We start from the raw sequence: 58,637 nt of genomic DNA, 5'->3' as shown, positions 1-58,637 counted from the left end.
CATTTAGTATTCTTAAATCTGAACTTAAAACTTTAAAAGGTATAAAAATAAATGTTGTAAAAGTAACTTTTGCGAAAATGGATAAAACTGATACAATATATAAATCAGCTTATTTTCAATCAAAGGCTTTAGAAATTATTAACACAAACGAAATAAAAAAAACTTTACATCAAGCTTTTGATGAAATAATAAATAGAATTGGTAATTGGATTTCAGAAGGAAGTGGCTGGAGAATAGAGTCAGTTGATGCTCATTATATTAATAGATATAAATATAATCCATTAGCTGCTTCTAGTTATTTAGAATTACCAAAACCATTACAAAATTCAATGAAAGGATTGATAAATATAAAGAATGACGATAATGAATGTTTTAGATGGTGCCATTTGGCTTACAAATTTCCTGTAACAAAACATTCTGAAAGAGTTTCAAATTATAAAAAAGAACATATAGAAAAACTTAATTATAAAGGAATAAAGTTTCCTGTCACAATAAATCAAATACCTAAAATTGAAACCCAAAATGATATTTCATTTAATATATTTGGTTATGAAGAACTTGCAGGTATTTATCCACTGTACGTATCAAAATATCAATATGAAGAACACTGTGACATGTTGCTAATTAAAAATAACGAAATAACACATTATGTTTGGATTAAAGACTTTAATAGATTAATGTTTAACAAAACCAAAGATTAACATAAACAACGTTTTTACAAATCAAGTTTTCAAAATTTTTCACAAGAAAGAATATTAAATGAACATATACCAAATTTTTTGGCTCTTAATGGCATTCAAGCTGTAAAAATGCCAAAAGAGGGAAGTAAGATTTATTCTAAAAATTATCATCAAGGTTTAACAGTACCTTTTGTAAGTTATGCTGATTTTGAATCAATAACTGAAAAAATATCAACTGCTTTACCATCATCTGAATCTTCGTTTACTGAACCATATCAAAAACATATAGATTGTGGTTACGGTTATAAAGTTGTTTGTTGTTATGACGATAAATATACTAAACCAACACAAGTTTACAGAGGCCCTAATGCAGTTTATAAGTTTATTGAAAAAATGCTTGAGGAAGAGGAATATTGTAAGGAAATATTTAAAGAATATTTTAACAAAGAATTAAGAATGTCTAAAAAAGATGAAAGTGAATTTAAAAAACAAAAGTTTTGTTATATCTGTGAAAAAGAATATAAGAAAACTGACATTCCAGTACGAGACGAAAAACAAAGATTTCCGAATGGACCGAAGGTCCGTGACCATTGTCATATAACAGGAAAATTTAGAGGAAGTGCTCACTCAGAATGTAATATTAATTTTAAACTAACACACAAAATTCCTGTTATTTTTCATACTTTAAGAGGATATGATTCCCACTTTATTATGCAATAAATAGGAAAGTTTAAAAAAGAAATTAATGTAATTCCTAACAATATGGAATGATATATGGTATTTATGGTAAGTGATTTGATTTTTATAGATAGTTTTCAATTTATGTCTCAATCATTGAATAACTTAGTAAAAAATATTCCAGAATTTAAATATTTATTTGATAGTGATGGACGTGAGTCCCTGGGAGTTGGAAGCTCACATAAAGTTGAATTATTAAAAACAAAAGGTATGTATCCATATGATTACATGGATTCATAAAAAAATTCAAAGAGACAAAATTACCTCCTAAAAAAGATATCTGACAAAGAATATGAGCATGCTAAAAATGTTTGGAATAAATTTAAAATAAAAACAATGGGAGAATATCATGATCTATATTTACAAACTGACGTATTACTTCTAGCTGATACATTCGAAAATTTTAGAAAACTATGTTTGGAATACTATAAACTTGACCCTTGTCATTATTTTAGTAGTCCTGGGTTAGCTTGGGATGCAATGTTAAAAATGACTGGAATAAATTTGGATTTAATAACTGATATTGATATGTATCTTTTTATTGAAAAGGGACTGAGAGGAGGAATAAGTTATATTTCAAACCGTTACAGCAAAGCAAACAATAAATATATGAAATATTATGATCCTAAATTAGAAACTAAATACATTATGTACCTCGACGCCAATAACCTTTACGGTTGGGCTATGTGTCAACCTTTACCCTCTAGAAATTTTAAATGGATCACTTTAAAACACTATAAGAAATTAATTGCGAATGGTAAAACTAACTTTTTAATTGAATGTGATCTTGAATATCCAAAAGAGTTACACGATCTTCACAAAAATTATCCTTTAGCTCCTGAAAAAATTAAAATACCAGACGTATGGCTTTCGAATTATAGTATAAATATTAAAAAAGAATTTGAAATAGGAAAAAGTAATGTAAAAAAATTAGTTCCAACTTGAATGAAAAAACAAAATTATGTTGTTCATTATAAAAATCTTGAACTGTATGCACAATTAGGATTAAAAATAACAAAAATACATGGAATATTAACTTTTGATTCATCTCCTTGGTTAAAAGGATATATTGCTTTTAATACTCAAAAAAGATCTAATGCAAAATATTCATTTAAAAAAGACTTTTTTAAGTTGATGAACAACTCTGTATTCGGTAAGACGATGGAGAATTTACGCAAAAGAATCAATATTAAATTAACAGATGATGAAAATCTTTTATTAAAATATATAGCAAAACCTTCATTTGTTAGTTCAACAATGTTACATAAGAATTTATTTGGTATTCATAGAATAAAAGAAAGTTTGTTATTAAACTGACCTTGTTATGTTTGAATGTGCATTCTTGATTTATCAAAATATTTAATGTATGATTTTCATTATAATTACATTAAGGAAAAATATAAGGATTCAGCAAAGTTTTATTTACTGACACTGATTCATTATGTTATGAAATAAATACTGAAGATGCATATGAGGATTTTTATAAGGACACAGATTCATTTGATAATAGTGATTACAACCCAAAATCAGAGTTTTATTTTGCTTACAACAAAAAAGTAATTGGAAAATTCAAAGATAAAGCTGCCGGCATTCCCATTGTTGAATTTGTCGGATTAAGAAGTAAAATGTATTCATATTTATTAGAAAATGAAGTTAATGTTTAAACATGTAAAGGAATTAAAAAACATGTTGTTAAGAATACAATAGTTCATAAAAATTACATAGAGATACTTTGTTTAATTCAACCCAAAGTAATCACACCTTTAAAGTTATTCGTTCTGATAAGCATAATCTTTCCAGTTATGTTATTAATAAAACGTCTTTATCATGATATGACGATAAAAGATATATTCTTGATAATCGTACTGATTAGCATACGGTTACACAGAACCATAAGTTGTTAGCTAGAACCATAAATTGTTAATTGAATATTCATAACGTTTAAAGAATTAATATAAATTACATCATTCATTTTAAATTCATTAGCATAATTAATAGAAATAGATTCATTTTTTTCTGTTATTTTTTGCATTGTGACTTTGAAGAATTTTATTTTCTTTGTTTTTTAATTCCAATTTAGCTTCTCCTTTATCTGATTTAATTGCATCTATAAGAACAATTAAAATGCAATTTTGATTGTTACATTATTACCATTTTGAACTAAACCAGGACTAGCATTTACAACTTTCCATTGAAATAATCCACTATCGGTATCGTCTGTTGCAGATGTTAAAAACAATGGAGGTTTTCTTATTATTTGTTTTTTCTATTTTACTTACTTTTTCATTTATATTATTGAATATTCCCATTTATAGTATATAATATAAAAAACACAGTATTCAATTAAAGTTTAAAAACTTTAGTTTCAATTAACTAAATAGAATATGACATAACTTTTTGGTTCTAGAGTCAATCTATTAATTTTAAAATCTAAATGAAAATAAAACGTCGCTTTTTTTAAATTAATTTCAATTTTTGTCTTGAAAACCATTGTTGAATTTTTAACCTCAGGTGATAAATGCTCACTTCCATTTGTGTGACCATCCCACCATTCAAAAATAAAACGATCATATCTATCAGTGTGTCGGAGTGATCAGAGCCAATTATAATATTTGTTTCAATTATATAATCCCCATCTTCACGAATTGCATGTAAAAAATTAGTTTTATTAATGAAACTTTTATAATCTGTAATCTTATTAACTCGTATTCCAAATAATGCAAACAAATCTTCCGTTTTCACTTTTTGTTGTAACTGTTTATCTTCAATATCATATATTATACTATAAATCGTTACATGTAGTTGTCTGCTATTGTAATGTTCCAAAAGAACCAATTCACGTCTTACTTTTTCTATTTCTTTTTCTATTGCTTTATAATTTTCATTAAGTTTAAGAATTACTTCAGCTAAATCATCAACTCGTTTTGTTTTAGCTACATCAGAAGCAGATAAATTGTCAACAACATTCTTTGTTCTAGCTAATTGTGTTTCTTGTTTAAAAAAACAACATGTTTTACTTCTGTAATTTTTTCAGCATTAGTGGTTATTGCTTTAGTATTAGTAGAAATTGCTTGAGTATTAGCAGTAATTGATTCTCCTTGTTTAACTGATTTTTCAACTACAAAGTTCAGTTCATTTTTATTTTCTTCGACTTTAGCAATAAAAACGTTAATATCTTTTTGTAACAGATTTGTAAGTTTACTTAAGTCTGCATACTGTAAATTGTGACGTACATCGATAGTACTTATCCAGCCTCGAATTTGTTTTTTAAAGTCATCTAATGCAGACGGAAGATTGCTGAAAGTATACATCTGCCTGTTTACCTGTGCAAACACTCGAGCCGTACACCTGGAAATAGTCACGGATATGAAGACAGAATCTTTTATACTAGCTGTTCGCAGATTTATCAGCAGGCAATCCACACCAAAAGTATTCATGTCCGACAACGCATTGACATTTATAGCTACGGCAAAGATTATGAAAGAAGAAGTTTTGAACCCACATGGCATTACCTGGAAGTTCATCCCTCAACACGCTCCGTGGTATGGCGGTTGGTGGGAAAGACTCATTGGACTCACCAAGACCAGTCTGAAAAAGCCCTTGGAAAGGCGTTAATCAACTTAGAAACCCTCCAGACGCTCATTACCGAAGTCGAGTGTATAATTAACGATCGGCCGCTGACCCATTCATCAACGATCCAGCAGACGGACGTACCCTTAACGCCCTCACACTTACTATACGGACGAAGAATCACAACACCTATCTATCCAGACGACCGAGAAGAACCCGGAAGCAGACGATATGTCACGTGATAAAGCAGACAAGCTATACCGTTTTAAGTCTGCTACAATTGAACATTTTTGGTCCCGGTGGAAGCACGAGTACCTTACATCGTTAAGAGAGTTCCACAAACATTTAGGAGGCGAAGGCGATCTGATTCGAATTGGCGACGTAGTCCAGATTCACGACGAACATTACCCAGAAGCAGGTGGTCCTTAGGTGTTATTGATGACGTTGTTACTGGAGCAGACGGACGTACACGTGCAGCACGAGTCAAATCTAGAAAGGGCATCATCACCAGACCTATAGCAAAACTTATCCGCTTGAGCTGATTGAATAGACTGCGTTCAGATTTCGTTGGTAATAGAGACTAGAGACTGTGTTCAAATTTCAGTGATAAGAGAAACTGTGTTTAGAATTAGGTGATAATTGAGACAATTTCTGTTACTAGAGATATATTCAGACTGTGAAAGACAAATTATAATGACATTCCGTAGAATGGTTTCAAACGCGTGATTCATTTAACAAGACTTAGTAATTTTCATTCAAGAGTGCAATTTGATACATAATGATTGTCTTGTAATTTACTCTGATATTTTACTTTCCGGCCCCGGAGTGTCATGTAAGTATACATGTTATCATGTTGACGCGCTAATCTTGGCGTCACGTTTACGTGGCGCGGTTTATCATATTATTATGTATGACGTCCTTGACGTCACTTGTTTATATATGTACTTCCGCAGTCAAACGAAAGCAACAGAAGTAAACTGTAAGAAACCATACAACGTCTTGTATTTAAATTCCATTAGTGTCTAAACGACACATGGCATAGTTGATCCTTCAATAGTGATAGAGAGATACCCAACGTTTCAAAGCTATAGCTAAAGTTTGTTTTTTCAATAGCGGAATTAAACAAGAATCTTAACCGATGCTTACAATGAATGGCATAAGTTAGGGTCTGTTACATTTATTTTGCTCTGAGGTTGAATAGCCTTGACCCCATTGACTTTGCATAATCAATATTGGAGTCATGTATTTGTTTCTAAATATCTGTCAATACATACGTTAAAAATCCAATGTAATAGAATGACATCATCATTTAGGCTAATGAGATTTACTAAGATTCCGACAAAATAAATAAATAAGATTTAAACGTATTCCTAGCTTTCTTCCTTATGAAAAATCCTATTTCACATCAAGGGAGAAGATCAGTACATATAACTTGTTTAAAGTTATTAGATACTTATGGCATAAAAGCACTGAATTGTTATATTACAACTGCATGTATTTTGATATTTGTCTTAATAATTTAGAAGAAAATGCAGAAAAATGATATATTTTATGCCTTAAGTGATCGTAATTCGTAGTGCAAAGAATGTTAAATGCAAGACTGTTTTAAAGCTGAGATGATCCAAAATGCGTTCATGCTAAGAACCTTGCTACCCACTACTTCTTGCAGCTTTAGCCATTTCCCTTCCATTATCTTTATTTCGAGATTAAATAGTACATTAAATAGTACATAATAAAATATATAAATTTGTATAGCTTTAAAACGCAGTGTATTATATAACTACTTGTTTCCTGTAGTTTAATTAAGTTAAAGAATAATATGAAATAAGGCACTGCCTCAATCAGGAATCGACCAGACTTCAACTCATCCCTTTAACATTTAAAAAAAACTGTCTACTAGGGTGTTTACTAACAGGAAATTGTTGAGAAGCACAATGACAGACTTAAGGGGATCACAACAGCTCACGCTGTGCTAAGGTGAGCTAAAAATCATACAAACTGAAAAGTTACTAGATTGCAACTCACTGTTAACAAGACTTAACAGACAGACACACATTAACAATCTATTTGCACCACGGCAGGTTAAGAGCTCAGTCTAGGGAGACATATTAGCCTTCTTGTGCAGGCTTGGTTTTTTTCTATTTGTGTTAATTGTAATTCTGAAATTACTGGTAAAACAAATCCTAATTTTGTTTTTATATACACATCACAAAGACTTGCATTACACTTTATTTATTGAATAAACTGTTCACATGTTTAAGTTTTATCTGTATACACATTTATAATGATCACAGATCACATAACTTGTTTTATTCATACATGAAATATAGCTGAACTGTGAATAACAACTTTTAATAACAGTACTGGATGCTTTTGTCAGGCTTTGAAATAAGTATTGTCAAAATAAAGAAAATGTGTCTTGCTGTAATCTGTATTCTAAAATGTATAATTTCTCTTACAACAAGAACAAATAAACAAGAGGGGCCATGATGGCCCTGTATCACTCACCTGACATATTGACATAAAGATAATCAAGATCAACATTCTGACCAAGTTACATTAAGATATGATCATAAATGTAGCCTCTAAAGAGTTAACTAGCTTTTCCTTTGATTTGACTTGGTGACCTAGTTTTTGACCCCACATGACGCAGATTCAAACTTGACTGAAAGATCATCAAGATTAACATTCTGATGAAGTTTCATGAAGATGCAGTCATCAATGTGGCCTCTGGAGTGTTAACAAGCTGTTCCTTTGATTTGACCTAGTGACCTAATTTTTAATCCCACCTGAACTAGATTAACTTGGCCTATAGATCATAAAGATTAAAATTCTGACAAAGTTTCATTAAGATATGGTCATAAATGTGGCCACTACAGAGTTAACAAGTTTTTGCTTTGATTTGACCTGATGACCTAGTTTTTTATCCTAGACGACCTAATATTAAACGTGTCCAATATTTAATTGAGGGTAACATTTTGACCAAGTTTCATTAAGATTGGGCCAAAATTGTGACCTCTAGAGTGTTAACAAGCTTTTCCCTTGATTTAACCTGGTGACCTAGTTTTTGAGCCGACTTGACCCAGATTTGAATCCGGTCTATGGATCATTAAGATTAACATTTTGACCAAGTTTCATTAAGATATGGTCATAAATTTGGCTTCTAGAGTGTAAACTAGCTTTTCCTTTGATTTGACCTAGTTTTTGACCCTACATAACCCAGATTCAGACTGGACCTTGAAATCATCAAGATTAACATTCTGACCAAGTTTCATGAAGATATAGCCTTAAATGTGACCTCTACGGTGTTAACAAGCTTTTCCTTTGTTTTGACTTGGTGACCTAGTTTTTGATCCAAGATAACCCAACATCAAATGTGACCAAGATTTTATTGAGGATAACATTCTGACCAAGTTTCATAAAGATAAGGTCAAAATTGTGACCTCTAGAGTGTTAACAGTCAAATTGTTGAAGACGGACGGACACAGGACGATCACAAAAGCTCACCTTGAGCACTTTGTGTTCAGGTGAGCTAAACACTAGAGTTGTCACAGGAGTAACGAATTATACCTCTACAATATGGCCTTACCACAGAACTAAGCCAATATCAAAGCAGCATTTTTCCTGAGCTATGACCTAATGACCTCAAATTCAATCTCTATAGTTTCATGATCCTTCGCCCAAGTGTTCTCAAGTTGTTGTATGGAAAAGGTTTAAATGTTCCGGATCATCCTGACCTTTGGAACTCTAAATTAATACAGGTAATCTGCTGGTCAAGACCAACCTTGTACTAAATTTTGTGTTTCTCATCCCAAGCATCCTGAAGTTATTGTCCAAAAACCGTTCTAAAGAACCGTTATTTATTTTGTTGAACTTAACATCACACCGACACAGGATAGGTCATATGGCGACTTTCCAGTTTTAATGGTGGAGGAAGACCCCAGGTGCCCCTCCGTGCATCATTTTAAAGAACTGGGTCAGTGTGACCTTGACCTGTGACCTACTGACCTCAACATCATTAGGGGCCACCTGCTGGTCATAATCAACCTCCCTAACAATTTTCATGATCCATGATCAAGCATTCTCAAGTTATAATCTGAAAAACATTTCACTGTTTTGCCTTATTGTGACCTTGACCTACTGACCTCAAAGTAAAACTTGACCTGTATTTCATGATGTGACACCTGCGTACCAAACTTTATCATCCTAGGCTCAAGGTCTCAAGTTATCATTCGGAAACGGTTCAACTGTTCAAGGTCACTGTGACCTTGACCTTTGATCTATTGACCTCAAATTCAAACAACCTGTATTTTATCATTTAACACCTGTGTTACAAAAGCTATGATCCCAGGCCAAAGCGTTTGCAAGTTATCTTGACCTTTGACCTTTGACCTACTGACCCCAAAGTCAAACTTGACCTGTAACTATGTACCAAAAAATATTTAAATCGGTCAAGCTTTTCATGAGTTATCATCTGGAAGCCGTGAAAACCTACTGACTGAAAGACAGACAAGCTTACTACATGGGGGTATAACAGAACATTCTCTTTAAAATCTCATGAAAAATATGAGAACTAGATGCCCATGGGCAATATGTCAAGCCCACCAGCTGTCAAAAGGACTGGGAGTTGTGCATGACACTCCTTGTCTCATTGAGGCAAACATTTATGCCAAATAAAAGAGATTGCAAAAAGTTACAATATAAGTAATTTACAGTAACAACAACGGAACGTAAAATTAAAAAAAAAAAAATTAAAAAAATTCTAAGTCCACACAAAAATCCGCACCAGCAGAGATAGGTCAAAATACACCTGAAAATTTAACAAAACATGCATGTTGTACTACAGAAAAGTGGTCTTGATTTTTCCCTACGACCAGTAATAAAAAAGTTACAAATTTAAGCTATTTATAGTAACAACAAAGGGAAGTATTTCTAGGATCTTATGCATGACACTCCGTCGCATGATGATGAACAATTGTGCCAAGTTACATCAAAATCCCTCTATGCATCAAAAAGAAATGCTCCAGACAATGTAATTCTTGTATCTGACATTTGACCTCCAAGTGTGATCTTGACCTTAGACCTAGGGACCTGGTTCTTCCGCATGACACTCCGTCTCTTGGTGGTGAACATTTGTGCCAAGTTACATCAAAGTCCCTCCATGCATGAAGAAGAAATGCTCCAGACAAAGTTGTCATTCTTGTATCCTTTGACCTCTAAGTGTGACCTTGACCTTAGACCCAGGGACCTGGTTCTTGCGCATGACACTCTATCTCAAGATGGTTAACAATTGTGCCAAGTTACATCAAAATCCCTCCATGCATGAATAAGAAATGCTCCGGACAAAGTCATTTTTGAATTTGACCTTTGACCTGTAAGTGTGATCTTGACCTTTGAGACAGGAACCTGGGGCTTGCGCATGACACTCCGTCTCACTGAGGTTAACATTCATACCATATATAAACAAGATTGCTCCATGCATGTCCAAATTATGGTCCGGACAAACAAATCCGGACGGACGGACGCACGCACATACACCGAATAGACATTTGCACAACTATGTCTTCGCTTCCGCAAGCGGGCTGGACAATAACAAAACCAATGTGATAATACATTATCTCTTAAAGTAACAGAGCTTAGTCAAACACTGCTGTTCTCAGAACAAATTTAGTTTCTAAATAAATCCTGAATTCCTATCCTTAAAAGTTTTTTTTTATTAAAGTTCCCTTGTTCTTCTGTCTTTTTATATTTTCTGGTGTTTCTTTCTTGCTTTTCAAGTATACTGGATTTGTTGACCTTCCATTTTGTAGCTGCCTGCTCTCAAGAAGTGAACCTGTAAAACAGAAATCAAATATTGTAAATTGATAAAAAGAGACCCCAACCAACTTTCATAAAGATCCCATGAAAAATGTGACCTATAGAGTGGTCACAAGCAAAAGTTTACCGGCGCACGGATGGATGACGGACGCCGCGCTATCACAAAAGCTCACCTTGTCACTTTGTGTCAGGTGAGCTAAAAAATCAATATCTGAGAACCGCTTCCTCAGGTAACACTAAAAGGTAAATAAAATTAAACCATTTGTTGATGTGATTTTTGGGAAATGTTACCTTGCATTTTGGGATGTTGGGCAAAAATGTAATATTTTTGGATTGGGAAGTGGCCGAATATAGGCCTCTGTCATATAAGGACAAGAAATCATTTTCAAAGTTTTTTCTTTTCGGTGAGTTGTATATGGAATTAAATTCTTTGGGTAATTTTGAAAGAGGACCACCCCATGATCATTCTGTGAAGTTTGGTGTAAATCTGCCAAGTGGTTCTGAATAAGATTTTTTACAAATTGTTGGCACATGACGGACATCAACTCATGTTGTCACACTGTGACAGGTGATCAAGCTAATAATTGTTTAAATTTGCATACATGTATTAAATTTTATGGTTTTGTCCAGAAATGCTTTATCATCAAGAAAATGAAATGGAGTCATTACTAAGGTCTAAAAAAAAATTTTTTTCCAGTAACACGCTAAAAAAAATTAGGGTAGGTAGGTCGGAAAAACTTTTTCTTTGGATTTTTTTAAATTATTTTTAGGGAGACGTTTTGGAAATTATTTTTGTGTCAAAAAATGAATACAAATAGGGGGGTTATGCCTCTAGAGCATCAGTAAGTTGATTTATAACATCACTGTCCATGTTTAAAGCATAAAAAGTGCGGAATTGCAACTTTTTGTCAAAAAGTTGAAAAAAATGTTCTCAAAGACAAAGGCGGACAGACCGTCCATTTAGGGTCGGGCCAAAAATTTATGGTAGGTCAGGATACAGGAAACACACAATTTTTTTTTACGCCTAATGTTCCTTGGTATTTGATTCTATGCACTGACTCAATCGCAAAAATCTGTTCACACAAATACTAATTTGTATACAGTATATCATGCTTTTTGAATGATTGAAACTGCTTCCCACAGCTGCAACGATATAATAAAGAAACAGAAAGATAGAAATACCTTATGAGCCGCAAGCAAGTCGTTTCAGTCTGTCAACAAGCACTTTGGAGCAGTACAACAATACTCTGTATAATAGACCAAGATGCCTGAAAATAGTGAAAAGTGAGCAAATTAAGAAAACATGGACAACCAGCTGTTTTGAAATTTCAAAGGTCTAAGAGCTAACATCCTTTTCGCAGTTTTGCAATTTTCATGCCAATAAGATGACCCCAGTTATATCATTGGCATGGCGGGAGAAATTTGTTAAATAAAACTTTTTTTAATGAAAATAAAACAGTAGCAAATTTTGTCAAAATGTATAATGAAACGAAGTAAATGCGGTTAAAAATTTCAGTTTTGAAAAAAGAAAAGTCACTGTATGAGTAGGTTTGTTTACACGACTGACCAGCCAGAACAGCCAAACATTACTTTAACCCAGGTACCTTTTTGATTTGGTGGTCAGTGACCTTCACTTTGCTCGGTATCATTAAAGGGCAAAAACAGACTGGTAAAGCAGCTAGAAGAATCTGTTCTGCCTTCCTCAGTTTAGTATGAACACAGGAGCCGACAAAATGCTACAATTGTTTATTGGTATCTGACGGTCATGATTCATAAACGTATAACTTTACACGTATTTGAGTATGTGTGCAGTATACACAATTCAGATTTCAACTAACCCAAGCTGGCAACCAGATAGAAAATTTCCAAGCCTGACACCAATTTCACATGCCTGAACTTAAAGCTGAATTTTGAACCATAAAACAACTGGTCTAGCTCATACCCTCAAAATACTTCATCATATTGTTTGGGACATGCTCGACTGGGGATTCCTAGGAGAACAGGAACTGAATGCATCGGACCAAAAAGTAATGTGAGCGGCTTCAGTTTGCATTTGCAGAGCTCAAATTTAACTTTTTTGACCAACGTACTGCAAATTTTAGCACGTAGCTTTTTTTTCTTGTTGCTTAATCTGAAATCTACTTGCAAATTTAGACTTTCAATTAAGAATGTTAGAATATCTTAAAAAATCATGCTAGAACATCAATACTGTTTGCACAGTTTTCCTTGGCGTATAATTTTGTGCGTTATAACTCAAAGTAATTCAGAACGCATCATTGATGGCGTAACTTAACTACTGGCTGAAACTACGGCAAGGCAAATTTTCGTACCTAATATTATAAATAGCGATTCAACTGTATACATGTACGAATTAGTAAGATAGCCTGCGTTCTAGATTTAATTATAAGATAGACCTCTACATTTCTTTATAATCAGTAATCCATTCAACAAAAAATGGCTAACCAAAAAAGATGTTGTGTTTTCTGTTATCCTCAAATGAAAGCGAATCTACAAACATTAACAAAAACCGCAACAATTTTGACTATTATTTGTATTTGCAAAATAAATTGTGTGAAATTTTTATCTTAACTTGCATTCCATGAAACTGACTTGCATTTAGCGAGTCCAAAATTTGAGCCCTGTGATTTGTGAAAGTAATTACATCTTCTGCATGATTATGGTTCTGACTAACTCTTAAACTCTTGCATTTATGGAACAGTTTGAATTCAATTCCTTCATAATTCTGACCAACTAATCGAGCATGCTTCAGAACTCCAGATAAGGGCTGTATTTTTGTAATTACGAACTTGTTAGGGATCAGATATGACTTTATTTTAAAATGTGGACGTATCAATACAAATTTATTTTAAAATGTGGTTGTATCAGTACATGTAAACAGTATTACATATATTGCAAAGAAAGACCGAGCCGAATTGCATGTCTGCGCCAAGTTGCGCTTGTCAACGCTATCCCGACTGTTGACAATTTGCACGGTGTCAAATGAGTGTTGAATATAAGAAACAAACGCCAATAGCATAATGTAATGCATTAACACATAATTTTTTTGGACTTCAAAAATTATGCGTCATAAAAATCTGAAAAGGGGAATTATAATTCTACCAAAACTGAAGGCAACCAAGTTATTTTTATTTTATATAATTTGTGTCATATGAACGGATGAACCAAGTTTGAAAGAAATATCTTTACTATTTTTAAAAAAATGTTAGTTTTTATGTTGAAAGCCCGATCAGGCAATGTTACCAGCCTGTTTAAAATCTGTATTTTTTTCTATAAGCCAAAGAACTATAAAATACACAGAATGGCAACTTTGGATAATCCCGCGTCATCTCGTGTTAGCGTGTTATCTTATTTCAAAGTGTTTGCCAACTTGATCAATCATAATCAAATCAACAGACGCTTACTGAAGTATAAAACTGGTGGTACGCCAGGCACGTAATAAACCAGTTTGTGTCCGTTGACTTTCAATCATTAATTCATTCCTTCCTCGTGTATTAGTACTGTAAATACTAATAACATTAAAAATGCACCATTAATTATCATGATAAACAAATGATCCGAAAGCAACCTTATTCACAGGAGTCTGAAATTCTATCAATAAGACCATAAAAGTCTATCTTTACAAAAAATACCCCCCCCCCCCCCTATATATAATGTGTTTATTTTATATATATAGGGGGTATTTTTTGTAAAGATAGACTTCTATGGTCTTATTGATAGAATTTCAGACTCCTGTGCCTTATTTCATTTTTTTGCGTTTGCTGACTTGATCAATCATGATCAACAGATGCTTACAACGACATCTCATTCAGTTGTCACAGGATGTTGGCAAGATTTGCTCTATATATGCCTTTCAAGTTGCCGATCTGTTTATTTTATAGCTCTTTGTAGAAGCCGATCCGATTCCCTATATTTAGGCCGAGCGCAGCTTATCCGCAGAATCATAAGCTCAACTTAATTACTGTGTATACATGCAGTGAGCCTTAAGAAACAATAATCTATAAGGCCCATTTCAAATTGATGAATAAATAAAAATGTAAAAAATAAGGAATTTCTATGCTTTTATAATTTTATGGGTGGGGTGTTTGTTTACATTATTATTATACAATGGAAAGTTAGTTACTCACGTTTCTAAAAATGTCAACAGGTCCAACCATGCACATGCTGTACTGGAGCGCCGTCCATATTCTATATAAAAGTAAAATAATTCCATTAATCAGTCATACCTGCAAGTAAAATCACGGATTTCTTAATTTTAAAAATTCAATATAGGCTTAGTAACAGAGAAGTTCAAAGAAACTAAAGTACCGGAAAGGAATTAAAATACGACCTGAAAAGCGACACAAAGGTGAATCTATTCTCTCATTCCCCGAGCTGAAGAACTCGTTGGAGAATATTTTTGTTTCCTCAAATTTTCAAAATGTCGGCGCCAACTAGTGTAACGTGTATCCACTCTCACTCTAAATATAAAAATGTTCAAAATGTCGCCGTTTAAAAAGTGCTACTCAGTATTGAATAATTATATAAGTGTAGTCACGTTACCGGCTGATTAGCTTCTGACGCAACAAAACTAACAGCTTAATTTGAATATTCTTTCGGGTCGCAGACATCTTATTGTGCGGATATTGCGTTTCGCCTACTGATCTGACGGACGCTTATTAACATTAACGAAGACCGTGATATCCCGAATTTCATCGGGGTCGTCGCACGCCCATGGTCTAAACCGGAACTCCATATTTTTTTATTTGGATAGTATGTGTTGTTTGGATACCCTCGTATGTTACCGTAGTGGGATTCGATCCCGATTTTCGTCGCTTCGGTAAGATCGATTCCCTATTAAGTATTTCTTAGCATACCACCATAACGCTCTTTCTACTTGAAATACTCTATGCAAAGTAAATAAAAAAAAAACAACCTGTATAAGGATGTTATACAATTGATATTGAACACATATGCTATTCCAATGCTTTGTGATGCTTGTGTTTTCAGATAAACATTTTTTGTAGAATGAGTTTCATTGTATAATTTATATATTTAAATGGCAATACATTTCGGTATTTGATTATATAAGAAAATATATGTACCCACACCTACTCAAACAAGCCTCCAGAATAATATAATTTTAATTGCGAAAGTATTTCGGTGCGCTGAACCCTAACCGTAACCCTGATCCTAAGAATAATCTAAACTGCAGCGCAGTGGAAGAGCGCCACACTGAGGTCGAGAGTTCAATTAAGATGAGGTACCATTTGACCGTGGTCTCTACAAAACGTTATGTAAGCGCCAGTTCTGGAAAAAAAATCTAAGAAAAAGTCATTGTATTCAACATAGGTTGTTATAATTAGAAGCCATTTAGATATAACAGTTTTGTTGTTTTAGATCCTTTATGAAGGAGTCCATTCAATATCCTTGTATAACAGAGTTCTGCTTCAATCTGTGCTAAGCTATCCCTATTGGATTGTTTCCTTGATTGTTGCACCTTAAATTTTCCCGCATGAACATACACAATAATAACCAGCCTGCTTCTAAAGTTTGATTCATGTGTTCATTGCTTTAAGAGGATCTCTTTTTAGATATATTCAACTTAACAAATGTATACAAAACGGATAGAAATTAAATCTGTTTGATAAATCATATCTTGCACATACATGCCCGTTCTGGAATTGAATAATAAGTGTGGCCCCTCAGCCGACCGCTTAAGGTATCTAAATAAAAATTGTTCATTGTGAGTATCAAAACATAGCTTGGTTAGTAAAATATGTTCATGCTGTCAAACAAGCCCGCGGAAAATTAAAAATATGTGTATTAAGTCATGTTTGTATTATTCTAATCTGTTGTTGAACCGTGCATGAAGTTCCCTCAGAAACCGAACCGTTTCGCTATATTGACTACTGTTATAAATTGTACATATAATATAGGATACAAGTGTATCTTGAAAATCTCCAAACTAGCCATATGCAGTTCTTACAATGCAAAATCAAACTTGGTGTTATTTTTTTTCCATTTTACGTTTCGACTAAAAACTAAAAACCAAGCTACGAGTTTTAAGAACGGAACTGAACGTCTGGACATTCTTAGTTTTAGTAACTGTCTTGAACAAGAAAACGTAGAACGAGACCGAGACGCTTTAATGTTGTTTCTCACAAAGCATTATTGCAGGTGAAAATATGGCTCGAAAAATTACCGTGGTAGCTTTTCATTTTGGTTGATGTAGAATTTTGTACAAACTCAATAGCGCATGCTCCTTTTTTGCAAACACAGTGTATTTATATTAAATGGATTTGCCTTTAGTTAAATTAATATGTTGCTCAGTTACTGATTTCATTGCGGGAGTATGTTCGCTCATCTGCAGCTAGGCTTTTTATCATTAAATAGCATTTTAAGCAATGAGATATGTTTAAAATTATTCAGTAGTATGTGTAATTATAATGTATAGTCTAGAAACCTTGCCTATGTGAACCAAAAATTTAATATATATAGTAAATTAATTTTGTTGTGTGAACTCTCCCCAACAAAAAGAAAATAATTCAGTCAGAAATAGTTAGTCTTACGTACAACACTACAATTATATATTACCCAACTGTAGTATCACTGCTAATAGCCATTTTACGAGAAGTATCAACGAATTCGCTACTTTTCAATAATAGTTGCGCTAAGCACAGGTATAATCACTTGCTAGTCATTTAGTGTCGTCAGTTTTCATATATCTTCATCCTTCAAGTAGGTTTGGTGGTTCATGCTTGAACAATGTTATTGTTTAAGATTACAAGATGGATTGAAACGGAACAAATTTCTGACTATAAACAAACCGTGTGTATACAGTTACACCACAGTGCAACAAAAGCAGAACATGGCATTAGAATATGACAAAAACAGCGACGTACCACATGTTTCGTCAAACACGATGTATAAACTGCTTGATATCGGTTGAACTAAATAAATGTTGGAAAGAAAATATGTGCATAAAATTGCGGGTACATTGTGTTTCAGTCTTTTTAAGTAGATGATGTGTATAATCTTTGGTTTATTTTTATTCTGGTGAGAATCATGACCTCCTATTCATTTTGTAAGCGCTTTTTTGGTGTTTCGTCAGTATTTATGAACACAGAAAAACACATGTGCCGTATTACATCGGGGGCTAGTAACATGATCGAGTAGTTCCGACATACAAATGCAATCCCTTTAAAGCACAAATTGTTTGAAGACTAAAATACAAGTATTGTATAGAAGTTGCAATGGAACAGATGAAGATGTTTTTCTGCTTCTTCTTGAGGTGACAAAATGTATGTATCTCTTACATTTGGGAAATGTTATATCAAAACAGTGGCTATTCACAGGTTATTTCTTCACAATTCGGTTAAATTACTTGAGTAAACACTAAGATTGATGCATCTATATTCATATGAAGTATATTTGATAATACTTTTGTTCCATGTCCTATATAGGAAATACTTCAGTTCGCGATATCAACAATTTATTGGCTAAATCTGTTGTTATGATGACCTCAAATGTTTATGTTATTGTCGCCCTTACTGGTTATGAATGAAGTATTTATACACAAACCCATTAGGGAAATGTTATACGCACAGCAGTAATGTTATGTAAGTACAAATGTTCAGTCAATAGCTTTTGTATCTTCAACTTTAGCTGTGTCTTTGTCAAATGCAAACACAGTAATTTAGTGAATAAAAGCTGAATAAACTTGAGAGCATAATGGACTTGAAGTAATGTCGGCAGCAAACCTTATTTCGCATATGGAACTGGTATTTCGTTGTTGTTAGAGACTGAAAAACCAACAATTCTGCTTGATGATCGATGATAAATAATGCATCAAAATATTTTCTTTTATATTTTTTTGTTTAATATGGAACTATGAATTAGTATAACACACTTACATTAAGAAAATTAAAGTATTTTTCTTGCATATGCCTGCCATGTTTTGTACCGATATACGCTTCAAACGTATTTCTTATAAAAACTGTTGTGGAAATTGTTAGGCTATTCTGTACTAAATAATAAAAGATAATCCATAACAAGAACATATTTTCTTGTGACGTTGATCATGTCAGAAATTATATAATTCTGAAACGTAGAGGTGTTAAACTACACAATTTTTACAGTAAAATATTAGCCATTTCTGTTTAAATTGGTTTGGTAGGCATGCTTTTTCTAATGTTATGCTTCTGGACTGCGTTCCATGCTTCCAAACAATCTTCTCATATATTTTAGATATTAGCACAAGAACAATCTTTAAGTGCCATGTGGCAGCTGTCAAAATACTCCCCGTACTTGGACTCAGTGTTGTTATAATTTCTTATCCTTTGGGACCATGACCAATATTCAATTTGACTATATTAGAATTCCGCTTATACCGGTGCTAAGGGGCGTGAGGAATGTTAAATATTTATATTCTTCTCATGAACAGTCTCAGTCAAACCGAGTCCGCAGTTATGATTCTTGTTTGCATTTTATACTCCCAAAGGATCTCTTCACGGATTTTAATTTCTAATTTCATTTTTACTGCACCATTAAAAATTCAGAGTTTTTGCTTTCAAATGTACTAGAAACAATTTCAAATGCATACATTCTAGTACACTTTGCTTCGGTAATCACCAAGTGACTTCGGTCCATTTGAGATCACGGAGTCTATTTAATATCTTTATAATAGAATTCCGCTAAAGCCGGAGCTAGGCGGCTTAAGGGGTGTTGCACTTACAATTACCTCTCATTAACGGACTCACTCCAAATTATGCTATTATTTTGCTTGGTTGCACTGATCGATTTACTAACTTTATCAACTATCTCAATAGCAGCTTTTAAAGACACATCGGACAGTTTTTTTTATGTTTATAGGCAAAATCTTTCGTACGGACAGAATTTCTTTAAACTTTATGTACTGACTAAGAGTCAAGTTTAAAACGGAAATATGTATTAAAAAATTATAGGTACCCGTGCTTGATCTTGAATTATCTGCCCTTTAAAATCAGAAAATACTAAGAGATCAAATTTCTAAGGGCAGATAATTCAAAATTAAGGCAAGGAAACTGTGCATTTTACCTTATATTTTTGTTTCAGACTTCATTTGCAGTCAGTATACAAAGTTTAAAGAAATTCGGTCCATGGAAAAGGGCTGGACTTTGCGGTATCATTTTGTCATGTTCATAGTTAGGGACATTTGCCACTGAGTCTAAATTGAAATTTGGCAAAATTTTCTTACGGACAGAATTTCTTTCTAAAACCGTGATTACTGACAAAAGCAGATTCACGAAATCAAACAAATCATAGGTACTCAGCCTTGGTCTTGAATTATCTGCCCTTGAAAGTCGGAAAATACTGAAACAAAATATATTTTAAAGGGCAGATAATTCAAGATCAAGCCTGGGTACCTATGGTTATTAATACATATTTCCGTTTTAAACTTTGTCCTCAGTCAATACACAAAATTTACGAAATTCTGTTGGTAGGAAAATGTTTGCTTATACACATAGAGAAAACTGTATCACATGTCTTAAAGTGCCGTTTAGCTGCTGTGAAATGTCTCCCAGTATTTGATTCCGTGTTGTTAGATCACCTGAGCAATGCTAAGGTGAGTTATTGTGATCGCTCGATGTCCGGCGTCCGTTGTCTCTCGTCTGTCGTCTGTCGGTCAACATTTAGACTGTGTATGCAATAGAAGCTGTATTTTGCAATTGAACTTCATGAAATTTAGTCAGAATAATTGCCGTGATAAAATCTAGGTCAAGTTTGAATATTGGTTATCTGGTGTCAAAAACTAGGTCACTAGATCATATCAAAGAAAAACCTTGTGTATGCGATACAGACTGCATTTTACACCAGATCTTCATGAAATTTGATCAAAGTATTTGTCTGGATAAAATCTAAATCAAGTTTGAATATGGGTCATATAAAGTCAAAAACTAGGTCACTAGATCAAATTAAAGAAAAACATTTTGTACGCAATAGAGGCTGCATTTTACACTGGGTATTCATAAAATTTAGACGGAACGACTGCCTTGATGAAATATAGACCTAGTTAGAATATGGGTCTTCTGGGATCAATAACTAGGTCGCTAGGTCAAATTAAATAAAAACCTTGTGTATGCGATAGAGGCTGTATTTTTCAATTGATTTTCATGAATATTAGTTAAAATGATTGCCTTGATCAAATCTAGGCCAAGTCGAATATGGATCATCTGAAGTCCAAAACTAGGTCACTAGGTCAAATCAAATAAAAACCTTGTGTAAGTAGTAGAGGCTGTATTTTTCAATTGATCTTCATGAAACTTGATCAGATTGTTTGTCTTGAAAACTTTAGTTAGGTCACGTTTGAATATGGGTCATGTAGGTCATATCAAAGAATAACATTCTGTCTGCAATAGGGACTGTATTTTACACCGGATCTTCATTAAATTTATTCAGAATGTTTGTCTGGATAAAATCAATGTCAAGTTTGAATATGGGTCATCTATGGTCAAAAAACTAGGTCACTAGATCAAATTAATGAAGAACATTGTGTACGCAATAGGGGCTGCAATTTACACTGGATATTCATAAAATTTAATCAGAATGATTGCCTTGATGAAATCTAGGTCAAGTTCAAATATGGGTCATCTGGCATCACAAACTAGGCCATTAGGACAAATCAAAGACAAATATTGTGTATCCGATAGAGTCTATATTTTTCAATTGATCTTCATGAAATCTAGTCAGACTGATTGCCTTGATCAAATCCAGGTCAAGTTCTAATATAGATTTTCCGGGGTAAAAAACTAGGTCAGTAGGTCAAATCAAAGAGAAACATTGTGTATGCAGTAGGGACTGCATTTTACACCAGATCTTCATGAAATTAAGTCAGAATGGTTGCCTTGATGAAATCTAAGGTCATGTTTGAATATGGGTAACCTGGGGTTAAAACTAGGTCACTAGATCAAATCAAAGAAAAACATTGTGTATACAACAGGGACTGCATTTTACACTGGATCCTCATGAAATTTGATCAGAGTATTTGTCTGGATAAAATCTAGGAAAAGTTAGAATATGTGTCATCTGAGGTCAAAAGCTAGGTCACTAGATCAAATTAATGGAAAACATTTTGTACGCAATAGAGGTTGCATTTTACACTGTATATTCATAAGATTTAGTCAGAATGGCTGCCTTGGTGAAATCTAGATCAAAAACTAGGTCGAAAGGTCAAATCATTGAAAAACTTTGTGTATGCAATAGGGACTGCATTTTACACTGGATTTTTATGAAATTTGATCACAATGTTTGTCTTGATGACCTCTAGGTCAAGTTTCAATCTGGGTAATGTTGAGTCAAAAACTAGGTCATCAGTCAAAGCAAAGGAAAAGCTTGATAACACGCTTATGACCATATCTTCATGAAATTTGGTCAAAATGTTTATCTCGATGATCTTCGGCCCAATTTCGAATCAGGGTCATCTGAGGTCAGAAACTAGGTCACCTGTTAAAATAAAAAAAAAAACATTTTGTATGCAATAAGGACTGCATTTTTCATTTTAAGTGCATGAAACTTTGTCAGAATGTTTGTCTTCATGAAATCTTGGATTAATTTTTATCTGGGTTACTTTGGGTTAAAAACAAGGTCACCAGGCAAATCAAAGACTCTAGGGGCCACATTTTCATAAAACTTGGTCAGAATGTTTTATTTATAATAAAGTCTTCAATGATTTCGAATTTGGGTCACGTGTGGTCAAAACTAGGTCACTAGGTCAAATTAAAGGTAAAGATTGTGTACACTCTAGAGAGGCCACTTTTTGCTCCAATCTTCCTGAAACTTTGTCAAAATGTTTGTTTTTATAGAATCTTGAACAAGCACGAATCTGGGTCATGTGGGGTCAAAAACTAGGTCACTAGGTCAAATTAAAGAAATACGTGTTTGCACTCAAGATGCTATACTTTTGGTCCAATCTTAATGAAAATTGGTCAGTATATTTGTTTCCATGAAATCAATAGGTCAAAAATGTTCACACTGTCATGGTGTGTTTCTCAGGTGAGTGACCTAGGGTCATCTTGGCCCTCTTATTTTATTTTCTGTCACATTGCAATCATATCTTTATAATAGACTTTGCTGAAGCCGTTTTCAGGAGGTTTTGGGGTGTTGCACTTTCCATTACCTCTCATGAAAAAGATACATTCAAACCGAGTCTGCTATTAATTTGTTCGGTTGCATTGTAATTTCTTCTTATTTATATATATAAATTTCCAATGGTCGAGTATCTTTACTGACAAGACATGTAATTAATGTATGACATGTGTTTGTCCGAATTATTATGTTTCGCTGGTACAGAACCTTATAAAAATCAGCTCGTTTTTGTGTTCATTGAATTGGTATCCCACGAGGCATACGCATTTACAGTGTCGTCAGAGTTTACAAAGGTATATATTACACAATTATTTTTTTTTTTGGATTAGGGTATTGCGAATGTGCAGAAGTTGTGATTCATTCCCTGTAGTGATATTTATCTAGAATCATTATTGGAATATGTGCTCTGCACGTTGTCTCGATATCCTTCGCAAAGCTCAGACTGTATGGAAATCAGAAACCTAATCAAATAAACTTCATTTGCAACCAGGAATGATAAGAATCCGATTCCTCCATATGTACATGTAAGAGTATTCAAATACACTGCGAAGCCCGATATAAAACACCACAGACGAAACGTCATGATGTACAAGCTAAATAATGCCGAACATGCAAAATTAATTAAGGGTATTTTTTTAAAGGAACTAACGATAACTTATTATTTACATTACTACATAGTTTGCAAAAAAAAAGGAAAAATGATACATTTTCGTATAAATATTTGAGAATGTAATGGTATCAAAGATGGTATTTTCTATGCTTCGTTCATAACAAAAACATAAACAAAATGATATCGCTCTTCTTGTATATTTCATGAGTTTGCTTCTAAACTTGAGAAAGATTCTATCAAGTGGCAGAGTATTGTCAATAAGACTCTAGGACAATTAAAACTTACTGAAAATGCGTTTTACTATAGTGATACACTACTGGATGCACATACCATTAAACAAGGTTTAAAACCCTGAAAAATATCCATTAAAATATGATAAACCGTTAATTAACCCCATTAATTATTGCATCACTTTATTTAACAGGTTTCACAATATTAATGGGTTACATGTTAAAATACCATTAAAACACCCATTTTTAACCATGAATCATGCCATTAAATTTAGTTTGGTAGCTAAAATAGTTAATAATGGCTTTGAAAAAATAGTGAAATTCTGTATTTTTTGAATTTAACAGGATTATTCATGGCCCTTAAATTTGATTTAATACCCATTAAATGTTCAGGTTGTGTACGATTTCATTTAAGCGTAAACTTAATGGCCCTTAACAGCAATGTAATGCCCATTAAACCCTAAATTCTGTAAAATGTGATTCGTATGTATTTTCTTTTTGGTTTTTGGCTTGCTCTCCTATTGAATGCTTATAATTCCAGTCTCATATTGTTCTAAAATGGACTTTAATCACAATAAATACATACTACACACACATCGTCTATAATATATTATGATGTTATATTTAGTTGCATTGAAGTTATTTCCCCTTGATGCAGTTACGCCATTTTTTTTTTCAAATGTTTGGCATACTGTGTTCTAGTCTAAATAATGAGACCTCGGGTAGATCGATTTTACATTTTGATATTTTACGTTGTCTACCTAGGGACGGATATCGACAAGTCAAAAAATATTAACGATATTCAACTCTCGAGTACAATTATTTGGACTAATTGTGTTCCTACAAAAATCGGATTTATTTCAATGAAAGTCAGATGGAAACGTATTAATTTATTTGATAACATCAATCTACAATATTTTGGTAAGGGTAAATACGTACTGATGCATGCCACTTTTTCTGTTCTTTGTTTTTCTTGTCCAAATAATCAGCATTTGTATAAGAAAATGGGTGGGGTAAGGAATTTACATTATAAAATGTGTTCAGACTAGTTTAGATTTTCAAATTCTTGAGTAGAAACTAAGGTTTATAGAGAAGTGAACAATACACATAATTGTGAAGATTTACAGTCTGATTTAAATTCATTTGGGGCATGGACAGATCAATCGCTTCTTTGTTTCAACGAATCAAAGAGTGTGGTACACTTAATTGGAGATGGGAGAAGCTACCTGTGATGCAATCCCTCAAACATTTGCTCTTAACTGTACAGTGCGTGCATGTGAGCACAAAATACTGAAACAGAGCTAAATTGTGATTGCCCATTGTGCGCTGACATTGTCATCAACAGTTGCTTTTTGAATACACCTGATGCCTAATGTCTGTGCCAATAAAAACTTGGTCAGAATGTTTGTCAACATTATAATGTTGAATAGTTAAAACTACCCACATGGTCACTTGATCTATCAAACCGGTACCTGTAAACCCTTCTCAGTACAACTCAATACAATACAATATCTATTTATTTTCTCATTTCATATGAACATATGACAGAATAAGGATACAATATAACAAATGTTTGTACGAGGCTGTTACATGTGTTTACATTACAAAATAATAAGAGAAAAAAGAAGAAACAAATATTCTTCTAGCATTTTACAGAACAGTACATATGTATAGATACTATTACATGTGTAGTAATACGTAGTTTAAATCAATACGGCAAATATTAGGATGAAGTTGATTATCTTAAGATGTCTAATTCTGAAGGCAAATTTTCATGGCCCTTAATTTGATATACAATTAAAATATTATAAACCCATTAAAATTGAATCTGACATATTTAATGAGACCATTAATCATTTTTAAATAATTAACGGCCGTTAACAGAGTATTAAAAAAATTAATGGCCCCATTAGTTCTTACTAATTAAGGGGTAATTTTTAATGGCACTTTAATTTCATGCCAATTAAAAATTTTCATGAAGTCTTAAGGAGCCTGTTAACTTATTTTAATGGTTTATTTTAAGCTGCTTTTCATGGCCATCAAGGTCATTTTTAATGTATGGCATTAAAACTATGGTCGTGAAAATCCCATTAAATAGTAAAAAGTAATGGGTGAATTCTAATGGTGACCTGTTTAAAACCTTTGAAAAAGTTAAGGCCAATTTCATGACCCGTTTAATGGCATGTGCATCCAGTAGTGATACCTGTGATCTGGAATAAGGGATATCCCATAATCAAGACATCATTATCAAAATTCCTATACATTATGCAATTATGCAAATTAATGTACTTTAAATAACACTGAATATTTTCAATTCAGACCTTTTGCGAATACATTAACGGGTTTTGTTGATTTGTTATTAGAACAATGATATTTTGTATAAAACATGCATGTACTTTTGTTGATTTAATATCATTGTTTGCGAAACAATTCTTAACAAACGATGGAGAAGAGTAATAAAACTCATGAGTACTCGTATTCCAGATCATATTATGCCGTGATACTGGACTAGATATGATGTTCACAGGCACTACGACGATGAAACTGATACATAGGATAATCAATTGAAATTGTAATGGATTCAATGTATATATGATGTCATAACCAAGACAACCGTTTTACCGTGACTTCTTACTTAGAAAATGAATCATTTATAGTTATTTCGGAGTACATAAGAAATTAACAACGGAATATGATCGACAAATCCATAAAATAAGCTAGCGAGTATCATTTAATATGCCGGTCTTATTCTGTCGTTAACATCGTATGACTCTGAAATACATATTTAATTTCCTTTCCTTGTATTAAGTTTTTAAACTGCGATATTGTAACATTGGTGCATTTTCTTTAGCGGTCCAACGGAGATGAACGCTATCAATTTCAACGGAACGCATAAGGATAACGTTAATATATCGGACATAATCTACATAATTCTGCTAGACTTCTGAGTACACAATCTTTTTCACCGTGTCCATGTCACATGTATTATCAGGACGTAGAAACCAATGATTCCATTTCTTTGCTCTGATGATTTTATTCTTGTTTCCTGAAGAAAATAAAAACAAACTTTATAATCATGTACCTACAGTTTTGTTTGCCATGAACATTGCTTGTCTCCAGAGAAGAAATGATATAAAAAAGTATATCGTAGAATAGTCAACTTCTAAGTTTTGTTTTACACCAGAACATTTTCAGCTTTTAGACAAAAACAACTGACGCTTTGTTGAGCAATATTTTCCAAACATGATTATTTAAATTATAATTGGATACATGTCTTCGGTTTAAATAACATCCGTAAAGATGAACAGCTTTCAAATAATGACCTTTAAATTGCCCAGATATTTAATTTGTCTTTTATATCACAATATCCCTACTAAAAATATCTTCTAAGTTAAGAATTTACAAACACGTGTTATTAAAAGTTCATAGAGGAATTACATATGCCAAATTGAAGAAAGCGGAAAATATTAATAAAGTACAGAATATGTCATGGTCAGGCAAAACAGCAAAGATTTGTTGAAGGCAACAGGCGTATAACAATTATACATGCCTTTATCTTTTTAACCAGGTTCTCGTAGAAAACCGGTTATTAGATTGGGGTATGTCGTTAGATCGGTGGGCGGGTAGTCAGGCGGATTTCAAACTTGGTTTCCACACAAAATCTTTAGTTTCGGACAAGCTATAGACACGACATTTGGCCTGGAGAAAGATGTAAAGGAATTGCATTTGGAATCATTTGGGTCAAGGTCAAGGTCGCTGTTGCTAAAAATAGAAACAATGGTTTCCGCTCAATAACTTTAGTTTGCATTGATGTATTAAAATCAAACTTGGCCTAAAGGTAACTTATAGAAACACCAAGGTTGGGATTGCATATGGTGTCATTAATGTCAAGTTCAAGGTCAGGATAACTTATCTAATATTCACACTCAGAAAATTTCATTGTGGCGCAATTGTCTAGAGCGATGGACTTAAAGCTACTTTTTAGTTAGTGGGACGAAAGTGCGTTGGTTCAAATCTTACTGAGATCCTTTTTTTGTGTGAAAAAAATGTTATTTCAATGCCATTTGGTCAAGGTCAATGTCTCTGTTACTGAAATAGATTTATTCTCTAAAAATAGATTATTTCTCTAAAAATATATTTTCTTATCAATGTGATCATCAACCAGGTGGTTTCCGCTTTAAAATTTTAGTTTTGACTTACTTACGGCCTCAAAAATTTGTGTACAGCAAGCTTATCTAAAATATTAGCTTTGAATGATATTTGGGGTCACTGTTATCGAAAACAGAAAAAATGGCTGCCACTCAATATCTTTAGTATGGGTAGACTTATTGTAACTGACTTGGTGTGTAGATAGCTTTTATCAAACACAAAAGGTTGGAAATGTATTTGATGTCGCTTGGATCAGGCTTTGTTGAAGGCAACAGGCGTATAACAATTGTACATGTCTTTATCTTTTAAACCAGGTTTTCGTAGAAAACCGGTTATTAGATTGGGGTATGTCGTTAGATCGGTGGGCGGGTGGTCAGGCGGATGTCAAACTTGGTTTCCACACAATATCTTTAGCTTCGGACAAGCTATAGACACCACATTTGGCCTGGAGAAAGGTGTAAAGGAATTGCTTTTGTAGTCATTTGGGTCAAGGTCAAGGTCGCTGTTGCTAAAATAGAAACAATATTTCAATACATATTTTTTATAAGTCGGGTCAAATCACTTCACCTTAGGTTGTGATTTTCATGTTTATGCCATGAATTCCCTCTCCCATTGCCTGTTCTGTCGTTTAGTTGCTTTATATGTTAGATATGTTATTGTTACGGATCTGAATAATTATCATAAGTTATTAATTCCTTATTCTTCCCAAACACAGTTAACTACTCTTACACTTGAAAGAAATAGAGAACAAGTGACAAATATAATTAATTTCAGTACCACTTGAATAACAGCATTTAGCATTTCCATTCACTGTTTTAGGTTGCTCATGACATAAAACTTTACGTTGTGACATCTGTCATATCCAGTAATCCAGGACGTGGGGCTGCATATTTCTGAATACGATGACCGGCTACATTTTTATGAACATTAAAAAAGTTTTCCTGCAAATTTAATGAGTTTTCGTGAAAAATCAAAACATTCGAGAAAATATTTTTTTTTTTACAATTTATAATCCGAAGACTGACGTTATAATACATTCTTGCATAAAAAACTACTTTTTTCACTGGATCCGCCCATGTATAAACGGGAGAAAAATCGTGTGCAAACAAGGCAATTCACGTGCTGTTTATACATGATTTTTATTTTTGAAATGCTTTGCCGGGGATATATATGTGTATTTTTGCGCACACTGATATCTGGCATTTGCGTCTTGTTTCTTCCATAACAACCTCTTCTTGTAGCATTATAGATACAATGTAATCCATAGTATATTTAGCTGTATCTGTTTCCAACCCCAAACGTACTGCCCCCCCATCAATATACGCACTAGCTTCTCTTAGAGTTCACTCCCTTTAAAAAGCGTCTGTTCAGTTATTGTAAATAAATGTGAATAAATAAGTATCGCGTGTAATTTGTGCTATTGTTCGTTTTTAGGTATTATATTTATGATTTTGGTAAGTATCAGTCAGAATGTTTTTATCTAATTTCTCGAAGAATTTGTATAAACAGCTTGGAAACTTGACACTACGTTCGTACTCATCCGTACTCCAAATGTGTGTCCGTACTCAATATAACTCGAATGTAAAGTTATTATTCTTGAAATTGTGATCGAGACCACCAAATTGTGAAATGATATGAACAATTATTGGTAATTTTATGTTTGTAATAATGAGAGATAAAAAAATCGCTTAAAAACCTTCAGTATGTGCTTTTGATAGTGTTGTTTATTTCCGGGCCCTGGATACGGATATTTAAAACATGTTTACCGTTTCCAAGAACAACAGGAATGGTAAATAAAAAATGTACCGGAATCGTCAAGTCATCACATATGAAAACAATACATAAATCGTCGTGAAATATTTTTTTATGCAAGAATAGCGACAATACACGTTTGTTTTGTGTATTAACGTCTGCAGAAGCCCTTGGGATATGTTTGTGACCTCGACCTTCTCGGTCACAAACAATCCCGCGGGCTTCTGCAGACATTAATACACAAAAAAAACGTGTATTATCCCTACAATGTACTACATGCAAAAACAAGTTATTTTCGCGTAAATTCCTTTCTTTTCGTGAAAAATGATTGCTTTAATGAAGTTTTGTTTGTTAAAAAGATTTGCTATATTGGCGAAAAAGAATAATAAAAAAGCGAATATAAGAAGATTCTGAGAAAGACTCTTACTTTGTTACTTCAGTTTGGACGACCCTTTTAACTTTTAACTTTCCTGAACACTTACCTTAATGAAAACTTTTGATATTCGTGAACACCTATTGTCAAACTTAAATTAAAATTAGAAAAAAACTAAAAGACTTCGAGATAAGTTTTCAAGTCATGTTTATGCATTTTTTGTTGATAACCAGATAATATGTGTTTAAAACTTCTGAGAAAATCACTGAATGTTAATTATTTTTTTCGCAAAAGATATTTGATTTTCTCGATAATTTTCATAATTTTCAGGAAAGTTATTTGGTTAGCATATGCAGATTTCAATAATTTGACATAAATTTCGGATAATTATATACAAATGGCTCATGTATTTTTATATCATTACAGTCTGTATGATTTTTAATGGAAATTTTATTGATTATAATGTTTGAGCAACAGGAAAACCACAACTAAATTGTATACAAATCATTTTTCACCAGATATTTTGTTATATTGCCCAACGGAGTAAATTCTTTTAAATTCGCCAGGTTCTGAAAAATTTTAAAATTCAATTAGACCAAGTTCTATACTTTGAAAAACAAACACAAAATGTGCGCGGTTTCAGTTACCAAAGATTAAACAAACGTTTTCATTGAAGGTCCGTGAAATAAGATTCATTTGAAGCAATCTAAACTTTGTGGGCTGTTAGATTTTTATTTCCTTCAAATATGAGTGAATAGAACTAAAGTGGGCCTCCGTGGCCGAGTGGTTAAGGTCACTGACTTCAAATCACCTGCCCCTCATCGATGTAGGTTCGAGCCTCACTCGGGGCGTTGAATTCTTCATGTTAGGAAGCCATTCAGCTGGCTTACGGAAGGTCGGTAGTTCTACCCCGGTGTCCGCTCGTGATGAAATACACGGAGGGACACATGGGGTTTTAATTCCTCCACCATCAAAGCTGTAAAGGCGCCATACGACCTATAATTGTGTCGGTGAGACATTTAACCCAACAAAATAAATAAATAAATAAATCAATAAATAAATAAATAAAAAGCAAATAAATACATAAATAGACATAATTAAATGTAAATAAAAATAGCCATTTGCTTTTACTGGAGTTCAACTGAAATATTACAACGTTGTGGCATTACTTGATGTTGGAACCACCAGACGCTGATAACGAATCTGATCATGTGTTTTGACCTCAGTAACATTTGTTCTTCCAACATACATATAGAAGATTAAATCATTGTAATCTGCAAAGATACGACCGGTAATAGTTCAAACAGCTCCGTAGTTCAATTAAAATGTCAGTGATACTAAATAAACAGATACCTATTATCCAGTTGTTGCTGATAACAATAGGGTGTAATTTCTGCCTCTCTGCATTACTCATACCATACCATTTACCATCAGCGTAAACATCTAGGGTCAGTAGTTGTGTAGTAATGTTTGCATACCTGGAATAAAGAGAGAGACACACAGATATCATTATACAAGTAAGTGAAACTACAGAAAGAAAATCGAAGTCCTTCAGGCCCCATGTTCTTCAACAACAAATTCTAAAGTTTTGTTGGATTTTTACATATTTGTAAGTGTACTTGATATGCACTAAGAAAGCAGTAAGAAATTTCATTTTTTGGAATGCCTCCCTCAGTATAAGTATGTACATTTTACAAAACTACATGACTTTTTAGCCATCAACTAAACATAAATGAAACAAGCATTTGACAATCATCTATCTCTACAGAGGCGCATGTATTAATGATATATAATATAATACTACTTTTATATCTTATTTTGTGCCATCAAAAATAACTTTTCACAGTTCCCAATCCCACAAGGAATTTGCGGACCAAAAACCGGTCATAATATATATCTACTGGCTGGCTCCTTGGTCATTAATAAGAACTATTTGCCCTATGTCTTAAAGCTTTTACACTTAGCGACTTGCAAGCAATTCAAAAATGTCTATTTACATGACGTCAGAAATTAATTTTAAAGTTGTTCTTTTCTCTCTCTTTTTCGGGCTCCCATTTGGGATAACCCCATAAATTTTTCTAAGATATGAGCATTTACAAAACAACAGCCATAAAAGAAGACATTAAAAACCAATATAAACAAACATATGAATAACAGATTTAGTAATATATTGTACACAATAGTAACTTCGCCAGTTCGAAAACGAATTGACAAGTAAAATTTGACGAAGTTTCTTTTTTCTTGTTGTTTTCAAGCTTATAAATACTTTATTATACACACGATTGTGAAAAACTTATACTTCTATATATGTATAAAGCTTTTTTTTAATGTTTTGACTATAGTCTATTAAACCTTTCTTTAAGGATTTTCTATGTAAATATCACAAGTAATACGTGTAATATATTTGCCGTTTCATAATGAAATGTTATTTTAAACTGTTTTGCTGAACTAACCTTGCACGAATTAACTGAGATAGGAATGTCTGGTCATTTTGCCCTTCGGAAATTGACTTGTTATCTGGTTTATCCTTTATATCTCGTTCAAGCTTCCGCATCATTTCTGTTAGCTTTGACCAGAGGGCTTTAGTACGGTTTGTTGCAAAAAGATAAAGTAATCCGCCATTGAAAATAGCTCCTCCGGTATTAGAAACTGGATTCACCAACATATCAACACCAAATCGCTTTTGTAAGCCAGGTATTGGGTTTGAAAACCAAACGTAATCAAATTCTAGTAAAAGTATGTCAATATTTGCCTGTAATAAAGACAAAATTATTTCTGTTCTACGAATCATAATTTTGACATAACCAACGTGGCTATATTTCTGATCACCTTTGGGTATTTGAAGTCGTAAATGGAAGACTGACACATCAGGCCAGTCTCTATTGAGCTTAATTTTAGATTCATTATCCGTTGTAATAACTAATACAGATTTATGAATTTCCATGTCCTTGGTGTTACAAAGCCAGCTATAAGCAAATGGTAAATATGCGTCATTTATTACGCTAACTAAAACTGTCTTATTAAATGAAGTAATTTTTCTTGCTAAATTAAGAACTTCATTGTTAATGTCACGATATGTGCTACCATTTACACCGTTTTTATTATCACTTATGCTTTTAATATTATATGACATGTGTTCCTCTTCATTCATTCCAAAGTCATATATATCTGATTCAATAAAAGGTCTGTAAACGATAGATATTGTTCCTTTCCTTGTATATTTCAGTATAATGAATAAAGCAATGCAAACCAAAATTACATATCTTTTTGACCGTAGACTGTAGAAACTTTTCATTACAGTATGTTTATCCATTTTTATGCATTTTTAATCAGCCACTAATAAACACATAAAATAACAGAATCCTTTTTCCAATTATTTGTCGTCTTGTCTGGTTATGCTCTAAAACAGAATTGCTTATGTTACACACTGCATTTAAACGTTAGATATATTGACCTACTTTCCCAAAGGAAGAGCGTCCACATTATAGCGCAACACAGTACAATTATAACGTTTTATGTATTGATATTTTTATCCTTTATTGAAAGGAGACTGGGGATAAATAGTCGTATCAAATACACACAATAGCGGTTTCTTATTTTTTTAATTAGTGGACGAACACCATCGAAATTCTTTTTCAAAATACGAAAATCTACTAATCCTGGTTATCAATGTATCGTGAGCATTTTATTTCATTTTGTCCTAAGTTTACTCGGTGGCGTGTTAATTATTCAAGGCTTTCGTGCAACGGTTGAAATAATAAAGTGTTTTTATCGAATTTAAGGTGTTCAAACTTGAATTACGATTTTTGTACGCTGTTGCAGGATACCTCTATATTTTACGATAACGATTGACCTTGTTTATTCGATATTTACCAGAGTTAACGATCGTTTGTCTATCCTACTAAGAGCATGTGAGATAAAACCTGTAATCACTCGGAAGTGTCCGGTTTATTCTATAAAATATGGGACTATATTGTTATCCGCAATTTTCGTAAGAGCAATATTATTTGTGTACTATTAGTAGCAATGCAAACTCCGCTAGGTGGCGCTGGCGTAGTGTTTTTCCCGTACTATTTTTGGCTGACCTCATTTTTGGTATCATTTCTTACGGTCGATTTCGCTTATAAAACATGCAAAAAGCTGGGAACCACCGTGCCATATATGGAGAAAAAAGAAGTCCGCAGCGGGAAATGGTACCTCTTTGTAAATTAGTGCGCTAAAACATAAACAAATCATTATATAAAGTTTTCATCAAGTCGGAAAATTGTGAAAACGGTGCCTTTCGCGGAAATTTCTGGCTTTAGGAGGTATATCGATCATTGTTTTACTTAAAAAAACATAGTTTCTCAACGGAAACCACCGTAAAAGGGTAGTATTTTGTCATTTTCTGAAGCCTGTGCAGATAGCCAAGAACGGCAACTCTTCATGTTCCGAACGTAAAACGCGCACCTGCTACTGACACCGGTACGATTAATTTCATAACATTGAATCGAGTTTGCAGTATTTTATACCATTCAGAATCAGTTGTAAGTGTTTTTACTGGAGTTGTAAATGCAAGTGTACATAAATTACACAATGCAAATAGAAATTAACAAAGTAAACGAGAGAATGCAACAAAATCACGGGTAGAAATTGTCGAGTTGTTTCGTCACCATAAACTTTCGTTCCCATTATGTAACAACTACGCCGTAGTAAAGATTTACGTTTTTTACAGCCTAAACAGTTATAACAACGCATAATACATGGAAGACTATTTAAAATGTTAAATATATCATGTTTTTACATTTAATTTTACCTTTTTCAGTGACAATAATTTGAATAAATTGAAAAAATGTTGTTCCCAATCCACACCCCGGCCCAGTCTCATAACACTCTCACTTCAGTGACTGCATGACTCTGTCTGGTGTGTGTTATTTTTGCAGCAGTCTTTATAGTTTCACTTTACAGCTGAGTGACAAGCTTTGAGTTTGATTACTTCTATTTATATTTTTATTTTACTTAAGTAAGGTACTTCTATTTTTATTTATATCTTTTTTTTTTCCAAGTTTTCAAAAATAGATTGATTTGGAAAGTATATGGATCCAAAGTTCAAGTCCACTAAGTATGTAGATCCGAATGCGGAGACACAACCGCCAGAAGATATTGACACTCAGGAGCCAAGCGGTTACGAATACGAAGTTTTCGGTCAACAGATTGAGGAGAATTCCGAAGAAGAATATATCACACTAAGCTCTCAAACATATGTAGATTCTGATGCAGAAACGCAACTGCTAAAAGACACTGAGACTGTAGAATCGGCCAAGGACACCGTGACTCGAGAAACAAGCTCTTACGAGGTTTGCGGCCAAAAGCTTGAAGACTATACAGAAGAAGAATTCATTGAGCTAAGCTCTTCAGTAAGTCATACAGTACAACTATTTCATTACATCATAGACCAGCTCTTACGTCATGTATGTTGATTAGACTTTACTTAAGTTTAAACTTATTTGTTTTACATAGACTGTAAAAAATGTACAGAAAGTTATATAAACCACACTTGATGACTGCTTCCTGGGTTTTTCATTTGATCTCACATCTATTGGATTGATTGTAATAACTCGTCTAGACTTTAAAAAAGCAGTTAATTTTTTTGCTGGACTTAAAATATTTACATATATGTTGTTTCAGCCTGCAGAGGGTCCTTTTGTTGCAGCGGAAGATATAACTTCAAGTCCAAGTGAAACCCCATATGATCTGACTTTTACAGCCAAAGATACTGCTGCTGGTACAAGCGCCACACCATTCAGTCTGACTTTAACTCAACTCACAGAATTTACACCTTTGGAGGTAATTGCTAATAGCAATGTTTTTTGCAGAGATTTGTTCTGAATGTTTTTAGTACCTGAAAACTAATTCAACTAGCTTTTATGTATATATAGTTAATGAATAACAATATTAGCTAGTCTATTGCCGGCCTGCACTTCAGATTCTGAATTTTTAGATTGATGTACAATGTATGAAAGGAAGACACAGTTCTTTGTTGTATGAAGGTCTGCTGTTTTCTGTGTTTTGTTATTTTTATTGTTCTCAAATAAAACTTGCTAAGAATTAAGTTACCTGTCATTGAAGTTTTATGTTAAAAATCACATGGCTCAAACCCAGAACCTTTTGAATAACTTTGTTTGATTTTTGTTTCTGTTGAATGCAAACAATGTTTCTGAAGGCTTTCACTATCATTTTTCAAACTGCTTTCTTTATTCGCACAGACTCCAGGTGTAAACAGTTGTCACTGTCAATACCAGAAATCACAACACAAGATCTTGGACTGAAGCATGAGCTAACCTTCACATCACAAGAGACACAGGAAATTGAGGTATCTTTCTTGTGCTGGATTTATGTATATGCACAAACAGTATGTGGTGCAGGCATAGTATCTTAGGTCTGACAAACAATGCATTTCAAATTACAATTTACAGAACATTTTAAACAGTTAAAAATTTCCAGGGTAATTATTGTACTTGCTTATCCCCTTTATGAGTCTTTTAGGCTTTTACTGCAATAAAATTCACTACTTTTAGAAAATATATTACCTAATCTAGACTGAAATATTTCTGTAAACCTGAAAAGCATTGTTTGTTTGCAATAAGTATATTAAACAGTGACAATCTAAATTCAATTTTTCCTAAGTACTGACTATTAGATCAATTTGTTTCTTGTGTGGCAGTTTTTAGCTTTAGAATAAAGTAAAATAGAAACAAAGAGGTACCTTATGTATAATAGTATCTTCATAAAGTCACTGTTCATGCTTATTCTCACATGACATGTACATCTATCATATACTAGTCTTGTAACTTGCTTGTGTATATTAATAATATATTAATAGAAGTCACTGCATACTTTGTATCACACATTTGGGAAAGGATTTTGTCTAACATGCTAAAAGTATTTACACCACACCACTTGTAATAAAAGGTACAGCAAGAATAATTTACCGAGCATAATGAATTATGAAACTTGCTCTGAAAAGTGTTTTTTTTTTTTTTTTTGCTTATACAGTAACCGCTTCTTGCATTTTAGACTGCAGTAATTTTCAGTCGAGACTTTTAAAAGACTCGTGACCCTGATAATATGTTTAGATTGCTTTAGCCTTTACCCTGCTTAATTTCTTAAAAGGACTGGTCTATCATTCAATTTGGACAGTAGCATTTATTATTTGAAGGAGAGTTTTTGAAAATTTACAGACCAAATAATGAACAGTGCAGACTATGATCAGCCTGCACAGATGTGCAGGCTGATTTTGGTCTGCACTAGTCACAAAGGCAGAATTACTTGCAGCCAGCAGGTTAAAGGTTAAACATTTGTATATTCAAACAGGTACCACAGTCACTAGAACCTGACAGAAAAAAACTTAGGTCAGAGTCATATGTAACTAGAGGTATACTACGTATATCATGCGTATACGGAAAAAATCCGAAGCCCGTATATTAGAAAATACAAGTCCGTATATGCCCCGTATATTAGATGCAATCACAGTCCGTATATGACAAAAATACGGGATCTGTATACTACGTATATTCGGAATATACAGGCTCGTATACGTGTTCCGTATATTCTAAAATACGGAAAGTATACGGGAAAAAAAGTCTCAAGACCCTTCGAATACATGAAAATGAAACTTATGTTAAAGCAGGACACGAATAAACACCTATAATTTTCTGGTCTTCTAACGTTCAAAAACAATCGAAATCCGGCTTGTCTTCCAAATCAGTGTCAAAGGTTACTAGAACATAAATACAAAGAATAAACAATCGCTTACTATGTTCCCGTAAGATGAAACAGCTCGTGTTTATACATTCATGTATATTCCTTATCGGGAACATTGGCAACCACAGTTCGACCTTTTCCACAACCATGAAAACACTTACTTTTATTCCTTTATTTACATTTCAAACATGATTATTCACATATACATTCAAGAACATTTGTTCTGACCCTCACGGGTGTATAATTAAGGGTATGATGTAATCGACAAACCATTTGAAATTTCTGACGGTAAATATTATTGAGAAAATAATGGTAAATATTTCAAACGTTACTTCTATAGGCTCTTCCCAGACCAGATGACAAAGGTCGCTGACTCCGAATTTCTTGTCACCGACGTGGGATCGTAACCTCACTTCATGTGTAAAATTCTTCACGTATGAAAGGAAGTCATCCAGCTGACTTATCGAAGGTTGGTACTACCTAGGTACTCACCTTAGCCCGAAAAAATGCCTGGAGGGACACCAACAAGACCTGGAAATGGTTAATTGTGTCGTTTCGATGTTACTCTAAACCCAACAAAATGAGATAGATAAATATTGTTCCCGTTTTTACTTGCTTGTTTGTTTGTCTGTTTATATATACATATAAATGAATATGCAAAAGGAAATTCGTTTGTTTCAGTGTAATTTTAAAATATAATATTTCTATTATACATCAACAGTGAACGCCACATGCATTATATTTTCAAAAGGGTTTATTATTTGATCTTGCATAAAAAAAAACATATTCCTTGTGTATAAAAGGTAAATGTAAAGATTCTGTTTATCATAGTGTCACCCGTATTGAAAGGGCCAGTCAATTTGGCTTATGAGACACCTTTATTATGCTTACCAATTACACCTTCAAACTCATGCCACTATGCCAGGCGCCATGCGGTAAGAAGTCGGTAACCTCTCATTTAACTAGTTCGCGGCTCACGGACCGGTCTTTTCGAAACCCTGTGAAACACACCCCTATATATATTTAAATGTACTTGTGGAATGAAATACTGAGTGTAAAAAGTATGTTTTAACAGTGCAAAATAATCTATGCTAAATAATACGTACGATATATTTGCTTCTCGCTGTCTAACATGTCCGAAACGATCTTTTTGACTTTTTTCATAGAGTTCTAGTTTATTTTTCACCTTTACTTAAAGCAAGAGTGTTGAATATAATTTTAAACTTTAACTTTTAAGATAAGTAGGATGTGGCATTCTCTAGGTCAAGCGTATTATAGTCATTCATTATTTATTGTAAAAATGCTTTTGTAACCAAAGTGGAATATATCAGGTACAGTCGAAACTCGGTATCTCAAACTCGCTTACCTCGAAATTCCGCTTAAGTCGAAGAAATTTTCAAGTCCCGTCAAATTTCCTTCTTTATATATGTAATTCAACTTCGGTTACGTCAAAATTTGACATACCGAGACTCCGGATGTGTCGAAAGGAATTTTCAGTCCCCTCAATAAAATTCAACTGCATTGTAAACTCGGTAAGTCGAAGTGAGAAAAATAAGCGATAAAATTTCACACAGGTCATTGTGAATGTGGTTTGTTTTAACACATGTCCATGTTTATTGCCTAACCGGAAAGCCGTGATGCCGACAAAAAAGAAACTTGACTCAAAAAACATTTGAGCTTGGTATAATTTTTATTCTTTGAAAACTGAAAACTTTGATATTTGGAAATGCAGCGTTCTAAAAGGTGAATTAGGATTTTCGATGTCATTTGTCAGACAAACGCTGTAAATAAGTAATATAATTGTAAAATTAATACTGCTACATATATTTCTTTAGTTGCACTTTGCGTACTTATGACAAATATATATATATATAGTAGTCAGAATTTATACGAACTAAATCACCACCACAATATACCAGACCAATTTCGGCAAAGCGCCTAGCAGTACAAACGAACACGCACACGCCATATATATATATATATATATATATATATATATATATATATATATAGACTATAGTCGTGTCTCAAAAAACGGGAAAATAGGTCGTGAGAACGGGACAAGAACAGAGTAAGATAGAGTACGGCGCCCCGTTTTGAAAGTCAGACTAAACCTGTATGTATGCAACGTTCTTCTCTACGTTTTGCTTGAGAAGTACACGCACAGTTGAATGTCTCAAGAAATTCTTTGAAACAAAGGAAATTGGCTGACTAATGGGATCTAAATTCTGATGTTTACATATCAAGAGACACATGAATATGATTTCTTTGCTTTATTGACAATTGAACATTACAACTTGAAACAAACAACTGTAGAACGGTTACATCCAATATGATATTTCTGCATACTCAGAATGCTGTCTCTGTCGAGTGACCTCGAGTTATGTTCATGTTGCACAACCGTGCTGATCTCTTTCGATGTTTCTAACTCAAAGTCCATGTTATCGTAAATATTGGAGTATTTCTTCATTGGGCTTGAACGCGCATTTTCATTACTCACCACGTGCTTTGATTGCCAGGAGTAATATTTGACGAACTTGTTGAAGCACCTATCCTTCTTTTTCTTTCTTTCTTCATCTGTTAAGGTTATGTGCAATTTCGATTTCAGAATATCATCATATTTTTGATACAGGTGTGGAATCTCCCAACGCAAGTCGTTTACATCTGCGGTCTCATCGTGTTCATACAATTGGTCATCTATCGACATACATAAAGCTACGTGTAAAATTTCTGGTACTCGTTCATCGTCCAACCGAATGATGTGAAAACGGTCGAATAACAGTTAACAGTAACATATACCATTGCATTGAACGTCTTTTCGTTTTTGGATCGTAAAGACTTCCAACGCACTCCACTGAACGACTTCCCAAATGTCTTCTTGTTCCCAGGAAATGCAGATGCATTTCCACTCGTAAATTGCCTCAACTGGGCAAATGATATGTGTGCAGAATGATCAAACTCGTCCAAGAACAAAAATTGCGCATTGGAATTCACATCGGAAAAGATTTTCAAATCCGTGACTTGTCAAGCATTGAAATCCTCTGTCACCGTTGTTTTGAAGACACTTTGGCCATAGCCTGGCCTAACAGAATAAATGTTATAGTGTTTGTTCTTTATATCGATGACTTCTCTCATTCTATTTTCAATGTTGTATTCCGTGTTGCATATATACAGGACGTAAAGGATGTTCGAGTTTGTCCCCCATCTGTGTCATTTTCGTTGGTTTTTCACAAGCCTTGAAAGAGACGATTCTAATTATTATTCCCGTCTGATCGACATGAAATGTTATGGAATGACCGCGAGACAAGTCAAGTTACGATCTCTCTGTGCTACTTTCCATGTCATTTAGCATTTCAAGCGCGACTTTTGAGGCAACCAAGTGTTTTGTAAAATGATGTAGGTAATGGACATTCGGTCAGCAATCGAACGGGTTGAGTAGACAGTTTTAGTTTCTTTTGAAGACTCTGCATTCCTTTGTGAAGCGTAAACTTTGTTCTCCCGGTAATCAAGCGTTTGTCCATTACAAAAACTCCGCTCTCAAATGGGAAGAATTCAAGCTGAGAAAGTTTTGTCCTTTGCTCCTCGCTCAGCTGAACGAGAAAGTGGCGTTTCTTCAAAGACCTTTCCTGGTTTGCCATGTTCGAATGTTATGTAAAGGAAACGTGTCGGCTGCTCTTATATACCCGTCTTGATTGGAAATTTGTCAAAAAATATAAAATGACATAAGTCTTACAAACCAATAAGGAACGTGTATCCGTGGCCACTACACATCTGCTAAATGCTACTATGTTATCGAAATATCCAAACGGGATTCCATGTACAAAAACCTCTCTTTCGCTGTGTTCCCGCATCGTTTTCCCGTCCCTTTTTCCCATTTTTCGAGACACGATTATATATATAAGGTATAGTCTAGTATAAAAAATAACGGGAAAACGGGATGGGAACGACTACAGTAGAGGCGTATGTGTACAGCACCCCTTTTTACAAATAGACTCACACGCCTACGTTCAAACATGAGTATCTGTTGTCTATTGATCTTATAGAGGATTGGTTCGCATTATATGAACTTGTACGTTGACTATTTTACTTCAAGCATATACTGATCATTTGATTTCAGAACACAAAGATGGACACATCTGAGTCGATTATGTTGTGCATGCATTGGAGGAATACTCTCTGACTTGCTCAGAAGATGAAGGAATCAAAGAATTGGAGATGAATTTCAACGACGAAAACGGAGGTAACTTTCTGCTCGTGAAAGAAGAAAATTGTGATGAAGAAACTGTACAAAGTTTTACACGGTGTCACATTTTCTTCTCGGATAAATGTACAAGAGATACGGCTGCTACTGCTTGTTTCATGGTGATGAGCTATGAAACGCTTGACTAGTGTTGTTTCTTTTCAGACTCAACGGTGAATAAGCTGTTTTCCAGAATTATCCAACGTTATTGAAAGAAACTCACACCTCTGAGCTTGCATGATTTTTGGAATGAAAAGCTTTGCGTATTACGAAAATCCAAATACGTGATATGAAGCTTGAACGTGACATAGAGTTCAAGAATGGGTCAACACAAACGCGAAAAAAAGAAAATTATATTCTGAGGAATGGAGGTACATCGACTCATGTTGTGATGGACACGTCATCAAATCGTTGTATCGAAATAGTATAGGAAAATTGAATATTATGCTTTGCCGATGTGTTTGATTTTATTAAAAAAATGAAAATAGTTATAACGTACATATAGAATTATATGCGTAGCATTGTTTATTTTGTACTAACATCCGTGTTGAACACACGTGATATATGTGTTATTAAATCTCTGTCATTCGTAACTCTAGCAGCAAACCACTGGAAACAACAGCCCGATCTTCACTTGAACGTTATGTTTCATATACATCGACAGAAGGACACGACCTGAATATTTTAAAGGCCGGATTTAATATGGTACTTGTTTCATAAGAGAGCTTAGACCACTGTATAGTGTTGCATCATGATTACAAAGTTATATTGCTGATGCCCAAAGTATTAGACAAACTCTAAGTATGTAATGTGCTGCCTTTCTTGAGTCTTAAAGGAGAAAGGTGGATCCTAACTTGTAAATATAAGCGTCAAATTTTGAAAAGGCTACCAGTCATCAAAGACTTTCGTGAATGTTTCTTTCCCGATGAAGTGAAAAAACCTATTGTAATTAAGGCGAACACCAAAGCGATGATGACTTTTATGAGTTTTTCAATATGCCGATCGATTATCTGAGACACGAGCAAAAGATAGATATGAAGAGGAGATTGAGGAAAAAAGCACATAAGATATTATCTGCCTCGACTATTGGATCCTTTGTCATCTTCAGGGCTGGAGATAAATGCGATCACTTCAAGTACACAGTAATCTTAAAATAACCTACAGCAAAGTTCAAAGTGTTTATTCACCATGTATTCGACTGTATGTTTTCAAGGGTTATGATATCTACACTTTTCGAACAAACTGTTACACCCTATGCGGACTATCATCGGAGTAAGAATAAACACGTTCTTGTATCCTGATTAATCATCTGATATCGACAAGCTACTACTACCAGATCTTCTACTACTACCTGGAAGACTATTTCAGCCCAATCTAGGTTCTGATTTGTCTAATCAGTCAATCAATAAAGAATTAAAACCAAACTCATTTTGTGTGCATCTGTCTAGGACTGACATGCTTTGATACGACCTTTCAGTAATACACTACATATTGGGCACTTTCGTCATGTGTCCACATCTTACTTTTGGACTACAAGACGTCCAACACTACATTTGATGTGATACACAACTATATATGTAGAACAATGGATATAGTTTTGAAGTTCGAACTCTTCTGCCCCATCGACAACACACGGTCTTGCACAACAGTCTAATTTATTAACAATGTTAGGAGGCATCCAAAATGATATCGGTTCTCTGTGTCTGGTCCTTGGGTATGCCCTAGGAGAAGTTGTTCGAGATCAATTTGTCTAAAGGGATAAGTTGGTCTTATTTTCCTTAAAGATATGTATGATGATCTGTCACAATTTTATATGGTTAAGAACTAACCGGCTTATAAATCTAAACTGGCATATATCTCTAAAGGACAAGTCAAGAAAGCAAATCATCTTCTCTCATTGTAAAGAGCCCTTCTTAGTGACAAGAATGAGAAAGGGCGATCCTTTTCTCTTCTGTACAAAGAACGAGCAGGCATGAAGTGCCTCAATGATAGCATTGAACAAGGTCTGACGATCGTTTAAATCACGTCTAGTGTCTCATATAGATGAACACGACAAGTCAAGCAGGTCGCATTTTTCGAACCACAGCTTTGCGAAGGCAGTCATCTTCTCTTATTGTAAAAAAAAGAAAAGCCATGATGTGTCTCAATTAAACAAGATCGGACGTTCGTTCAAATCACATGTAGTGTATAATATATCTCAGTCAAGCAACCACATCATCTTAGCATTGAACATGATAGATCGGACGTTCATTCACAGCGCATGTAGTGTCTCATATATCTTAATCAGTCAGGCACACAATCTTCTCTAATTGTAAGGAGAACGAACAGGCATGAAGTTGGTCATTAATAAGAACTATTTGCCCTATGTCTTAAAGCTTTTACACTTAGCGACTTGCAAGCAATTCAAAAATGTCTATTTACATGACGTCAGAAATTAATTTTAAAGTTGTTCTTTTCTCTCTCTTTTTCGGGCTCCCATTTGGGATAACCCCATAAATTTTTCTAAGATATGAGCATTTACAAAACAACAGCCATAAAAGAAGACATTAAAAACCAATATAAACAAACATATGAATAACAGATTTAGTAATATATTGTACACAATAGTAACTTCGCCAGTTCGAAAACGAATTGACAAGTAAAATTTGACGAAGTTTCTTTTTTCTTGTTGTTTTCAAGCTTATAAATACTTTATTATACACACGATTGTGAAAAACTTATACTTCTATATATGTATAAAGCTTTTTTTTAATGTTTTAACTATAGTCTATTAAACCTTTCTTTAAGGATTTTCTATGTAAATATCACAAGTAATACGTGTAATATATTTGCCGTTTCATAATGAAATGTTATTTTAAACTGTTTTGCTGAACTAACCTTGCACGAATTAACTGAGATAGGAATGTCTGGTCATTTTGCCCTTCGGAAATTGACTTGTTATCTGGTTTATCCTTTATATCTCGTTCAAGCTTCCGCATCATTTCTGTTAGCTTTGACCAGAGGGCTTTAGTACGGTTTGTTGCAAAAAGATAAAGTAATCCGCCATTGAAAATAGCTCCTCCGGTATTAGAAACTGGATTCACCAACATATCAACACCAAATCGCTTTTGTAAGCCAGGTATTGGGTTTGAAAACCAAACGTAATCAAATTCTAGTAAAAGTATGTCAATATTTGCCTGTAATAAAGACAAAATTATTTCTGTTCTACGAATCATAATTTTGACATAACCAACGTGGCTATATTTCTGATCACCTTTGGGTATTTGAAGTCGTAAATGGAAGACTGACACATCAGGCCAGTCTCTATTGAGCTTAATTTTAGATTCATTATCCGTTGTAATAACTAATACAGATTTATGAATTTCCATGTCCTTGGTGTTACAAAGCCAGCTATAAGCAAATGGTAAATATGCGTCATTTATTACGCTAACTAAAACTGTCTTATTAAATGAAGTAATTTTTCTTGCTAAATTAAGAACTTCATTGTTAATGTCACGATATGTGCTACCATTTACACCGTTTTTATTATCACTTATGCTTTTAATATTATATGACATGTGTTCCTCTTCATTCATTCCAAAGTCATATATATCTGATTCAATAAAAGGTCTGTAAACGATAGATATTGTTCCTTTCCTTGTATATTTCAGTATAATGAATAAAGCAATGCAAACCAAAATTACATATCTTTTTGACCGTAGACTGTAGAAACTTTTCATTACAGTATGTTTATCCATTTTTATGCATTTTTAATCAGCCACTAATAAACACATAAAATAACAGAATCCTTTTTCCAATTATTTGTCGTCTTGTCTGGTTATGCTCTAAAACAGAATTGCTTATGTTACACACTGCATTTAAACGTTATATATATTGACCTACTTTCCCAAAGGAAGAGCGTCCACATTATAGCGCAACACAGTACAATTATAACGTTTTATGTATTGATATTTTTATCCTTTATTGAAAGGAGACTGGGGATAAATAGTCGTATCAAATACACACAATAGCAGTTACTTATTTTTTTTAATTAGTGGACGAACACCATCGAAATTCTTTTTCAAAATACGAAAATCTACTAATCCTGGTTATCAATGTATCGTGAGCATTTTATTTCATTTTGTCCTAAGTTTACTCGGTGGCGTGTTAATTATTCAAGGCTTTCGTGCAACGGTTGAAATAATAAAGTGTTTTTATCGAATTTAAGGTGTTCAAACTTGAATTACGATTTTTGTACGCTGTTGCAGGATACCTCTATATTTTACGATAACGATTGACCTTGTTTATTCGATATTTACCAGAGTTAACGATCGTTTGTCTATCCTACTAAGAGCATGTGAGATAAAACCTGTAATCACTCGGAAGTGTCCGGTTTATTCTATAAAATATGGGACTATATTGTTATCCGCAATTTTCGTAAGAGCAATATTATTTGTGTACTATTAGTAGCAATGCAAACTCCGCTAGGTGGCGCTGGCGTAGTGTTTTTCCCGTACTATTTTTGGCTGACCTCATTTTTGGTATCATTTCTTACGGTCGATTTCGCTTATAAAACATGCAAAAAGCTGGGAACCACCGTGCCATATATGGAGAAAAAAGAAGTCCGCAGCGGGAAATGGTACCGCTTTGTAAATTAGTGCGCTAAAACATAAACAAATCATTATATAAATTTTTCATCAAGTCGGAAAATTGTGAAAACGGTGCCTTTCGTGGAAATTTCTGGCTTTAGGAGGTATATCGATCATTGTTTTACTTAAAAAAACATAGTTTCTCAACGGAAACCACCGTAAAAGGGTAGTATTTTGTCATTTTCTGAAGCCTGTGCAGATAGCCAAGAACGGCAACTCTTCATGTTCCGAACGTAAAACGCGCACCTGCTACTGACACCGGTACGATTAATTTCATAACATTGAATCGAGTTTGCAGTATTTTATACCATTCAGAATCAGTTGTAAGTGTTTTTACTGGAGTTGTAAATGCAAGTGTACATAAATTACACAATGCAAATAGAAATTAACAAAGTAAACGAGAGAATGCAACAAAATCACGGGTAGAAATTGTCGAGTTGTTTCGTCACCATAAACTTTCGTTCCCATTATGTAACAACTACGCCGTAGTAAAGATTTACGTTTTTTACAGCCTAAACAGTTATAACAACGCATAATACATGGAAGACTATTTAAAATGTTAAATATATCATGTTTTTACATTTAATTTTACCTTTTTCAGTGACAATAATTTGAATAAATTGAAAAAATGTTGTTCCCAATCCACACCCCGGCCCAGTCTCATAACACTCTCACTTCAGTGACTGCATGACTCTGTCTGGTGTGTGTTATTTTTGCAGCAGTCTTTATAGTTTCACTTTACAGCTGAGTGACAAGCTTTGAGTTTGATTACTTCTATTTATATTTTTATTTTACTTAAGTAAGGTACTTCTATTTTTATTTATATCTTTTTTTTTTTCCAAATTTTCAAAAATAGATTGATTTGGAAAGTATATGGATCCAAAGTTCAAGTCCACTAAGTATGTAGATCCGAATGCGGAGACACAACCGCCAGAAGATATTGACACTCAGGAGCCAAGCGGTTACGAATACGAAGTTTTCGGTCAACAGATTGAGGGAGATTCCGAAGAAGAATATATCACACTAAGCTCTCAAACATATGTAGATTCTGATGCAGAAACGCAACTGCTAAAAGACACTGAGACTGTAGAATCGGCCAAGGACACCGTGACTCGAGAAACAAGCTCTTACGAGGTTTGCGGCCAAAAGCTTGAAGACTATACAGAAGAAGAATTCATTGAGCTAAGCTCTTCAGTAAGTCATACAGTACAACTATTTCATTACATCATAGACCAGCTCTTACGTCATGTATGTTGATTAGACTTTACTTAAGTTTAAACTTATTTGTTTTACATAGACTGTAAAAAATGTACAGAAAGTTATATAAACCACACTTGATGACTGCTTCCTGGGTTTTTCATTGGATCTCACATCTATTGGATTGATTGTAATAACTCGTCTAGACTTTAAAAAAGCAGTTAATTTTTTTGCTGGACTTAAAATATTTACATATATGTTGTTTCAGCCTGCAGAGGGTCCTTTTGTTGCAGCGGAAGATATAACTTCAAGTCCAAGTGAAACCCCATATGATCTGACTTTTACAGCCAAAGATACTGCTGCTGGTACAAGCGCCACACCATTCAGTCTGACTTTAACTCAACTCACAGAATTTACACCTTTGGAGGTAATTGCTAATAGCAATGTTTTTTGCAGAGATTTGTTCTGAATGTTTTTAGTACCTGAAAACTAATTCAACTAGCTTTTATGTATATATAGTTAATGAATAACAATATTAGCTAGTCTATTGCGAGCCTGCACTTCAGATTCTGAATTTTTAGATTGATGTACAATGTATGAAAGGAAGACACAGTTCTTTGTTGTATGAAGGTCTGCTGTTTTCTGTGTTTTGTTATTTTTATTGTTCTCAAATAAAACTTGCTAAGAATTAAGTTACCTGTCATTGAAGTTTTATGTTAAAAATCACATGGCTCAAACCCAGAACCTTTTGAATAACTTTGTTTGATTTTTGTTTCTGTTGAATGCAAACAATGTTTCTGAAGGCTTTCACTATCATTTTTCAAACTGCTTTCTTTATTCGCACAGACTCCAGGTGTAACACAGTTGTCACTGTCAATACCAGAAATCACAACACAAGATCTTGGACTGAAGCATGAGCTAACCTTCACATCACAAGAGACACAGGAAATTGAGGTATCTTTCTTGTGCTGGATTTATGTATATGCACAAACAGTATGTGGTGCAGGCATAGTATCTTAGGTCTGACAAACAATGCATTTCAAATTACAATTTACAGAACATTTTAAACAGTTAAAAATTTCCAGGGTAATTATTGTACTTGCTTATCCTCTTTATGAGTCTTTTAGGCTTTTACTGCAATAAAATTTACTACTTTTAGAAAATATATTACCTAATCTAGACTGAAATATTTCTGTAAACCTGAAAAGCATTGTTTGTTTGCAATAAGTATATTAAACAGTGACAATCTAAATTCAATTTTTCCTAAGTACTGACTATTAGATCAATTTGTTTCTTGTGTGGCAGTTTTTAGCTTTAGAATAAAGTAAAATAGAAACAAAGAGGTACCTTATGTATAATAGTATCTTCATAAAGTCACTGTTCATGCTTATTCTCACATGACATGTACATCTATCATATACTAGTCTTGTAACTTGCTTGTGTATATTAATAATATATTAATAGAAGTCACTGCATACTTTGTATCACACATTGGGAAAGGATTTTGTCTAACATGCTAAAAGTATTTACACCACACCACTTGTAATAAAAGGTACAGCAAGAATAATTTACCGAGCATAATGAATTATGAAACTTGCTCTGAAAAGTGTTTTTTTTTTTTTTTTGCTTATAAGTAACCGCTTCTTGCATTTTAGACTGCAGTAATTTTCAGTCGAGACTTTTAAAAGACTCGTGACCCTGAATAATGTTTAGATTGCTTAGCCTTTACCCTGCTTAATTTCTTAAAAGGACTGGTCTATCATTCAATTTGGACAGTAGCATTTATTATTTGAAGGAGAGTTTTTGAAAATTTACAGACCAGATAATGAACAGTGCAGACTATGATCAGCCTGCACAGATGTGCAGGCTGATTTTGGTCTGCACTAGTCACAAAGGCAGAATTACTTGCAGCCAGCAGGTTAAAGGTTAAACATTTGTATATTCAAACAGGTACCACAGTCACTAGAACCTGACAGAAAAAAACTTAGGTCAGAGTCATATGTAACTAGAGGTACACAGACCATTTATGTGGTGAAGTGAAATATTTGAATTTATATACCAATACTAAACTGGTGGAAGGTTTTTTTTAATAATTTTGGACATTGTAAATCTTGCCAGACAATTTCTTCTGGACAAATTGAGAAATAAACTTGTAAATATGTCATCAAGTGAAAAAGTTGGCTTTTCATCAGATATATTTTCATCACAAACAAGTCCGACAATTCAGAAACTCACAAATGGTGACGTTTTAGAAATATTTGAATTGGGGAAAGAACTCTCCTTTGACAACCAAGTAATTGCTTTAACAATAGGAAAATTGACAAACAATGTATCACATATCAACATTAATGCAACTGTTAGTAAATACCATAGGGTTTCAAAAAATGTTAAATCTAAAAGAGGTGAGGCTAGAGAGAGCTACAAAGCTGAAATTTTTAGTGTGCCCATTTCTACAGAAGCATCTGCAGGACCTTCTTTCCAGCAGACAGAACCACAGTCACAGTCACAGTCACAGACTCTTCTTGAAAAGGTCTCAGAAAAACAACAGACTATTGAAAAGTTAAGAGAAGAGGGGAAGCAGTTAAAATGAAAACTTGAAAGAAGGGAAAACACAATAAGCAGTCTGAAATTAGAGAAATCAAAGGTTCGAAAGACAGAATCTGCACTACATTCTGAAAAAAGGAAAGTGACGAACCTACAGATATTACTGAATAAGAAAAAGGAAATGTACAAGTCTTCTAGAGCATCACACAAGTCTTTACAGTACTCTTTATTTAATACGCAGACAAAATTAAAAAATGCCAATGTACATCTGGAAGCAATTGATCATCTCAAGAACAAAATCAGTAACTTGGAAACAGCTAATTCAGAACTTAACAAGAACATTAAGGACTTGAAAGCAGAAAATTCAGAATTGCACAAGAGTACTGAATATCTTCAAGATCTGCTGAATGATGAATCTGAAGTGAAAGTATTTAATGAAGGCAATAACAGTTACTGTAATGAAGTAGTAGAGTGTGCAATTAACCTCACAGACTTAAAAGTTGCAACCAAAAATGTAGGTGCAGTTATGCAACAAGTAGGTAAATTGTGTGGAAAGACCTTTAACAGTCTACCAACACGTCAGACAGTTGACAACTTTGTGGATAGGAAAGTTTCTATTAGCCAAAAGCAGATAGGAAAAGTTCTAAAGCAATCAAAGGATACTACACTTTATACAGATGAAACGCGGAAGTATGGTCACACATACGAATCTTACATACTTACTGATGACTCTGAGAATTCGTACTTACTTGGACTTAGAGAGATGGTGAACAAAAGTGGGGCATGTACACTCGACACACTGAAGTCCATATTATCAGACATATCAGATCACTGCAAGTATTTACAGACTGAAAACAGGTTAGGTGTAGGTTACGAACTTTTGACTAATATAAGAAACACAATGTCAGACAGGGCAAGCACGGAAAAACATTTCAATGTCTTATTGCAGGACTACAGGAATAGCATTCTTCCAGATATAATTGATAGTTATGACACCCTCACTGAAGAAGAACAGCAGCTTTGTGGTCAGATGAATAACTTTTTTTGTGGTTTACACTTATTAGTTGGCATAGCAGATGTAACCGAGGCAGCTGTGAAAGAATTTGAAAAGAACTATTTAGATGGAAAGTTGATAGGATCTGCGGTAAAACCAGAATTGAAAAGATACCATAAGGCCGAGAGTGGCTGTTTGAGGCTTTTGAGAACAAGCAGTAAAAGTTTTGCTATGGGGGAAGATGAAAAGAATGGTGTGTATCTGCCCTGGAAAACATACTTGACAGAAAAGGGTGAGAGCAACTTTATTCTAAGGTTCAAGCATAATAGATTCAATATGGTTTTTCTAATAGGACAGGCAGTGTTTTATCACAGAGAAAGCATCAAAGACTTCTTGAGCAATATTCATGGAACCACAAATGATTTGCTGAAAGCAGTTCTTCTTGACTGTCAGGAGCAACTATACCTTGCAGGAGCAAAAGCATTGGGACTTATTTCCAAGTTTGTGACATCGCCTTTGTGGAGACTGCTTGAATCACCTGGACATATCTTGGATATGAATAAACACTATGAAACACTGGTCACATTTTTAGACAAAGCTGGATCAGATTCAGAGTATACTGTGAAGTTTATGGTGGGAGAAAAGACCCCATTTGAGGAACTTCTGGACAAAGATGACAAGGTGTTGAAGAAGTTATTGCTTCAGAACGAGGAAATAGATGAAATGTGTTTGCCACTACTTCAAGGTATTTTTGTTGCAGTTGCTCAGCTTCTTCGGAGGATGATTCCAGAACATCTTCCAGGTGGAAAATTTTGGGATCCATCCGAAACATTGAGACAGCAAACATCATCGGCCTTAAAACATAACAAACTGCCTGAATTTGTATTTGGACAGTTAGATCACCTTGTATCATACAGACCAAATGCCTCTGTGCTTGCTAATGAAGCCTATATCATGTATTCCTTCAATAAAACATCTCGGTGGCTGGAACAGTTGCCATCTGAAGAAAGAAATAAGATAATAGAAGACTCCAGGAAAGAAGGCAGAGAAATACGGGAGAAATTTAAGTGTAGACTGAAGGAGATTGAAACTAAACGATTAGAAGCACAGAAAAAGAGAAAAGAAGAAAGAGAAAGGTTAGAAAGGATAAGGTTAGAAAAGGCAGAAAATTTGACACAGGATGTGTGCTACTATGGTCTTTGGCAAAGCTCCCAGCAAATAGAAGAGGGAATAGCTGCTCTGGGTGGTAGTGATCAGGAGATAATTAAAGCAATTCAGGCACAGTTGAAATTTAGGAAAAATGTTCTCAAGCAACGTCATGAGGATAAGAAAGTGTTTAACTTTTCCAAGAAAAATCCTAATGGTAAGTACATTAAACTTTCTATTGATGAGCTGAAGGCTAATTTAATGAAGCTAATAAGAAGTGCAACTGAAAGACCCACAGAAGAGACACAACATGGTGGAAGGCCACTTCTTGTTGGGAAAACAGTGGACCATGTTTTTACTGATAAAACATACCGAGGAACAGTGATAAGTGTTGTACCAGGCTTTCCTGAGTGGTATAACATAAAATATGAGGATGACCAAGCAGTGTATGCCTATAATCTTTTGGAAGACTATGAAAAGGGAGATCTAAAAATCATTGTTGAATAGATACAGATTGATTATGTTTTATAAAGAAACTGAAAAGAGATATCAGTTCTTATTGTTGTGTGTTTGAGATGAAACTGACTTTGTGGATATTCTATCTTCTGGGAAGACCACACTTTATTATAAAGTTTAACCTTGATTTACTCGTGTAATTACATTGTACATAGTGTTTCGAGTTAGTAGGATTTTAAGTAGTGAAATGTTACTTTGTGCTGAGTTCCATTTGGAATTTGGATTTTACCTTCAGATGGCATATGTTACAAGAACAAAGTCACAGATTATTTAAGTAAGCTGCAGAACAGTTTACAAGTTGCGTTACAAATTGCCCAACCAAGTTGTTGCATTACATCTGTAGTTTTTGCATGGTTTAATAAGCTGTTTGAGCTAAGCCCTTGCTTATTTTTCACTAACACATAAACTCTGTTTGAATGCTATATCATGAATCTAGCATGACCCAGTAATGAAGCCATTTGTGAAATTTACTGAATGTTATGACAAAATAATACGGTTCCATTAATGTCAAATTGTTAAAATCTTTATCGACTGTTGAAAGGAAAAATGTACTAAGAAATGCTAGAATCAAAATATAGCATGACATAAAGCCATATTAGAATAACCAGTAATACATAATTTTTGTCATTACATTTTCAGCGCTGTTCAACTTGTTCTAGTTGAGTTTTTAATACACTCATTTTTGTTCATATTACAAAGCATGCATTTTCCATCAGTTCCAGTTAAAACAATTCTTACAGTCAAACCTGTGCTAAACACCACCCCAGAACAATAGCATCTTTCCAGAAAGACCACTCTGAAAATCTCCCTGAATATTACTCTTCAGTAAGTTATATTGCATACACAATATGTACAACAGCCTGGCTCTTTTAGTAGTTCCCAGGGTGGTCTTTAAAGACAGGTTTGACTGTAAATATATTGGATAAGATTATAATTTTCTCAAGATTTACTAAATTAACCTCTCTATTGAAAACTGGACTTAAAAACTTTGTTTTGGCTGTGATTGTTTCATCAGATTTTCACACATAAAAAACACCATAATTTTATATAATTTCCTATGATATTTATTGATAATGCAGCAAATAAAACCTGATCTGAAGACAATATTCCAATGAAAACAACATTCAATAGTTAGTGATAGAGTAACTTATGCTTCTTTTTCATTTTCTTTTCAGATTTTTTTGGGATTTACTTGAATATTTGTGGCCTACTGAAAACACGTTGTCTGATACACTATATTTGTGACCGGAATACGACCAAGGAATAACAGAAAAGGCTTAGGTATATAGACTTTTAGTGCTCTCTTATACTATATATACTACTGGAGTCAAGTATGATTGTTTTTGTGTCAGATTTTTAAATAAATGTCATAGTTTTGGTATCAGGTTGTTTTTCGGGCTAAATTTTTGAAAAATGGCTTTATAAGCCTTAAAACGCCCATTTTTGCATGTATAATTTTTTTCTAAGTATTGTGGTAACTCTTTTTTTTCACTTCCATGTTGTTCTGGGGTACAAACTCTTATGAAAAAATGACATTTTAAGTGTAAAAGTCTGGTTTATAAAAATCTCATTGCATTGCTACTATTAGCGTTAACTATCAGTAGCCCATATCAAAGTATGCATGTTAGTTTGCATAGTTTCTGGCTGCCTGGCGGCCTGAAGTGGGCAGCCTAGCAGCTTTGCAAATGAATACAAACGTTAAAACTCAATAAAGCCTAAAATGAATGTTGCTTAATATTGAAACATCTATGTTTAATTAGATACATAAAGCGGCATTTCTTATTACTCTGAAATTTCCTATCTAGCGGTTTGGCAGCCTAGCGGCCTAACATCCTTGCGGCATGGCGGCCCTGCAGACTCGGGTATATGTATTTATTGTGAAAAAAAAATAATTTTGAATATACGATAAATATAACGAAAACTATGAATCCAAACGTTACAACTCAAGGCAGCATAAATATAATGTTGCATAACTTTGAAATTGCACATGTTTTTGTGTAAGACTGTATTTGTACATGTAAATGAAACACAATGTTAATATTTTGAACCAGAACATTATCACAGAATTTCAGAGTCAAAGCAAAGTCATGCTGCCTTAACAAAGTACAATGTCATCATTTTCATTAAATACCTTTTAACACGTTTAACTGATATTTAAAGGTGGCGATTTTTAAAATACCATTTTTTTCCCAAATATTTAGTATTACACACATATAGTCACTGTGCTATGCCTAGAATTCACAAAGAAGCATCTGATATGCCTAATTATATCTGACCACAATACACAACATGCTGTAATCAAGATAATAAGAGTTTTAATGACTGTAGAATATTAATGTCTTCTTGTGGTTTCTAACTGCTTGATCACTGACAGTGACTTATTTTTACCTGTTTCTTCATTGAGATGGTAAAAGTACATGCTCAGGCCCAGCATGATCTCCCCTGTTTATCAATCATAAATAATAGCAGAATGTCCAGCTGATCTTACTGGTAACAAAATGCAGAAGAAACAAATACAGAGAAGCTCTCTGTTCCAGTTTTACTTCCAGTGCTGAAATGACCTTGGATATACAATCAAGATGCACCAATTACTATTTTTTAACATAAATATACAACATAAATTAATTATAACCATATATTAATACAGAGATTCTCTGTTATTTTAAAATGTGTAAATATTTTAATCGCTGAAACTTCAATTTATTAAATTAATTCAAAATTACGATGTTGAGATTTTTAATTTGTGATACTTATAGTAATGGTGAACAGATGATAGATAAATTTAGTATAGTTTTGAATCATAACAATTTAAACGAAAAAATCATGTCTATTTAGATAATATGCAAACAGTTATTCCTTGACTGTGCATCATTAAAGCTTAATGATTTTGATACGTACATAACAGAATTATATTTGTTGTGCCTAAAGCTGTTTTTAGCTCGACTTTTCGAAGAATAAGGAGAGCTATTCTACTCGGCCCCGCGTCTGCGTCGTTGGTTACAGTTTTATGGCAAGCTTCGTTTTCTTGTTATATCTTTGCAACTACACATCCATTATCTGTGAAACTTGATATGAGAGTAGTACTACATGTGTGCACACTATAAATGGGGTGGTTCCATGAACTTCAATGTCAAGGTCACCATGAGTGCTAAAGTTAGACCATTTTAAGTTTAAAGTTTTATGGTAAGCTTCGTTTCCTTTTTATATCCTTGCAACTACACCTTCATTCTTAATACAAAATCAAGAAATAATAAATATAACTATTATTAGATGAAAAGTTTAAGCAGATTGTTGTTCGATCAAACAAACAAACCATCGCAAAAATATTTCTGTGATACGTGTTTGCAAGAATTTGGTAGACAAGATCTATTAACCAACCACAAACAAGATTGTTAGGGTATAAACGAAAGCGCAGTAAAAATAGAAATTCCACCAAAGAACAAGAACATTATCTAATACACAAATAATCATAAACAAATACCAGTCCCATACCAATTCTATGCCGATTTCGAAAGCGTATTAAAACCATATAATACACCAAAAACAAAACATAAACCCTCTGGATTTGGATATATTGTTGTAAAATATGATGGGGTTACACCAAACCCTGTTAATTACAGAGGCGAAGACGCAATAGAAACGTGTTTACATTCTCCTAAATCTGAGGTTTACAAGATGAACAGGGTATTTTCCAACCCATTACCAATATGTATGGCAAAAGACGATAAGAGTAGTATAAGAACTGGGGGTTCTGGCGCAATTTTTTCAATTTTTATTAACCACCCTCTTCTAAAAAATCCAAAGTCGACCAATTAAAAAAACAAAAGATTTTAATAAATAATTTATTAAAATCTTTTGTTTAACCAAATGAAGAAAACATATATTTAAAAATAAAATCCAGAAGGAAAATTTAAGAGATTCTATATTTAAACTCCACGCTTAAAATAGTTTAAAATAATTTATAATTGTTTGTTCATTTACTCTTTGATTGTTAACTTTTAGTATTCTATACAATAAATCATACAACGGTACTTTATCTTGTAACATTTTAATGAAAAATAAACAATAGTAACCACAGAGTGTACTTGTTTTGTCTTGATATTGTATGTTGTTATACTTAACTCCGGGTATATATTCAGTTACCTCCTTCGGCGGAGGAAGTCCAAACGGATCAAAGTACAAAGTATTTAAGTAACAAACCCAATGTGTTCCAGACCCAACAGAGTCGTCCAAATTTATAATTCCACATTCATTATTCGACTTTGATTTTGGTAAACCTGCGGTCTCCGAGAGTTTCACTCTTGGTAAATTATTTCTACTTAAGGTAATATGCGCCACCTAACGAATTTTAACGGACCGTTATGAAATTTTGCCATATCAAAATTGACGATATTTCCGATTGACTGGTATTTTTTCCATTTTTCTGTTATTTTCCATTTTGCTGCTGTAAATCTTCAAACATGACCACTAACGTCATTTTTTCAGCAGAACGCAAAATGACGTATTTGACGGGTTTTTCGAGTATCGTTTTTATATACAATGAAAATACGGCAAACATTCTTTATTTTCAAGTTTGTATTAAAATTATCTCTCCAATGATATATAATTTGTCATGTTTATTTCGACGTCACATCAGAGGCAAGCGATTTATGAACGCAAAACACGTAAAACTGACGTTGAGTTTCACCCGAAATTTCGCGTAAAAACGCCTATATCTAAAAAACCGTCAGATAGTTTTTTGAATAACTTTTAAGAGAAGTACAAAATTTCAATTGCTATCGATTCCTTAAAAGAAAAATGGGGGTCACCGATTTAGATTTCGCTCTATTTACCGTGGCGCTTCCCCTATCCCAAATGAAGAAATAATGACGTTTCTGTTGTTACTTCGTAAATTATTTTGTTTCAGCTTTAATTATTACTGATATTGTTGGATATAATGAAATAAATTCACAATAATGATAAAATGAATATCTTATTTAATGACATTCTTTAAGAAGACGAACGATTACGCTAGCATATCATAAAAAGAATGTTTTGGGTTTATATACATGACATACAAATACAATACAACAAATTTGACAGAGTGTCCCTGTAAAATGCATAAACCATTTTTTTCCAAAGGAATAAGGCTTTGAAATCATACCAGTTTTGCATACATTAATTTTGCTTATTCATCAAAATTTGCGTGAATATCATTTTCATATTTTTGACACAAACTATGAAGTTACAGCTTTAAAATGCAAATTCATTGATTCTATTACAGACACTCTGTTTGTTACTCTTGGTCTGCCATTCACTTTCTCGCTCAACACATGTTTTAAGCCATTAACTGAATCTCTCAAAAACGCCAGTTTTAGATGATTATACGAAAGGCCGCTTTCTGCAATTTTGTGGGTCATGAATTTTGAGATTACTTTTTTGTCACCACACATTAATGATTGTATTTCATTTCTATTGCCTTTCACAACTTTAACATTTTCTAGGTATGATACAGCTTGTCTGAATTTAAGTACAAATTCATTTATTTTGTTGTTCAATTTTTCATGGTTAAACAAACGCATAAGTGCGGAAACATCTGCACTTGAAT

The 58,637-nt window shown here is 33.6% G+C and overlaps 2 protein-coding genes and 1 long non-coding RNA gene across 5 annotated transcripts; 1 reads left to right on the top strand and 2 right to left on the bottom strand.

Annotated features, from left to right (window-relative positions):
* Positions 1-7,204: 7,204 nt before the first annotated feature.
* Positions 7,205-15,235, bottom strand: LOC128553295 (uncharacterized). Its single transcript, XR_008369313.1, has 3 exons — positions 14,951-15,235; positions 11,988-12,073; positions 7,205-10,821 (listed from the first exon to the last, which is right to left on the bottom strand). It is a non-coding gene; the product is annotated as an uncharacterized LOC128553295 (long non-coding RNA).
* A 10,032-nt stretch (positions 15,236-25,267) lies between these two features.
* Positions 25,268-33,609, bottom strand: LOC128553296 (uncharacterized). 2 transcript variants are annotated; one of them, XR_008369314.1, is made up of 4 exons: positions 32,496-33,609; positions 31,396-31,520; positions 28,695-28,858; positions 25,268-26,814 (listed from the first exon to the last, which is right to left on the bottom strand). XR_008369314.1 is itself a non-coding variant. In XM_053534426.1 (3 exons), the coding sequence occupies exons 1-3, from the start codon at positions 33,353-33,355 to the stop codon at positions 26,705-26,707; spliced, it is 1,095 nt and encodes a 364-aa protein (XP_053390401.1). In that variant the 5' UTR covers positions 33,356-33,605; the 3' UTR covers positions 25,268-26,704. The 2 variants fall into 2 exon arrangements, 1 of the variants encoding a protein (XP_053390401.1); XM_053534426.1 differs by lacking the exon at positions 28,695-28,858 and having other exon boundaries at positions 32,496-33,605.
* Positions 33,610-47,515: 13,906 nt separating this feature from the next.
* On the top strand, positions 47,516-54,612 carry LOC123540968 (uncharacterized). 2 transcript variants are annotated; one of them, XM_045326317.2, is made up of 4 exons: positions 47,516-47,847; positions 48,119-48,277; positions 48,697-48,804; positions 54,226-54,612. In XM_045326317.2, the coding sequence occupies exons 1-4, from the start codon at positions 47,527-47,529 to the stop codon at positions 54,244-54,246; spliced, it is 609 nt and encodes a 202-aa protein (XP_045182252.2). In that variant the 5' UTR covers positions 47,516-47,526; the 3' UTR covers positions 54,247-54,612. The 2 variants fall into 2 exon arrangements, with proteins under 2 accessions (XP_045182252.2, XP_053390402.1); XM_053534427.1 differs by lacking the exon at positions 54,226-54,612 and having other exon boundaries at positions 48,697-48,926.
* Positions 54,613-58,637: the final 4,025 nt, after the last annotated feature.

This window comes from Mercenaria mercenaria, unplaced genomic scaffold, assembly GCF_021730395.1.
Source record: "Mercenaria mercenaria strain notata unplaced genomic scaffold, MADL_Memer_1 contig_3682, whole genome shotgun sequence".
Classification (NCBI taxonomy): Eukaryota; Metazoa; Mollusca; class Bivalvia; order Venerida; family Veneridae; genus Mercenaria; species Mercenaria mercenaria.
The sequence above is the reverse complement of the archived record's forward strand: the minus strand, read 5'-3'. Positions and strand labels throughout refer to the sequence as shown.

Bases quoted from the DNA above. Each gene is read 5' to 3' on its own strand.
- LOC128553296 (XM_053534426.1), bottom strand. From the start codon at position 33,355: ATGGATAAACATACTGTAATGAAAAGTTTCTACAGTCTACGGTCAAAA. The intron at 31,521-32,495 runs GTTAGTTCAGCA...TCTTTATTCCAG, and splicing joins TCTCAGTTAATTCGTGCAAG to GTATGCAAACATTACTACAC. The intron at 26,815-31,395 runs GTATCTGTTTAT...TATTTTCTTCAG, and splicing joins CAGCAACAACTGGATAATAG to GAAACAAGAATAAAATCATC.
- LOC123540968 (XM_053534427.1), top strand. From the start codon at position 47,527: ATGGATCCAAAGTTCAAGTCCACTAAGTATGTAGATCCGAATGCGGAG. The intron at 47,848-48,118 runs GTAAGTCATACA...ATGTTGTTTCAG, and splicing joins TCATTGAGCTAAGCTCTTCA to CCTGCAGAGGGTCCTTTTGT. The intron at 48,278-48,696 runs GTAATTGCTAAT...TTATTCGCACAG, and splicing joins CAGAATTTACACCTTTGGAG to ACTCCAGGTGTAACACAGTT.